This window comes from Triturus cristatus, chromosome 6 (genome assembly GCF_964204655.1).
Source record: "Triturus cristatus chromosome 6, aTriCri1.1, whole genome shotgun sequence".
NCBI lineage: Eukaryota > Metazoa > Chordata > Amphibia > Caudata > Salamandridae > Triturus > Triturus cristatus.
The window spans coordinates 315,526,515-315,598,603 of record NC_140589.1 but is presented as its reverse complement, the minus strand read 5'-3'; the positions used below and the strand labels follow the sequence as shown (position 1 = coordinate 315,598,603).

The 72,089-nt window shown below is 43.9% G+C and overlaps 1 protein-coding gene across 1 annotated transcript; it reads left to right on the top strand.

The window, feature by feature from the left end:
• The first annotated feature begins 15,180 nt into the window (after nt 1-15,180).
• TRIB2 (tribbles pseudokinase 2) lies at nt 15,181-44,932 on the top strand. The gene is made up of 3 exons (XM_085610672.1): nt 15,181-16,347; nt 23,131-23,423; nt 42,731-44,932. The coding sequence occupies exons 1-3, from the start codon at nt 16,072-16,074 to the stop codon at nt 43,197-43,199; spliced, it is 1,038 nt and encodes a 345-aa protein (XP_085466798.1). The 5' UTR covers nt 15,181-16,071; the 3' UTR covers nt 43,200-44,932.
• The last annotated feature ends 27,157 nt before the right edge of the window (nt 44,933-72,089 follow it).

Genomic DNA, 72,089 nt, shown 5'->3' with positions numbered 1-72,089 from the left:
ATACCAATACCTCAATGGGTTTTGATCAGGTAGACCTCTGTTGGGTCATCCAGATAGGCCTGGACCATCTACTCAATGTTCAGGGGTGCTACAGTTTGTTTGGCCCCTTTTGTCTTTGCATCAGCACTGGACCTAGTAAGCCCTTGCTGTAAATACCAATCCTGTGCTGATTTTACTGGGGCTGATGATCCGGTTCTTGCTGTTGTTGTCGATAGTGTTGGTGTCTGCTCTGAGCCAAACGCACTGCCCTCAGGCTCTGAAGTTGAACTTGATGCCGGATGCCCTGCCTACCTCAGCTATCCAACTTTTGTACCAGGCAACGTCAATTTCTGAAAAAGGAATTAATGTCTTACTGTTCAGTGCTGATTTGTACCGTGGATCCAGAATTGTGGCCCAATTGTAATGTTGTTCTCACACAATCTTAGTTTGAACCCTTGTATTTTCAGCTAAGCCACGGAATAAGCTCTCCACCAACTCATATGCTTCTTTTTTTCCCTACACACCTATGTACGCTTCAGACACCTCCTTCAGCTGTTGCTATAGCATGTACAACAATGGGATAGCTTGGCCCATAGTACAGTCCTCCTTGCTGACTTCACGTGTGAAGACCTTGAAAGGAAGAAGCATCTCTGTCAGGCATTTAACACATTGGTCCATCTGAAGGGTCATACCTTTCACAGTAGCATCCCCTCTTTGCATTACATATTCATTGATTGGTCTGTACAGCTCAAACAGATGGCCAATCATGTAATAAGTTGAGTTCCAACGTGTTTTCACCTCCTGGATGAGTGCTTTGACTGGCATTCTAAATTCACGTTGAATGATCCTCAGCTGCTTCCGGGCTTTAAAAGAATGGCTGAAATGTGTGCATATTCTTCGGCAAGTGGTCAATAAGTTGTTGACTATGGCTTCTTTTTTCAGAAAGTCTTGAACAATAATGTTAATGCAGTGCGCCAAACACGGGACCCTGAAATAGGCGCCATCCTCCATTGCCTTAAGTACATTACTGCCATTATCCGTGGCAACAAAACCAATGTTAAGCCCTCTTTGGTGCAGCCATTCAAAGACCTTGCTGTTAAACTCGTCCAAAATGTTTGGAGCAGTATGAGATTTCTCCATGGCGAACATGGCTACAGTTGCATGTTTCCGAGTAGCATTAAAAATCTCAACAAGACATGCTTCAGATATCTTTTCTCTAACCCCCACAAAAGAGATCGAGTGTGCAGTGATGCACATGTATTCAGTGGCTTGGTAACTGGTCCACATGTCTGTTGTCAGGTGGATAATGTGAACAGCACTCTGCTGCAAAGCTTCTCCAAGCAATTCCAGCACATCGTGATGTAGTGTTGGAACAGCAACTCTGGCGAAATAGGACCGGCTGGGAACCTTCCATTTAGGGCAGATGGCTGACACAAATTCAAGGAAACCCACCCCTTCCACAAAAGAAAAAGGGAGAAGGTCCAGCACTAACATTTTAGCCAGCTTCGCATTGTACAAACGTGCCATTGGGTGATTGCGTTCATACTGCCCCTCCGACCTAAGCATGCTGTCAATGGTAGGCTGGAATATTTTCCTTTGTGGTGCAGCTGTCTTCTTGAACCCAGTTAGGCTCAACAACACACTTTTTTTCATTGCAGTACTCTGTTGATTTGGTGTCTCAGCCTGACTCTTACTACAGTGCCACTGAGATGTTGCTGAGGATGTAGGCGGTACCACTACACTGCTGGAGCGCTGGGGACAGGGTTAGAAATGTCTCCCTCTTGTTCACCTTCCACCGCGATCATATCTTCTTCTACTTCTTGATCCCCACCAACAGCAATGGGTGCCGTTTTACTTTTTTGTAAGCAAAGTAGGTGAGCCTCCCACTGGATGATGTGGTGTTTTATTAGATGACTTGTTCGGCCCCCAGTACCATAGTTTGTACCAAGCTTACCCCGCCTAACAGCCTGTCGAGAAATTGAGCATATAGCAATGTTATCCTCCGTACTGCTAACTGAAAAGAAGTCCCAAATTGGGGAGGTGTACTTTCTGGTGCTGCTGGAGGGGCCACTTTCACTGCCAGATGAACTGGAGGGTGGGCGTGGAATTTGACTCTGTGCACTTACAGTACCACTACCTACTGAGGTGGTGGTTGAGCTTGATGTAGGTCCCTGTCGGGCCTTAGCGAATGCAAATATGGAAGCTGGAGGTGGTGTTACCTCTCTTGGTGGTATCCGTGCTACATCCCTCGCAGCGATTTTAGATAGGGTAATAATGTTGGTCTCCATCTCCTCTGCGCCGGGAGTGATGTTCATGATGACTGGCTCATCATCATCATCATCCCCCTCTTCTACATCTACCTCCATAACTCTAAGGCTTTCTGGAACCTTCCTTTTCACTAGCCTTGTCTTGTGGCGTGCATCACTCTCAGACTGAGCTGGTGGATTCCAAGTGGCATCTAGATCATCAGAAGCGGGGCTTGAGGAAGAAGTTGATGGACTAACCCTCCTTTTCCTTGCTGGGGATCTGGAAGACAATGGGTCTTCTGAAAGAGTGGCTTGCTCCTCTTCATCTGCTTGAAGCTCGATTTCCTGAACTGCCCCTACTTCAGGAAGAACAACTACTATTGTGGGCTGTTGTTGCGGCTGTTGTTGCGGCTCTTATTACGGCTGTTGTTGCGGCTGTTGTGGCAACTGTTGTGGCGGCTGTTGTGGCAGCTCTTGTTGCGGCTGTTGTGGCGGCTGTTCTTGCGGCTGTTGTTGCCCGCTTATCTGCTGAGTTTACGCCTGCGTTGATTGGGTACTACTTTGCGATAATGACATTTCAACATCACTGCTCGTTAGTAGACTGACTGGCTCTGCGACACTCATGGGCTTGGGCCTAGGTTGGTGGGGGGCGCCTGCTGATGCAGAGGTGCTGCTCCCAGATTGGTCCCTGGACACTGCTGCTGCAGGCATAATTTTTTGTTTCCCAAAAAACATCATGTGCGTCACACCAGTCTTGGTGAGTGCCACTTCCTTCTTCTGTTCCTTCTTCTCACTGGCAACTTTCTTGGTACTGGAGGACCTGGTAACTTTCTTTGGGGCCATCTTCTTCAGATATCAGCAGGACACTGTTGCACAAGTTGCAGAGATGTTTATTGCCACATGTCACGTGACGTTGTGCGCAGCAAGACTTCTGTCTGGCAGTACAACGCGTGATGTTGACAACTCCTCCTCTGTCTTTTTGTGCACCTAAAAGCAAAGAAGACAGGAGAAGAAAATTAGTGAAATGTTGCATTTGTTGTTGTGGTTTAATTACTACTAGTACAAACAAACAAATATAATATATAACTTAGTGTGTGGTGGTCACACTTGTTAGTGTTATATTATTAAATTTTATTAACTCTGTTTACGTTATAAAAAAAAACATCACAGTGTAGCCATTTGTGAGACTTTGACAACAAGGGCTTTCATGGTATACTGTGTACACTCAGGAAGGATAGGAAAGAAGAAGAACAAAAAGAAAAATACAAATGTAATGGAAGTGGAACCTGTTTGTTTGGCATTAAATTATTTGCTCATCATGTCATTGAGGGAGCTGCAGCTGGCAAAGGGGATGGATGGGAGCAGTAATCCAAGAGGAACATAGGAAAGACATGCAGGTATATATGGCAAAAGCAGCACACTACTAAAGTACCACCACAAAATGGCCACCAGCCACATGTACACTCACTGTCACAAGCAACAAGCAGGAGGCCTGGAAAACAATGAACTGAAAGAGGCCTATAATAGCCAGGCAAATGAGGCATGCTAAACAACACAGCTTTAATGCAATAAAATGCAAAAACAAAAATCCACAGAGCAAAAGCACATTGCCTGGCTTCATAAAGGCCACCAGCCACATGGCCAGGCCCACAACAACAACAACAAGAAAGCGAAGACAGACAATGCAGCGCTATGGCAATAGCACACTGCCTGGCTTCAAAATGGCCGCCAGCCACATGGCCAGGCCCACAACAACAAGATGCCTAGGCCAAAAAGGAACAAAGGAAACACATGCAGGCCTAGGCCCTATATGGCAAAGGCAGCACACTTATAACTACCACCACAAAATGGCCAGCAGCCACATGGACACTCACAGTCACAAGCAACAAGCAGGAGGCCTGGAAAACAATGAATTAAAACAGGCCTGTAATAGACAGGCAAAGGAGGCATGTTAAACAAAAGAGCTTTAATGCAAAAATGCAAAAACGAAAATCCACAGAGCCAAACAAGGTGTGCAAGTTACACAACACACCACGCACACACAACAAAGGCATTTTTTAACACACACCCAAAATACCCCCCAAAATACACATTTTGCAATTCAATCCAATGCCATTCATGGCCTACATGATGTTTAAAATAAATTCAACACACACCAAAGGAACAGTTGTTTCATCATGCACCCACCATGACTAGCTCTGGGCCTACTGGCTACCCACAATACATGTTTTTGTTAAATGAGGATTGAAAAGTACCAAAATTGTAGTTGCAGCAACTGCAATGCCGCAATCAAACAAACAACAACACCAACTTACTTGTAAAATCTCAAATCCAAACGTCCTCAAATCCAATGATATATGATGCAGCAGACACAAAGAGTGTTCCTTCCAGCTTCAAATCCAAATGAAAAATGAACAGGAGATGGACAAAGCACTGGGAGGAGCCTGCTGGGCAGGAATAGGAAGTTGGAGAATCTGTACCACTTTCTTCCTCTCCCCAAAATAAGTTTTTTTTAAAAGGACTCCTTGCACAAAAAAGTAAAGCAAAATGGCAATCGGAGGAGTTTTTTTTTTTTTTTTTGAACGAAGTTATATAGGAAACAATATACAAAAAGAGCCAAATAGTGTGCAGACAATAGAACATTATGTGTGCCCCCATCCAACAATTATGACTATTAAAAGACCTTTCTTTTTAATACATCTCTTTATTTGTTTTTTTTATATATATTCTTTCTAGCAGTAGAAAATCATTTCATTTTCCTTATTTTCTTGTAGCTTTCTTTTTAAATGCTTATTGCTATCAATCTAGTATTATTTCATACCTATTCAAAAACATATACATTTATATTCCACATTTTAGGTACGAGAGAAAGGAAAGGAAAACACAAAAAAGGAGAAAAACAAAGGGTCATCATTAATAATAAATTATGGCTAATATTTAGGTCTACGCGGGTTTCGGCGTTCAGCCTTCCTCAGGCGGCCATATTTTTGATAACTCCTATAATAAGAGAAACACAAACTGTAATTGCCTGTACATATAGGCTCATGAGTGTACTTTTACAAATGTAAAAACAATATCTTTATATACATTAATTTACAAACATATATACATCTCCTGATCTCATATATATACATATTATTCACAAAAAATCAAGTAATATATCTTATCCATTTCCAATTATTACTAACAGATTTGTCAACATCTTTTTACATGGCCGATGACTGGACAATTTGCAACAATATGAGTAACTGTGGCGCGCACGATACCAACGTGTATCCCATTAACTTAATATCTTAATGTTCTTGGATCTCTACAATTTAGAATATATAGATTTAGTCCAAAACTCTCTTACAACATGTTCACAATGGTGTAGATACATATTGTTTAAAGAACCTGTCGACTATGTTAATGACTCCAATTCTCAAATCTACAGGAAGAATCGGAGGAGTTTTTTCATCCAAATCATCATTTTAGCGGAGGTTTTATGCTGTTCGAGATATTATTCTTCTCCAGATTGCAAATTTTGCGTGTTCGGCATCGTGAGCTTCACCAAACTGCCGCTGGATGTACGATGGCGCGTCCGAATGACGTGTTCACAATCGCACACTCTCGCGATGTCTGTTGGCGCAGCGAATGATGTGTTCACGATCGCACACTCTCGCGGGATCGCGCGGCCGGCTGCCAAAATCTCGTGGCGCACGCGAACGGATAGGAAAACTCGTCAGCAAACGCAGGGATCCCGGTAAGTCGTTATTGCTTGCACGAAAATGCATTTTTAAAGCACAAACAAGGAAACAGCATCAGGAATGCAATCAGGTGTATAAAGATTAGTATAGTATTTCTTAAATTACTCTAAAAATGTAAGTATCCTTAACAGTTGGAAAAAGAGTTTGATATAAGATATAATCAATTCTGCCCGATCTTTTTTCATTTTAAGATAAGTGGCAATAAGTTTACTTGCCTTGTTTTGTCCTCCATAATAGTGGGCACCTTCTCTAAGGAGGTAGGAATGAGCAATTTCTGTAGATAATTTGTTAGATTAAAATTTTTCAATAACAAGATTGTTAAGATCTGATCTAGAGTTAGTAGTGTTATAGAGATTTTCTAACAATTTGACATGTTTAAGAATATCAAGTGCTTTTTGAGAATTACGTTTTTTCTTGTTAGCAATTTAACATAATAAAATCTCTTTCTGAAGCTTTAGAAGCATCCCATATGCCAGGAAAGGAGAGATTAGAGGGCATATTAGGGTTAAAGAATTCAGTATTAAAAGGCTCAAATGTTAAGATAATAAACGGGTCAATTAATAAAGAAGTATTGAAACACCATCCCTTATTGGTTATATTGACAGGGAGTAGTTCTAAATCCAAAATCACTGGAGCATTGTCTGAAATTAATATAGAACCAATATATGCATGGAGAATGTGTTGTAACAGTGATTTAGACAAACATAAGAGGTGTGGCGCCGCGGCCAGGGTGACTGACTCCGGAATCTGGGGATCACGGTTCGATCGCCGGCAGCAGATTAGCCCAGCACCATGTGACTCTGGGCAATAGCTTGCTTAATCTTCCCGACGTCCCCCAGCGCCTAGAGACCCTTACGGGTGATTGTTCGCACTTTATAAATGTGGATCATTATTATTATTATAAATAATCTATGAGAGATTGGGATTGCAGTGTGGGAGAGAAAAATGTATTATTCTTGTAGCTGTGGATTACACAGTCTCCAAGATTCAATAAGGGATCTTTGGTCAAGGAGTGTAGTGAACTGTTGATGAATTTGGGAAGGAACAAATGTCACTTTAGAAGTATCAACAACTAAATTGCAATCACCACCCAAAATAACATATTGTGTAGAAATAGACATCAGTTTAACAGATAAAGCAGGCCAAAAAGAATTATCAATTTTGGTAGGGGCATAAATATTAAACAAAGATAAAGGTATGTTATTAACTGTTAGATGTACATACAACCAACGACCTTCATCATCTGTATCTTGAAAAAGAAGGGTAACATTGAGAAAATGTTATGACAGAGAATAATAACTCCATTTCTTTGGCCTGTACCAGTGGTGGAAAAAATATTTCCTACCCATTGTCATTTAAGCTTTTAAACTTCAGATGCAATTATATGAGATTCCTGACGGAACACTATCTGATTTAAGGTTAGATAAATGGGGGAGTACACTTTACCTTTTAATAGGTGAACCCAAACCTTTAACATTCCAGGAAATAACACGTAATGTCATTTATCAAAAGATTTTTAAAAAGTATGAATAGCTAAAGCATAAATATTATAAACTCTGAATCATGTGATATAATAGCAAACTATGCTCTCAAACATGAACAGAAAATAAGAAACATTGAAGAAATTTTTGATAAAATGGCAAACGAGGAAGATGATAGAAAAGAGGGGAAAGGGAAGATAGAGAGACAGTGGAAATACTGGATTAAGATAAACAAAATAACATACCAAAAACACAAACATGGGTGGAGGGCGATGAGGCCACAAAGGGAAGATGGTACATCCGACCAAGGCTCTGGGCAGGCGAGGAGGGATGACAAAAACATCCAAAAGGACAACAAAACACCATGGGTAAAACAGGAGAAACAGCACCTAGCAAGGAGACAAAAAAGAGAGAACGTACATGTTATTCATAACATTGCTTAAAACAATTGCCAACAACAGTGAGTAACATAAACAAATATGTCAAGCAGAAGACAGCCTTGCAATTTCCACCTCTTCTTCTTTGCAATTGTCTAAAAATCACTGCAGTAAAATAGGATCTTTATATGTAGTGGTTTCGTTTTTATGTAATTTTAAAGAGGCATGGATGTATTAATCCAAATCTAGCATTAAGATTTCGCAACGCTGGACACATGGCCAGTAAACTGTTGTATCTTGTTTCCTGTGCAATGCATCTTTCCTGCTTCTGTGCCCGTGCTGCTCAGCCAGTCAGGATGTGCTGTGGAATGTTGGTGTGCATGGTGAGGTAATGGAATGTTAGGATGCCTGGTTGTGGAGTGTCAGTTGAGCGCATGGGCTGAGCAGCAAGGAAGCTGCTCCAGGTGGGGCTCGCTTGATGATTTATATCTATCTTCAATACCATCTAAGAACTGCATCAATAAACCTTCTTCATTGATCTACATCCCGGCTACTGGACTAATTTACCTTCCTTACATTTGGCGATAATTTGGAAAAAATCTACGAGTGCCATCCTATGCATTACAAATGTTATATTCTGAAGAAACTACAAGGTAAAGAACCTTTTGAAACTAAAAGCTATGCACTTTAAAGCATACTGGCACCCCTGAGCCCCACCAGTGACCTCCCACCGGTCGCCCCAACTTTAATGTGCCAGTTCCTGCTCTTCTAAGTCAGCTGTGTACCTTCAGTTTATTGCTTTCCTCCCTGTTCTCTTGCCTGGGATGAGATGTTCCTCTTTGCGCCATGCTGAATGTCTGTTACCAGCCTGACGTGTGCGCATACACTATTGAAATGCACCCTGCTGCGTGTCTGTTCCCAGCCTGATGTGTACGTATACACTATTGAAATTGAGCTTCTTGTCTCTTTTACTGGCAACCTGCTGCCACTCCTGGCGATAAAAACACTTCTACATTGTGCTGGGAAATCTGTAGCAGTGTTTTGAACTTTTGACTCTGTCTACTTTTTCGTTTTTGTGCTTCACTACTGATTCTCTCCTCCTTGGCAGTTAAACCGCTACTGGCATTTCAAAGTTGTCATGAGCTTTCACGCAGAGTTTGCGTGCAGCCTTACCTTCATTCTACTTCAGCGTCTCCATGGTTTCTGCACGTTCCTTCAAGTTTGATGTATTTGTTGCTTCTCTACGCCTTCATGCCAAGACGTGCTGTGAGCCATCCGCCATTTTGTGGTTGGAAGCACCAACGTTACTCTGGAGCCTCACTGCTTTCGGTGATCCTATGTTTAAAAGTGTTCACTGCCAACCACGCAATAAAGTTAATTTTGAAACTTCGACGTGGGAATGGTAACTTCGGCTTGTACTGTTACATTTCACCGGTTCATCGTGAGTTTTTGTAGACCACCTGGAAATCACAAGATCTTATTTGAGGTAATACAATGCCTTGTCCACTCAGTTGTTGGAGTTGTTATCGCCTTTCTGCCGGAAAGCTTTGCTGTTTCGTTAAAAAAAAAAAAAAAGTTGGATCTACCTTGGGTACTTTGACTGCGTTCCGGACTACAAGATTTTTGGGACACTGCATTCTCTGTGATTTGACTCTCTGAGATACCCTAATGTACCTGGGACTTCAGTGGGACTTTGGGTGAGAAGTCGCACACCGGAGTGAAGTATCTCTTATTTAAAATTGTTTTGTTTTGTTCCTTATTTCTAATGCTTTATTTATTGGGTTGTATGTTTCGCAGAATGATTTTATTCTCATGTCTATTTTCAAATTTAACAGAATGCATTTCCACCACTACACAAATAATTGTATGTGGAATTCTTCACTTTTTCTTGCAAGAGTTTTGGAGTGTGTCTTTCTTTATTGACTCCACCTGTGCAAATTTACTGTGCGTGGATTCGTTCAAGGTTTACATTCTGATAGTCTTTTGGCTATGTGACCTTCCACTTGTAGGTGGATTCGTCACCTACATTGTTTCTACATGATACTTTACGTCACAATGCTTTGTTTACAAGTTTCCGGAAGGGAATTTTCATTGGTTGAGGTATAATTTATGATAGTCTTTTGGCTGTGTGACTTTCCATGTCACCTACATTTTTCATGCATGATATTTTACATTACAGTATTTTTTTTTTACAAGATAGTTTAGAGAATTTTTCCTGATTGAGGTATGCTTTATAATAGCCTTCGCTATATGACTTTTGACCTGTGCTACTCTTTGTGTGGACTCGTCATCTGTGTTTTCTTTGCATTATTCTTAATTTTACAGTACTTTACTTATGAGTTTCCGTAGGAAATTTCCTCTAGTTGAGGTATGTGTTGTTATAGTTTTCTAGCTACGTGACCTTCCACTCCTGTGCAATTTAATGTGTGTGGATTCGTCACCTATATTTGCATTACATTTTACTTTACGGCATTGGTTTACAAAGTTCCTGTGCTTGGGATCTTTTGCTGTGATTTTTATTTATTTCTGTCAGGTTCTATTCTACCTTTGCGCTAAAGTATTGTGCGTGGATAGTCTGGCATTTGAGGGTTTTCTCCTTAAATTTTATTATTGAAGGTACTTCCAGCGGGTGTATTTTTTACCCCTCTTTATATGTGTGTGTTAGAGTTTCCTGTTTGGTCTCTTTTGTTGAGAGTACCTTGTACTTTAGAGTTGTTGTTAGTACTCCTAGCGGGTGCATTTTTCACCCTTTCTTTTTGCTGTCTGTGTAAGAGATTCCTGCTTGGTTTCTTTTGTTGGGAGGACCTTTTTCTTTCCTGGTTGTTTGTTACTTTTCATTTTGGCATTCACTGTTTATCATACATGCTTGTCTGTCCAACTGGTGTGTAATGGTGTACTCTGGACTTTTTGTCTTGTGTTCGTATTTCTGCTTGTGCTTGTATTGCTGCGCGTATGGTGAGAATTATGCTTTATTCTCACTTTTTATTTCTCATTTAAGTGTTTTTTGCAATATCTTATTCTCTTTCAGCCTTTAATGTGAAAAATATTATCTGTTATAAACCAGGGTTTGTATCCTGCATTTTCCTGTTATGCTTTGCTTCGAAAAGGGGAAGATGTGTGTCATGTCATTATTCACTTATCTTTGCATGGTCTTCTCCTTCCTTATAATATTGTTTCATTTTAATTACATCTTATGTATTTATTGATTGCCTTCCATTGAAATGCTTTGTGCTGTCTAGTTTACTTTAAGTTGTTGGCAGCATGTTCACATCAATGTTACTTATGTTAGTTCTATGCTTACTTCTGGTTTTATCAATTTGTTGCTGATTTGCAAAGGGGGAGATGTGCTGTGTCTTGTTTCCTGTGTAGTGCATCTTTCCTGCTTCTTTGCCCTTGCTGCTCAGCCAGTGAGGATGTGCTGTGGAATGTTGGTGTGCATGGTGAGGAAATGGAATGTTGGCATGCCTGGTTGTAGAGTGTCAGTTGAGAGTATGGGCTGAGCAGCAAGGAAGCTACTCCTGGTGGGGCTCACTTAATGATTTATATCTATTTTCAATACCACCTTAGAACTGCATCAATAAACCTTCTTCATTGATCTACATCTCGGCTACTGGACTAATTTACCTTCATTACAAAAACGTTCCCTTGTAACTGCTGTAGCTTTAGCATGGTCTTGAGAGAAAAACAATGGAGAACCTAGCCAAGAGATACGGCGTTTGAATTTAAGTGCTTGGAGGACTTTCAACAAATCAGTATATTCCAAAAAGTAAATGATTACACCTCTAGGTTTATGCGATGATGATGAAGAACATGAAATATGACCAAGTCTATGTGCCCTTTGTATATTCAATTGTGGAGTTTCAGGTAAGTCAAGAATCTGCAGAAGAAAAGTTTGGAAAAAGGCATTATGGTTCGATCCTTCAAGTTCTTCGGACAGGCCATGATTACGAAGATTGTTGTGCCTACTACGGTTTTCCAGGTTCTCCACCTTTTTTTGTAATTGAGAGATTTCCACCTGCATAGGAATAATTTGTTGAGAAGGAGTTTGAAGAGATTCTGCTTGCCGTTCCATAAGAGTTACTTTATTTTCAATAGCAAACCATTTATCATCCAGGCTTTGAATGCATTTATTTGTTTCTTCCACATAAGGCTTAAGGGTTCGTATTTCTTCCAAAAACAACTCCATAGATATTGGTGGGGGAGATTTAGAAGGCGAGGGAGGATCTTTTTTAACTTGCTTGGTTAACGTTAATGATGAGGGAAGATTAAGGTTAGTGGATAACTCAGTAATTGGAAGAGGAGCATTTGTTGCATAAACCGCAGAAGTTGAATGGAAAAAGTAGTGTGATCCGAACCCTCCATATCGCACTGTAGTATGGAAAATGGGTTAGAATTTGATAAACGGTGGTTTCGAAACACTCCCTCCCGGTAGGCCTGGTTCTCCCCATTTACATAAATGACAAGTTGACAAAAAATTAGGCACAGGTAGAGAACACGGAAAAAAATCTGTCCAAAACAGTCAATAGTATATTATTGATGGACAATATTTAATATCCATAGGCAGCATAATTAAAAATATAGTGAAAGGTGCGATATATTAGTGATGACTAATATGTGTAGGCAGATAAAACGAAATATTCAATATAATGATGAGAAGGCTTGCGAAAAGCCATTGTAGACCAATAGGAGAAATTGACTGTGAAAAAACGATGTCCAAAACAATTAAAAAAAGATTCAGGTAGACAAAAATACTGCAGTGCTGCCAGAAGTGCGTTATGGAAAACGCGTGTTATGGGAGACGCACCGCCGATAGTAAAAAATGAAGCTGCGGTGTTAACCGCTTACCAGGACATGCAGCGGCGCCAGGGAAGTGTCTTTACATTCTCCAAATGAAGAAACCGGTCATATGGTGGTGGTAGGATGCCGCGTCCGAGTGGGAGAGTGTTGTCCCTCGGTAACTGCTGCAGAGCACTGCTAGCCAGCCACCATCTTCTTTCGGCATCAGACCACGCTCCCAAGACTGGTCCTCCATGATAGCCTGAAATAACGGGCTGGGCAACAGGCCCATGGTTTTCCACCACTGAATCGTGAAGACCAAAATCTGACTGCATACCATAGTCTGGTTCTCGGTCTTGAAAACCTAGTAGAGATGAGTGCCCAAGTTGCACTGCATGCCAACCCAGAGGAAGCCCGGAACTGCCAGCTCCAGAGGACGTTCCAGAACCCTGTGGCACAGAGTCAGTGCTGATTTCCACAGCTTCCCAGGCGGCTGTTAAATGCTGGTGGTCATCGATGATTATTGAAAATACTTGGAAGTCGAACTAGTGCTTCCCACTGCAGCTATCCTTCTTACTCAACGTACATACAGACAATGCACCCTGATTAATGGTGAGGAGTTGACAGAATACTTCCAGTATCGATGCAACAAACACCACTGAATAACACCCCAGTGGTCTCAGGCCAATGGGAAGGTAGAAAGACTTATGAAGACTCTAGCGGAGGTCATCCACATCACTGAGGCTGTGAAGAAGAGTGTGGAAAGCAAGCACCCTGTATGCCTTCCTAAGAGAATATTGAGTAACCCCTCATACCATCACAGGGGCCTCACCCAGTCAACTGTGTCTAAGGCGAGATGTAACTGATACCATCCCGCTCCTTTTCTCTTGAAAAGCATTTTTGAGCACTTTTTATTTTTTTAATTTACCACTCCAGGTGTCTACATTTTGGGACAATAAATTAAAAGTTAAAGAAACGCCTTTGCAGCATCCTAACTGGCTTGGTGACATGTGCAGAGGAATGTCATCATGTGGAGGTTAGCCAAACTGTTTTTTTTTCTTTTTTGATGATGATGCAATTCAACATTAAGCCTTGCCAAAGCCATGGGTTCGGCTGGCACCTTTTAAAGGCGAGACCTATTGGCTTAGCCAATACTTGCTGTTGGAAGACCACTGTACTGACTTCAATATTTTTGAGACTTTATTTTCAAAGTCTCAATTTTTACGTGCGACCCTGTTTTTGGTAAGGTCCTTGTTTCTTGCTACTGCTGGATTGTAAACAGACAAACATATACTTCATTTTCGTATGCAAAATCTCCGGATGGTTTAATTGCAAAAGTGTGAAATGTACAGCATGCACGCACACGCCAACTGTCAGATTTCATTCACAAAAGGAAACTCAAGCTGAAGCCCGGGAACCAGCTGTCTGCATTGCTCATCGTGCTGTAAGCTACCATGCAGTAAAACAAGATACTCTTCAAAGCACGCAAGGTAGAAACAAGGGCGCTAGTGAGTCAAAACACGCCATGGGATCCTTCCTGGAAAGAGCTGGAGAGCGCGACCGCCTCCTGAGAACACACATTCCTTGTATTCTGCAGGTTGCTTACGCAATGCCGGCTGTATCCCTATCTTGGCGATGCTACAAATTGCACAATATCTTTGTAAAGGTTTTTTTAACTGCTGGTTTGCGGATTAGCGATTAAACCTGCCCCCGAGGCAGAACTCCTCCCACATAATTGTATACATTGAAGGATTCAAGCTGTAAATACACAGACGTTGCCAAGAAAAGGGTGAGTGGGGGCGGGGGGGGGGGGGGGAGGGGGTAGTCTTCATTGAGAAAATTCGTTCTGCAGTCAACTCTGTGCCAAGCAGCATGCACCCGGCACGCAGCAGACTAACACACATTTTAACACGGGGAAAACTGCTAATAAAAAGTACCACTTGTCCTCCGCTGACAAGTCCTCATAAAATAAACGGTGCGATGGATGGGGGGGGACAGTTAACTCCTTGGTAAATGAGACCGAGTTGAGTAATCCTTTAATGGGCGGAAAAAAACTAGAACCCATATGCGGGGAACCACTTTCAGTATCTCCTCGTGGAAGGGGCGCGCTAACCGTCCAACCAGGTGTGAAGAGCACACTAGCATCTGCAGAGCCAGGTGCGTATAGATCACGCTACAGATTGAAGGGGGTACTTCGGGTCAATAGACATTTATGCAAAACGACGCGTTGTTTGCACGTACAGATTAATTCGAGATCCGCAATTAGATGTGTATCATTATCCCATAACCCGAATCATAAGGTGCGTGGAGGGATACCACACAAGTGAAGGTAGCGGAGGGATACGGTGAAATCGCATCCCATGGTCTATCTGTAGAGAAAGTTCCTGGAAACTGGGAAGAAAGAGAAGGGAACAGCGTCGAGCAGGCCTTTGTGATACCAGGAACATGGTTGGCCGCCGGGACTTTGACTGGCGCGTAGCGTTGCCAACAGAAACAGAGGAGGGTGTCCGGTGCAACCAATAGCAGGCAGGAGGCGGGCGCTCCAGATAGGGGGCTCTGTGTTCAGCGTGCCGCTGACATTGAGTGGCGAGCCAGGCTCAGCGGCGCGCGTTTGTATCCAGTTCCCTCACACACCGCAGCGGAGATGATGTCTTGCTGAAAGGGATCGGCCCGGCCATCCCTTTTTTCTCTTTTTTTCCGCGGATTGCGAAGGAAATTAGACTAAAGACAACAAATCATCTCAAAACCTGGACAAGTGTACCCCGAACCTCTGCATTCTCCCTTGTTTTTGTTCTCGTTGTGCGTCTGCATCGCTGGAGAGGCCAAGCACAAAAGAACCGCTGCGAATCCGTGTTCCTCTCTTAAATCGTTTATTATACCTCATTGCATGGTGCATCCTGCAGTTTGCCCCGGCGTGCACGACAATTAAATGTCCTTTTTAGCTTCTTTACTGCTGCCGGCCGCTGTGAACCGAATGTCCCTCGTATTTTTCTGCTCCATTTGTTGCACGGAGTCAACCTTTGGCAGGTCTGGGGCGCCATCTACAGGTCGGATGCAGGCAGCAGCGTCTGCTGCAGAAGGAGAATCCGGTATCATGCAGCACTAACCCCCACCATCATCTGGATTTTTTTGGGGGGGGTGACCGCATAACTCTCAACTTTTTTGTGTTTGACTGGACTGCATCGGCTCGCCATTGTAACTACAATATCCACCAAAAAAACGTAAACTAAGTTTAATCGTTTGCTTTTCCATCCTCTCTTTATAGCTCAGTGAGTGGGAGCCCTTCTCACCAAACCTTGGGAGCCTTCGAGGACTGTTATTTTTTTTTTTCAAAAGACGGCAATAATCTCATTTTCAGTCTTTGGGCTCGAGAACCACTCCCCTAACCCGCCACCTCCTGGGAAACCTTCCCTGCCAGAGCCGCATCACACACCAGCCGGGCGGCTGCAGTGCAGCCGAAGTCCCCATGAGCATACCATGGCCGAACCCCATGCTCGTCTTGCCGCGCTATGGGAGGCCGCGGACCGGACACAAAGCGCAGCCGGACCTGGACGAGCCCGCCAGCACCCGCTCCCACGATGCCTTCAGCCCCAACCTGGGTTCGCCCAGCCCGCCCGAGAGTCCCAGCTCTCCGCACGGCGTCGCCTCGCGCATCGGCAACTACCTGCTGCTAGAGCCACTGGAGGGGGACCGCACGTTCCTGGCCGTGCAACAGCACAGTGGACAACAGCTGCTCTGCAAGGTGAGTGTGAATTCCCCCCGCCCCCCCCTCCTCCCTTTTACCGACCGGTGAGCATCCGTGTGGTCATGTTGGGCATCTGAGTGGCCAGTCGCCCAGCTGGCCCCAGGGTGTGCAGAGGCGACCTGGCTATTTGAAGTTAGACAAAATTGTGGGGCTGCGAAAGTGAGGGAGGTGTTATATTTTGAGATCGGAAATGCTATATATATATATATATATATATATATATATATATAATTATGTATGTATATCTAGAATGACTGCGCTCCTGAAATGGGCACAAGTCAGTTGCACTTGAGTCAGTGGAGCGTTGCCTGTCACTTGCATAGCCGACTCTTGAAAGGCACAGGCCTGTTGGAAACTGCAAACATAACTTTTATGCAGTTTCCACTTGCAGGGGGAAAGCCTAAAAAATGTTCGCTCCTGTAGCGCACTCACATTTCCAGGGTGGGCGCAGCGCTTTGTTCTTAATTGTATTCTTCCCACCAGGCATCTCGGGGGCCCGTACATGCCAGAGGTACACTGGTCTCATTTGAGTCTTACAGAAGCCTGGTGGGCGCATGATGAGTATTCTTATATTTGCCAAACTGTATGCAATATTTAATTAAATGCTACCACGTATAGATCGCTTGAGTCGTGCTACCATGTATAGGTCGCTTGAGTTGGGGAAGTATCACTCCTATGCAAGTCAGTTTACCCCTCGCTTTCCACCAGCTTCTCCAAACCTGCTGGCCCTTTGCTAAGTTAGCACCGTTTCCCTACAGATTCAGATTGCGCATGCTACCGTGTTATGAGCTTGCATTGAGTTAAACCAGAACAACTCCTCAGCCCTGCGCGAGAGTTCCGCGGCGCTTTGTTCCCCACATGTGCCCGGCTCCCCTTTGTTTCCAGTCACTAGATAGGCAGCTCCAGCCACCCGCCAATGCCACGTCCTCCGAAATCCGCCGGGCCTCGTGGTAATTATAAACAAAGGCCTGGGGGGAGGTGGCAGCGCCGCACGTGAGCGCTTCTTCTTTGTGTCCCCTTTTGAGGGCGGTGTTTGGGTGAGCACCCTGCAGGATGTGGCGGGATTGCACCTCCGGAGGTTGTTTTATGGTAGCAGGCGCGCGCCTGTTGGGCGAGGGGTTCGCCCACGCTCCGTGAAGTACGAGACGAGCTTCTTTACAGGCTCTGCACAGAAACTCCCAAAACAGACCAGCCATGCACGGATGACGCAAGCTCTTACTTTGTGATGTACGCCCGTGGCCAAATTCCTGCAGGATTCTCTCTCCACCTCCTCCCCCCCCCCCCCGCCCCCCCAAACACACACGGGTACTCCGCTCTTTTGTTGTACTAATCCAGTAACGCAGTCGAGTTCAGCAACCAACTTTTAATAAGATGCGTCTGACTCGAGGCGATTTACCCACCTGCCCCATAAATTTCCCGATGAAAATAGTTGTGTGTAGAAGTAAGAAGCGAAGAAGCCCAGTGCCACGAAGACCTGATGCGGTGTGAAGTCTAAACGACGGTTTTGAACAATGCATTTTAACATGCGGTAATAGCGCCCACCTAACCTACCGCCAACAGTGTTTACGCCCGACTCATTTTACTTGATGTAAATATTTAGGACCATTTGTACCGCTGGCGTTGTATAGAACATGTGGGCGTGAACAGCAACACTCCATTGAAAACAAACGCTTTCTGAATGGTTCATGTAACAACGGCTTAAAAAAAACCCAGCATATTCGCAAAAATACAGGCAATAGTGTGAATATCTTGACCATATTGCATTACAGAAATGTAGCTTGAGTTCACCCAGTCATGTCTCAAACTAGTTTGCCACTGGCTCTTTCCATTTTGAGTGCAAGTCTAAATTTGTAGCGAGTTAGTTGTCAACGATGCTGACTGTTCATAGCGAGTCTTCACATGCCACGTTCTGGCCTATAGGCATCGTGTGACTTTGCTCCCCAACAGGGAGCCGTAGGGGGGGAGGCGCTATTGTGATAATGATTATGGGACTCCACTGAGCGCCACCAAGCTTCTTTGCACTCACTATGGAAGATTCCTTCGAGCCATTTTTTACACGTTAACCTTCCGCATGAACCCACCAAAGCGTCTTGAAATTCCTACACCAGTAGGACATGTGCCCTTCGTCCCCCTCTTTTTTGCACGACATCGTTTATTTTTATTTAATAACCCATTTCCCCACTGGTTATCCCAGTTCTTGCAATTGACGTCGTCCGCGTGCACGAAGTAATTCCCTCGCCGCTGTAGCTGTCCCTGCGGTCACAGGTAACGGCGGCTGAAGTCACCTTGCTGCGCCCCGGATATCCCGCCCTCTTAAGAGTGGCTTAGTTATTATCGCTTCCGGAAACAGCTTGAAGTGTGCTCGTGTGGGACACAGGCCGGCTCTGTGGCGAAGGCCAAGAACAAAAGCCACGCTGATCAACGAGGCATGCGGAGCAGAGCCCTGCCCTGCGATCCAATGGGCCGGATGCAGCGCCCTGCGGGGGGGGGGGGGGGAGCGCCCCGGTCTCGGACACGCAGCGGAGTATCTAGTGCGGTCAGCGGGCCGTCCTTGTGCTTGGACCAAAGACCGTGCAGGCGGTGCGGCCGAGAACCCCCAGCAGTGCAGCCAGCAGACTATCTCGTGCTTGGGGCACTCAGTGCATGCTAGTGAAGCTGCCCCATCCCCAGCACCATCGTGTGCTTGGAGCACTCCGTTCAAGATAGTTAGCGGAAATTCCTCTGTGCAGCCAGCAGGACATCTCGTGCTTGCTGCACACGTGAGCGCAGCCGCATTTAACCAGGCCCCTCAGCACACCTTATGCAATGTAACAGATCCCCGCGCTTGTGGGGATTGTACGCTTTGTTGCTACACCGTCCCGAGGTCTCCGTTTAGGGACTGCAACACGTTAATTCAGCAGTGGTGTTAGGCCCGCGTCTGGCGATGACTCGCAGTGCCCACAGACTTACAAGCGGGGTTCTTTAGACGCTTTGTAGTATGGTATGGTTAATGTGTATGGTGCATTCACACGGGGATTCTAGAATGTAAGCACCTGGCAAGCACTTGTCGTGCTGTGGTGCACGGAAGCAGTCGTGGGCCCACCTGGAATAAAGTTCCTGTTTTATCCATACACACTCAAGTTTGCCCCATTATGTGTTCAAACACTTTATGGCATATTATCAAACCCAATTTCGCCTTTTTCGCGGCCGTTTTCGGCCGAAAAGCGGCGATTTAAATATCGCTCTATTATCAAGGACACTCTAACGCGTGTTTCCTTGAGTTAGCCGCCGTCTTTTCTCCGCTTTGCATGTCAGCGATTATTAACGCTAATGACATGCAAAGTGGGCGTTTCTCACTGAACAACCTAAGTAAACATTGCTAAAAGTGCATTGCAATATTTACAAGTATGCCCCAGACCCTCGAATCGATGATCATAGTCTCGCTAAGGCCCCTTTATCGCAGGATTTTAACTCCTGCTATTAATACGACATAGCAGTGAGATCCACCTCCCATGTTACAGATGGCTAAGTCCACACCTGCCTATTATCAAGGTTTACATTATCGCAGGTCATTTTACGCTGCTTTTCTCACACTAATGCATGTTATCACCCTCTGATCGCTGGATTTCACATCGCCTGGGTGAAAAGCGTTAATAATACGTTGCTAACCCGTCGCTGAAATCGAGCGATAGACGGCGGTAATGAAAATCGCGCTATGTGCGGTTTGCTACGGTTATCGCATGTGCTTGATAATCTGCCCCTTTGATTTTAAACGTAACCACGCCACCTATTTATTGCCCAAGGAAATGTGTAGTTTATATAGTTCTGCTGCAACAGGTACTCTTCATATTGGTTACTAACCTAGCTACTTTTAAGGAAATCATTGCCTTGCTACTTAATATACATAGTAGAAATCATGCTTGCAACAGTAAGATGGCCCACCAACACTAGCATTAAATATTGAAGAAACACTGTCCCTGGAGAGCACCTCAAATGCGCTGGGGCAGGCCACAAGTGGCACATTGTAGTGAGTGCATTTATTTAAAAAAGGTTATTTGGTTTTGTTCTAATATCTTACTGTGACGACAGACTTAACCCCTTCAGCGCTGCGCGGATTCCCCCGCGGTGCTGAAGGGTTCGAGCGCGGGCGGGGCCATGACGGAACGGTTCCGTCATGAGCACAGCTCAACCGATGCTCATGACGGAATCGTTCCGTCATGAGCATGGAAGGGGTTAAACAAAGTAGTTTTGCCCAGTAAGTGAAAGAGCACTTTGATTCATCCTCTTCTGATATATATTAATTGACCAAAAGCTGTCAAAATATTTAGACTAGACCTTGTGTGATGCCAAATGCAGACACCCCTCCCCCAATATTCGGGGAACTTGCGGGCAAAATTTGTTCATTTGGTAGGAGGTATTATTAGTCAAACATTGATTCCCATTGGTGCGACTCCAGGGAAGCATTGCTACCTTTTTTGGGTAATATTTGCCTCGGCGCAGTGTGCGCTTGTGTCTCTTTCAGGTAATTGTATTGATCCTTTGCAGAAAATGTTTATTGGTTGATTGCGAATTGTTTGAAAGAAAGTTTGTATGTGACTTCTTTTTTATGAACTCGGCTACAAGGCAAGGAAGTGGTGGACAGTGGGAGGTGATGTGAAAGGCGGTGACGTGTAAACATCAAATCCAAGCATTTACAGCAGAGCAGGAATATGCTCTGAGAGGAGGCTTACAATGAGGGTAGTGAAGGGGCTAAGAGTGGAAGTATGCAATCTTGATGTGGTTCAGCATCTGAGGGTTTTTGGAATTGAGAGACGGAGATATTATTGGGTCTTGTCTATTTTCAGGGATTGCTCTGCATTTTTAGGCAATAGGGACCCTAGTTTTTTCGGTTAGTTTATTTTTAGCTAATGAGTGTAGGAAACCCAAATACAATACAAAGCCATTTGTAGGCGCACAGATGCTCCAGAGAGAGCGTCCCAGCACTAACAGCAGGACTGCCATATCAGAGGACAGAGACTAAGCATTGCACATGTGAGTATTTAGACATTTCTTAAAGATCCTCTCAGAAGGGGCCAGGCGAAGGTTGAGAGGAAGCGTATTCCACAGATTAGCTGTCAGAAAGGTGAAAGACCTTCCCCCTAGTCGATCCCTAGGGATCTGCAGGAGGCTCAGAGTTGGACCTGAGGGATCTGCTCTGCAAGTAGGGCCTGAGAAGGCACCAGTTCCATGTCGTCCCTGTCTTTGCAAGCTTGAAACGTGCAAGCGTTTAGTAGGAATAGAAGAGCTACATTCAAGCTGCCAATATTGAGTCCATAGCTCTGGGGAAGCCCCAGGATCAATGCATTTATTGGGGAGATGGGCCTAACACTGGAAGGATGAGGGAAGGTGGTGGTCTGCTACCAGCTATGCACTTTTTGGCCTTTTTTGTACAAATCAAGGAGCACCTCTCCTTGGGCGGCCTATGTCATCAACGTTGCCATTGCTTATGCCACCCCTCACCAGAGGCTGCGCTGCTGGCCCATCTTTGTCCTCTACCGGTGGGATCAGGGAAACCATAGAAGAATCTGCACCATCAGACCTGATACTTGCTCCAGGGGCTTTAAAAGTTAATTTCATTGCATTCCCAACTGTCCTGAAAAACCTAGATCAATTGTCATCCTCCTCCCACCTGCCAATAAAATGAAGAGAAAAATCACTAGTTGTTTCTTGTCACACACCTTGTATATGCTGTCTTAAACGCTGAAATGCCAACAGCACCCTTTTCTAAGGCGAGCTGACAGTCCTGCACATGGGATCGTATTTGTAAAATTATCAACGTTTTCAGTGTGCAACAAAGGCCAGAGGTACAGCTTGTAGGCGCAACGCATTGGTTTATCGGGCAAATCATTTAATAGACTGATGTCACACTGTACCAAATTCTTTTGCATGCCTCAGTGGAATGTACTTGTCCGCTAACCCGAACACAACTTCTTAAATCACAGAATCCGTGTGAGCCGTCATTTCTGGCTCCAGATCACTTTACCCCTGCAGGCAATCTCCCCATTGGGCGGTATGTCCTTCAGAGTAATTCTCTGACCAAAATTGAGAAAGGGGTCATTCCTTCTAGGCTGTCTAGCAAGAAGTTCACGACCACCAAAAACCTAGCACGTTCTACCACTATATGTAAGGTTCTGTCGATACTTTCCTAATCTAGAAAGTTGCTATTAAGAGTAGGAGGATGTCACATACCAGATTGATAATGAAATGGGTGCACCTCACATATCTTGCATAAGTGTATATGATTTCTGCAGGATTAAAAACATGATCCCTGGGGGCGGGGTCATCCACCATGTATTGTCGAGCAGGTTGACTGCAGTATTTATAGACTTTTTTTTTTTTTGGACTCTGAAAATGTGTACATTTATTCAGATTGTAGATTCATTCACTTTTTGTGAACTAAGACAGTCGACTCTCAGACTAGATCTTTGCTTGACTCACCTTGTGCACCCTGAAGATCCAAAAGCTGACCTTTCTTTAACCCTTGCTGCTTCCTCTCGAACACGGGTGGCATTATTTAATCTTTTCTGCCCTATAACATCCCCCTGTTTTTAGAGCAGTTCTGTCCGATGTTGGTGATATCTCTTGCTACCCAGAAAGTCTAAATTCATCCTAACCTGTCCTAAATGCATGCACCTTCTAGGATTAGAAATGTATGCTTCTATTGACCATTTATGCTCGAGGGGTTGCAATGCAGCGATTCAGTTTTTCTTCTTTGAAGAATCATTTCTGATGTTTTTTTTCCCCCTCCCTTTGGTTTTGCAGGTGTTTGACATTCGCTGCTACCAGGAGTCCCTGGCACCCTGTTTTTCGTTAACTTCACACAACAACATTAACCAAATCACTGAGATTATTCTGGGAGAGACAAAGGCCTATGTGTTCTTCGAGCGGAGCCATGGGGACATGCATTCTTTTGTTCGTACCTGCAAAAAGCTCAAGGAAGAAGAGGCAGCCAGACTGTTCTATCAAATAGCCTCTGCTGTAGCACACTGCCACAAGGGCGGACTGGTACTGCGGGACCTCAAGCTCCGAAAGTTCGTCTTCAAAGACGATGACAGGTAAGCCATGTTGTAGATGTAAGTTTGAGAAGGTTAACGGTTCAGTTGTCTGCAGTGTGTTGATAGTGGTAGTCTTCAAGGCACTAGAGCTTTATTCAGAAGCTCTCCGGTTTCTTGTGTTAGGCCAGCACAATCGCACATTCTTACCTTTTTATGATTAACATAAACTGCGCCCGTGCTGATGTCTGCCTGGCTGCTTTTGCCTGTGTGATTTGCTTTCTATCTTTTCTGAATTGAGACTACACCTGTACTTCTGTGGCCCTTCAAAATGTTTCCTATCGCTGTGGTGATGCATTAGAACGGGTTATTATTAATACAGCTATTACAATTTGTGTAAGGTGCTAAATGCTACCTTTCTGAAGCTTCCTGGTGTTTCTGTAGTGGTGACACAGCTCGCCCAGTTGAGCCTTTGTGCCAGCCAGCATTAGGACTTCTGGTGCAGATGGGTGTCTTCCAGAGATCATTGGTGTCTTCTTATCTCAGGCATAGGCCCTGTTCTCTTATTCCATTTCCTCCACAACACTGACACTTTGAGATGCCACTCTTGCTGGGTGGGAATCACCAACCTTTGAGCATTTATGTATCTGCAGCTGACCAATGGCAACCATTTGTCTTTTGCCATGACAACAAAATAAAATGCAGCACCAACTGATCTATTTGGTGGCCTTTTTATAGATTTCTGTTATTAAAACATCATACAATTTTCGATTGCATCTTGCTGCTGTTTATTTCCTGCAGCTTGCTATGGACAATTAATCAGAATTAAAACCGTGTTTAAAAACTCTATCCACGTTTTTTCTTAACTTTAGAAGGCACTTGTATCACGTGGTCTTTTCAAAATAACGGTTGAAGTCAAACCAGTTATCCATGAGTTTAAAAATAAATTCCAGTATTCTCCACTCCATCTTTGAGACCAGGTGGTCTTAGGTCATTGTTTCACCCGTGCTTTGTGTTCATACGTACTGTATTTTATTCAGTTCTGCTGTTTGTGTTTTGATACACGAGCAGTGGTGCAATCTCAGTGGTAGATTTGGTTGTCTTCTGTAAGGTGTTTCAACTGTGTTTTGTTTGTCATCTTATAAGAAATACCCGATGTCCTGCACATCTAACATGGGCTTCAATTGGACTTCCATACAGCATATTATCAAGCCCATTATCGCCGTTTTAGCGTCAGTTTTCTGCCGCTAAAGCGGCGATAATTTTATCGCCTGGCTTGATAGTATGCCCCTTGGTTACCTACAGTTTTATTTTCTTTTGCATCCAATGAGGCCAAACATTTTGGAGTGTGATAATCATGGGATACAGTCTTGCGCAATAGAGAACAAAGCGCTATTTGGTTCTCCTCATCCCCCATTGCATTGAGCTGATGGGGGCCGACTATTCCACTCCAGTGAGTCACCGCAGTGAGAGGTCGTGTGGGGAAACTTTCTTTCGAGCGCACAGAAGATTGACTGTGTTTTCTGAGGCTTCCCATTCTAAATAGACAGATGTTCACATCTTTCTTCCACTCAAGGTTGTTTCTTGGGCAGAGCTTTGCTCACCGGGCAGGCACCAACACTGCCGGTTTTGAAGTGGTACCTCCCTCCTGCCTACCCACAGACCTGCTGCAGTCACTACTTTGTTTAAACCGTACATGCGCCCCATTGGGTGCAGCTTATTACTCGCCCGCCTCCTCCCTCCTCAAACCTTGCGCTGGCTGGAAACTACGCGGGGAAGAAAGGGGAGACCCGGTGACGCAACCTTGGAAACATGTTCTCCATTTCAAGGAAATCCTGTACCATCCCTTGCCCTGCCACACACTAGAAAGTACACCGGCGGATGAGGTCATTCCTATTAAGAGCGCCGTCCCCCGCTGCTGCAGTCGATTCATAAACCTGGTTTGAAAAAGTCACACCACACCCATGGGGAAGCAAACCACAGAGGTTTGTGAAGATCTCTTCCGTGAACACAGGTGCACGCACAATGGAAGCAGTGAGATGGACAACAGAGAAAAGGGGCCTCGGCAAGCTTTGTAGGAAACGGATTTTTTTTTTTTAAACCAGTTAATTGAGAGCCCATGAATGGAGCGCTCTTACAATGGTTTTTTCCATTTTAACAGTTTGCTCCTGTTGAACTCCACACCCATTCACTTGCTGCAGAGTTACTTTTTAATTATTTTTATTTTCTTTAATCCACATCGGTGTCGGTCTACGTGTATTGTGTTGGGGATTTCAGACTTAGCTCCACTCCTCTTCTTGTTACATAGTGAGTGGTAAATCTGGATTTCAGCCTGCCGCAACCCCTATAGCATGCCTCTGGGGAACCGAAAATGGTTTCACTTGAATATTGGTTTCGATACATGGTTTGCATGTGAACTTCTTTCTCCTCCTCGTTTATATTTCTCCTCCTGGTTTATATTATCTAGTTGCAGAGTGAAAGACTGGTCACTGGCACATGATTGTGACCAAGTTGTTCTGTGGACTGTGTATCAGTCAAACATCTATGGGGCTTGCTGATCGATGCCTCCACTGCAACTGAGATGTTTAGAGCAATGAACTAATTGGAACTGGATCATCACTTGTTTGCGTTGTGGTTTTATATAAATTCTCTAAATGTGTAGTGCGAATTTACTCTACCAGAGACTCTATAAAACCCCATCAGAGAATGGTAACCATGTGCGAAAGGCTGATGCTAATTGTGTCAAAAGTACTTTGCAACAGTGTTAACACATTAATTTACTGGATGAGGCTAAATTAGAAGGCGAAGTCCATCAGAAATGGAGTTCCCATTATTTGGTGGTTTGCGTGATTAGCGTTGTTAGTAAACGCCAACGTTTTTCACTCTGTTATTCTGAAATCAAGTGTTGGTATCAAGGCCCACCAGAATTGTGCAGTGTGTTTGAATGCATCCCACTGGGGTTGTGTGGAGGTGTTTGCCACCTGAGAGCAGAGTTACTAGACTGACTGAATCCAGCCTGTGTGTTGTCCTTACTTGAATACACCTCTGTTAACCTTGGCTGAGGTCATGCACTGGAGTACTGAGAAGTCTTGCTGAAAATCATAAAGGAAATGAAAAACTTTGCCATGTGATCTAGATCAAAATGCATCTTTCTGGTTTGAATTGGTTAATCAGGAGACGTTTATGGCGGAGACTGAGTGACTCAAAAGTTCCCCATGGATGCAATGGGCATGTACATCCGCTTTTTGCACCCCATGGGCACTTAGCCATTACAGGAGGGACCCCAAGTGCTTGTCCAACGCCCTATTTTTAATACAGACTATGCCACACACATTGTGCTGCTGTGATATCAAGGGGATTTTCAGTCATTAGCATGTGCGTGTATCTCCATGCAAATGAGGGAACAGTTTGCCTCTGCTCTTGCCTTTAAAATACAGAGTGGGTGTAGAGGCTAAGAGGTAGTCGGGAGTGTCAATGACTGCGTGCCTCAAAGAGGTGGCACACAGATGGTGGTCTACCACCCTGCCCCCACCCGGGTGCCCCTTGGAAAAGGGTTAAAGGTTGTCCCAAGGAAACACCTACTCCCCATACCAATATCTCAGTGTAGGTGGGTGCCCATACTCACTGCTTCTGCCTGCAGGGAGTTCTCTTCCCCCTTTGTAATGTAGGCTGAGCCACCACCTGCACTGTCGAAGGCAGAACAGCAGTTTCAAACAGCTGGTATGTCTTTAACTAATGCACTGCCCACAGGGCAGGAACAGATTCTCGGTTGCACTGGAGACAACACATTCATAGTGATGGGGTGCACTGACCTGGTCTGTGCCTGGGACAAAGGTGTTTATCTGTGGACTTTAAGCCCCTCTCCCTCCCCCCCCCCCCCCCCCCCACACACACACACACACACACACACCACGTCTTGCTAATCTCCTCCAGAGCCAGACCTCCCCTGGTATAAGCTTCTCAACTGTTCTCTATAAATGAGGTGTATTTCTTCAAGACTTCATACAAGAACAAAAGTGTTTTTGTGAATCTCTTTAGGAGAGACCACTCCACCCCCCATGCCCTACTCAGTGAGAGCATGGATGACGTAAATGTCTGCCTCATAGCGCTCTGTTATACCAACCTCACACATCCTGAGCCACCTCGTTGCACAACCATAACTGTCTCGTAATAATGGAATAATAATGTCTTGGAATAATGGACACAAATCCTTAAGAGAGATTATCTACCTTAAGGTTCTAGTGTGTCAACCCTGCCTACTTGTGCTGAGCGAGCAGGCGTTGCCAGTGAGTGGTATACCTGCAGCCATTGCCAGCATCCCCCAAGCTCTACGCCCACCCAGTTTCTAGCACAAGCAGTTCTCTGCAATATCAAGACTGCAAAAAAAAAAAGTGATCCATGTTGCCCGTAAACTTGACTCTTTATTATTTTTTTTATTGCAGTTTTATTAAGATAACTTTGGTATACTCCAGTAATGAGTTGCATATCGGTGATGTATTGTTGTCGACATTCTGCTCTAGTATGCATTATTTCATAAATGTAGACGATTGGTCTGAGGCAGTATACACGTGGTATTGTACATGAAAATCTTGCGGCTTAGCCACCACAGAGATCTGAAGCTAGATCTCTGCCTAGCCACAACACAAGTTGCAACATCTGGTCATTGCTCCTGTTACTGGAAGTTCAGATTCTGTACTCAGAATGGAAGGCCTCATCCAGAGTTGCCCAAGTGTCGACTACAGTTGGTACTAGCTGGTGGCTCACTCGGCTTCAAGCTACCAACAGGCTTCAAGTAGTCTGCAGAAAGGTTATCCAACCACCCACTGACACATCTCAGGCTTGTACAGCTTTTGCACCCTCTCAAAGAGAGAGTATTACTGCAGATACATTTGTTTCTTGAACATTTCTGGGTAAGGATGGAGCTAGATAAAGCTAACCCCGTCCACCATCATTTGGTCTACGCAATGCATGTAGTGGAGCACACTGTGGTCCTTATGTAGTCTCTTGGCACCGAGGTATTGTATTCACACCCAGTTGGCATGCGTATGCACAATGGGCTGTTCCGAATGTGTGCAGCTTTTACCCGTAAAAGGATCCCATCCAGACTCAACCTGGAGTAAATAGATTCCTTTGTCTGTCAGTGGAACTGGAGATTTGAACCTGCTCTTGTCATGCCTCCCTGTAAAATCGGCCTATTATGCTAGTGATGGGCATCTTCATTGCACATGCTAAATGTATGAACATCAAAACTTTGACAGTCCAGATATTCTCCGATTTTGCTTCTTTCTGCCTGAGAACTGCATGTTCTTAGATTCTGGCGGATTTAAACTGTGCGAACCGATCAATCAAGTACATATTCAAACATTTTTTTTATTTTTATTTTTGCGAATGCATGAGTTCATGAATGGAATTTGTGACAATATAAAATTAGATGCATGTGTCCAAACTGGGCCCCATGCACGCATGTCCATGCACAAGTTTTATTCTGTTTTGCCAGTCAGTGTGGCAAGTGCAGAACCCAACACATCGCATCATTCACAGAGGATGCTCTGGAACCCCAACACATTCCATCATTCACAGAGATGCTCTGGAACCCCAACACATTCCATCATTCACAGAGATGCTCTGGAACCCCAACACATTCCAGCATTCACAGAGATGCTCTGGAACCCCAACACATTCCATCATTCACAGAGGATGCTCTGGAACCCCAACACGTTCCATCATTCACAGAGGATGCTCTGGAACCCCAACACATTCCATCATTCACAGAGGATGCCCTGGAACCCCAACACATTCCATCATTCACAGAGGATGCTCTGGAACCCCAACACATTCCATCATTCACAGAGATGCTCTGGAACCCCAACACATTCCATCATTCACAGATGCTCTGGAACCCCAACACATTCCATCATTCACAGATGCTCTGGAACCCCAACACATTCCATCATTCACAGAGATGCTCTGGAACCCCAACACATTCCATCATTCACAGAGGATGCTCTGGAACCCCAACACATTCCATCATTCACAGAGATGCTCTGGAACCCCAACACATTCCATCATTCACAGATGCTCTGGAACCCCAACACATTCCATCATTCACAGAGGATGCTCTGGAACCCCAACACATTCCATCATTCACAGAGGATGCTCTGGAACCCCAACACATTCCATCATTCACAGAGGATGCTCTGGAACCCCAACACATTCCATCATTCACAGATGCTCTGGAACCCCAGCACATTCCATCATTCACAGAGGATGCTCTGGAACCCCAGCACATTCCATCATTCACAGAGGATGCTCTGGAACCCCAGCACATTCCATCATTCACAGAGATGCTCTGGTGCACCCCCAGTTTCCCTCTTGCGGTCCTGGCCTAACGCTTGGCTGGCCCAGGGCCAGGCATTGCAGACAGGAACTGTGAGACGTATGAGCCCTCGAGGCTCTTATTTGTGGATGCTGCCCTCATTTATGATGTATGTATGGGGGCTGGAGGCTACTAAGATCAGCAGAGCCCCTCTCTCCCTATGTCTTTATGGTGCCTCGTCTTAGAGACGCTGAATGAGTACGTGAACCCCTGTAGATTTCAACAAAGGCTACCGATATCTACTGGAGTAAAAACATGAACGTGGCTTTATCCGATGCCGAGCCCTGTTCCCCCGCCCCGGGTTGGTCTAGGGACGGCGTCCCCACAGATTGCCGTGTCCGTGCAGTAATTTCCCTACCCTGCCTGGGTGCCGTGTGGCTGGAGTTGGCTCCGCAGGCGTGGCTGGCTGGCTGGTTTGCAGAGTCCAACGATGACCTTGCTCGTAATGAATAGCGAACTAACCGGCTTTCGAGGAGCCGAAGGAAACTCGTTATCAGCGTTGGAATACGGGGTCACGAGTAGGGTCATGCCAAGTAGAGGGCAGCAGACCTGTCCACTAGCCGAGCTAGTACGTTGCATTGGCTCTTACTCCGAATGTTTTCTCTAAATCTGTACTTTAGCATTGAGCATTATTTATCGGACGCTTAGCTTTAAAAGGTTTTTATTTCATCTTTATAGTCTGCACCCATTAGTTCACTGCTTGGTTTGTACATGCATTGCATGTTCTGTAAACACGTTTTTGGTCCTGTCTGCCAAAAATGAAATGCCCAAACGTATTCCCTGCAAACTAATTGCGTTTCAAGCAGATGTGATTAAAACTACCTTTTCTACTCACCTTGTATATTGTTCGGAACTGCACTTGCCCCCGAGGTTAAAGTAAAACATGTGTTAAAATAAAATAGCCCACAGCATTTTTTAAAAAACAAATCCTAATGAACAAGCGCAAAACTAGTATTTTAGGGCTGGATGTATGACCTTTTTTTCGGTCGCAGAGGGGTTTCAGACCCCTTTGCGACCGCAAAAAACGAATTGGCCATGTACTATTCTATTTTGCGACTCGCAAAATAGGAATAGCGAGTCGCTATTAGGAAGGTGCATTCCGAGGAAATCCCTTCCTAATAGCGAGTCCTCCAGGTATGTATGACTATTTTGCGACCGCAATTGCGGTCGCATAACAGTCGCAGTTTACCACCCTTCTCAGAAGGGTGGTTAAGCACTCGCAAACGGGAAGGGGTCCTCTTTTGCAAAAGCAGGGGAAAATATTTTTTAAGGGCAGGCAGTGGTCCCAAGGACCACTGCCTGCCCTTAAAAAAATTAAACCAACTTTTCTTTTTTTTTTTTAAATGCATCCCGTTTTTCTTTAGGGAAAACGGGCTGCTTTTTAAAAAAAAAAAAAACTGCTTTATTGAAAAGCAGTCACCGACACGGTGGTCTGCTGACCCCAGCAGGCCACCATCCCGGTAAGGCTGGCCATTCCCAATGGGGTCGCAAATTGCGAGTGGCTCATGAATATTGATGGGCCTCACATTTTACGACCACATTGGGAATCGCTAACAGTTTCTCTGACACTGTTGTACATTCGGATTTAGCACCTCGCAATTTGCGATTGGCACAGGCACTAATTTCAGTGGTTGTACATCTGGCCCTAAGAGTCGCAGTTCTTATTTAAAAGCCAGAGATTAAGAGTTACTTGGAAAGGGCAAAATAAGCTTGGTTCTTCTTTCTAGCATGACCCTAGTGTGGTTTGAAAGCTTGGACATCGTTGATAAAAATACATTGTAGTTTTTATGTTCCCCTTTTGTCTAAAAAAAAATAATGAAAAAAAATACACACTAAAGCAGTAACCTAGCCAAAAATGACAACCAGAGTGTGGTACACCAGTTTTGTTTTTACAACTGAAAAAATGTAACACATTGAAGTCCTACAGCTCATCATATTACCTTCATAGCAAAAGACTGGAAGAGGGTAGCGAGACTAAATAGGCGTTGTGTAAACAATGAGCGGGGAGACTGGCCGAATGTATTCCAGGGAAAGCAGTGTTTTATAGCTCATGATTAGGGCTCCCGGTTTTATGGTATTTATTTTTTTGCCCTTTCCGTCTGTATTTATCCATATTTATTTTTGCCACAAGCAAAAGACTACGCTACAGCTAGTATTTTTCCACATTTATTTAAATTGACAATGCACACATGCGCTCAGTTTTTATTGGTCAACACTATATATTCACCTAAAAACTTTGCCATTTGCAAAATGTCCCAAATATGCTTAAAAGTGCTATCACAAGCCATTTGTCTCAGAGCCTTGCAGTTTCTGTCATACTGCCCCACAGAGAGAAACTCACATGGACTTCAACTGCAACCCAATTGTGCCCCACTAGCGCGAAAAGCTGTCCCTGGCCAGGTGTAACTAGAAACACCTAAATGGTGCTATTAGAAGTGCCGTATCCATAGTGGAGGATGTCCAACGTGAGTTTAAGAGGGCCGCACTGTGCCAGACGGCTGCCTCTATGTGTCGGAACACAGCGCTCCTGTTTTGAGTTCCCTCCCGGCTCCATGCCCGGTCTGCTGCCTGCATTCCCACACCCCCCTCCCCTCTCGAGATATCCACGTGTCAAGCATCGGCTCTGCATCCCCAGAGGCAGCTGCTGCCTCCCAGACCTGATATTTCCATCAGGGAGCAGAGCCCCACCCTGTCACCCAATGCTCCATTGCTGTAATCGTCACAACATGGTGCAAGAGCCACAACTCGCACAACAATGGTGTGAATAGAGGCTCCTAATCTGACTCTGGCAGTGGCTCTAAAAGGGGTGAAATAAGACTAACGCCTCTTTAACCTTTCAAAGACATGTGAAGTACTCGGGTGCGGCCGGCAGCTCTGTGTGTGCCCGGGAAGCTTTCTCAGCCTGGGCTGACACCTCTTAACCCTTTAAGGAGGGGGAGACACCAGACGGCAGCACAGCAACATTTACTAGTATTTTCCCGTTTTTTATATATAAATACAGATAAAGGAAAACTTGTTTTCCGTCTGTATTTATATGTAAAAATCCGTAAAAACGGAAAACTGGGAGCCCTACTCATGATCTAGGAAGAGAGTGGGAGTGTGCTGGATTAATGTGAGCAAAACGCACAAGATGATGGACGGAATGTTGCACATTGGCAAAACATTCACCCCCAGTCACAGATCTGGGTTTAATCCATCGTTATTTTGCTCACCACGCCACCCCAGTTCAGACATGGCCATATGCAAATCAGTCTTGACCCTGTGCCTCATGGGAACAGTCCAGCCCGAACTGCCAAGCCATGTCTTCCCTGGACCGGAATCAAGCATCCTAGGACCGGTTTTGGGGTTTCACCCCTCTTCAGCCAGGATTGTTGTTTTTGCATTTGTCACACCGAGTGGGGCAGGTATGCTCAGACGTGAGTCCCGTGTTCTCCATGCCACTAGATTCAAGCTATCCTGGCTGAAGAGGGGTGAAACCCCGAAACCGGTCCTAGGATGCTTGGTTCCAGTCCAGGGAGGACCTGGCTTGGCAGTTCGGGCTGGACTGTTCCCATGAGGCACAGGGTCAAGAATGATTTGTATATGGCTGGGTTCAAACTGGAATGGCATGGTGAGCAAAAAAAACGATGGATTTAGTCCCAGATCTCTGTACTGGGGTGGATGTATGACATTGTTCTGCATTCTGTCCAACTGTTTTTGTATTCATGTAAGGGCATTTGTGCTGGTCAAATCGAATTGTAAAACAATGGCTTGTGGTACTAAGTTTGGTTAGGAGTGGGTAAGTCCAAGGGGGGTTTGGCCAGTCAAGGGGGCATTGCCAGCTAGAGAGTTTAATGTTCCATGGGTTTTACATGGATGAGGTACTTAAGTGGAAGGTCCCCGCATCCTCCTTAAGTGAGTGAGTGAGGGAGCTTGCTGGATTCAGGTGCCAACAAAAGGGTTGACGATCCTGCATGAAGCAAAGCTTAAAGTTCTGCTCAGGCCTCCTAGATCAGGGATTCTTAACCTGTGGTTCAGAGGCCCCTAGGGTCTGCAACGGATTAGAAAATTAAATATTAGTGGATTAAGGAAGTATATACATAAAACGTGACATTTACAAAGCTAAAATGCTCTAGATGAAGGGATTTGAAATTTAAGTGTAAAAATTACGTTGGTAACATTATCTTGATTTGTGGGAGCGGCACAAGTGTAGCATAGAAATCTAGTGTGGATGATTGGTGGCCCTAATTGAAGCACCGGTGAACACTGATAAAGAGTGCTCACATTTGAAGCAGCTAAGACACAATGATAAACTGAAGCACAGCATACTGTCCAGCACTGTCTTTTATGAATAAAAATACATTTTGAAACACTCCAACCATCCAATTAAAATGTAGGGTTTTTTTGTAGTTTATGTATGTGAATTAAATGCAATATTTCCTCATTTGTACATTTGATGTTCACTTAAGTGCGTTTTTTTTTTTTCTTTTCATTTTTTAGGTTGACTTATTTGAAATTGTGTAGTTGGGGGGCCTCTGCTTACAGTAGTGATTCGGCAGGGGTCAATCAATGGAAGTCAAAGGTTAAGACCACTGCTGTAGACTCGAGTGGCCCAATTCGGAGAAATGGGTACATCTAAGTATTATACACTTGCACCGAAGATTACACTTGCACCGAAGATTTGCATAATTTGACACATTCATTGGTTCACTCAAACTCATTTGCTTCTCTGTTGATATCTATGGTAATCATAGATTTCTGGGCACCCTAATGGTCCTCTTCATGTCCTCCACTGGGCTGTTGGCATTGCAGAGTTGGCTGTACTAGGCAGTGTGAAAAGCTCACTTTTATTCAGTTTATTTTTTCTTTGTTGAGAACAGATTCTCACCTGGGTGTAAACTCTTTTCCTTACAGCCCATGAAATTTAGATGGACAATGTAATGGTAAAGTCATTCCGAAAGCGTCCCAACAATATAGTTAAGACAAAATTGTGCCAATAGTAATGACCCATTTTCTCAAAAGAGAATGTTTATTACCTGACTATTGAGAACTTGAAGTCCCTGTTGGTGATGAAAGCTGTCCTAACCGTAGGGTTTTGCAAATACAATTTGGGGAGATGGCAGGTTATTTAGGTTTCGGCCTAGGCCATTGGCTATGGCAACCGCTGTATCTAATATGTGGACAGGCCCGGTGACTAAGTGACAGCTGAAGAGAGGTAGACCATGACCCTATTGAAGGCAAATGTAATTGATTGTTGTTGGATGGTGCTCCTTTTTGCATGGTTACCCCCCTCCACACACACACACACACTTTTTGCCTGATATCTGATGCACTTTGACGGAGTGTGAACTTGGTCCCTGCCAATCAGGTTCCCGGTGCCTATGTTCTTTTCCTAAACTGTACCTTTGTTTCCACAATTGACACACCTCTGCCTCACCTGTAAGCCCCTTGTAAAAGGTAACAGTGGTACAAAGGGCCTTGTTACCAGGGCTGCAGCATATATTGTGCCACCCTTGGAGACCCCTCCCCAAACTCGTACACACAGCCAATTGCATACTGTGTTTTGGTGCAGGCAAAACATCAGTTAACTGGGCACATATCCCCTGTGTCCCATGCCCACCAACCACTGCCTGTGATATGGGTAAGTCACCCCTCTAGCAGACCTCGTAGCAATAAGGCAGAGTGCACTACCCCACAGGTGAGGGCTTACCCTCATGAATGAGTAATGTGCCCTTTCAGTGTCTGTGCCATCTTTCAAATTTCACAGCTCCATGATAGTTTTCTGAATTCTAAGGAGTTTGGCATCAAACTCCTCAGCATAATAAACCCACACTGATGCCACTGTGGGATTTGTTACAAAATGCACCCAGAGGGCATTTTAGAAATGCCCCCTGAAACTACCAACTGGCTTGTGTCCAGCTGACTGGTCTGCACCAGGTATCCACACGCAGAAATGTTTGTCTCCCTGAGGTGGGAGCACTTGTGCTCTCTGGGTCAGGGACAAAGGCTGTTTGGGGTGGAGGTGTTTCTCCCCCTAAGGAGGAACAGCATTCATGACTGTGAGCCTCAAAGGCTTAATGCTATTTGATATGCTAGCCAGGGCCTCTCTAGCTAGTAGAGATGCCCGCCCCCTGACCAAGCCTCACTTTTGGCTGCAAGGTCAGCTGGAAAATTAGTAGTCAGGAGAGGTGTGCCCTCTAACTGCCAGGACCACCCCTAAGGGGCCCTGGACCGAGGTGACCTCTTACTTATGAAATCCTCCATCTTGAATGGAAGGGTTTGACCCAATCTGGTTAAGGGAATGGCCCCTCCACAAAGGGAGGAGGTATTCTAAGGGTGTAGTCGCCCTAAAGGCAAGTACCTCATTGCTACCATCTGCCAGTCCCTTCAACACCCCTAAATTCAGTATTTGGGGGCACCCCTGAACCTTGATCCTGATTCCTGTGACCCAAGAAGAACATGACAAAGAAAATGCCATTCAGCCTTGCCTGGAAGATGACTGATTTGTTCCCAGCCCTAATGGCCTGCCTTCTGCTTAAAGACCCTGCAAAGAAGATGATACCGGTCCCGTGGCCAGCGACTTCCAAAAACCCCAGGAAGACTGCCATTCTTCAGACCAGATCTCCTGAGTACAGCGGCCCTGTCCAGAAAGAAACTATATCTTTGAGGATTGCGGATCTGTGACCCCTGCTCACTCTGCACCTGATGCCCATGGCCCGAGTGTCTTGCCTGTCCTGTGAAGTCTCTCCAGTGATCCTCACCTCATCTCCATCAGTGGCTGACTTCTCCTGGACCCCACGAATTTGCCTACAACCTTAACCTGAAGGGTCGGCCAGACCGCTGCCGGCTACTTAAATCTAGCACCAAAAGGCACCCCTGCATCCTCCCCACCCCGACTTTGGGGAGCCCAGCCGATGGTACTCTGGTGTCCCTCAGCCCTTTAACTCCCTGCCCAGCCGGTGGTCACATTTATCCAGCCTCATGGCCCGAGCCTGCAGCCTCTTTGTGCAATGAGTTTCCCCATTGTCCATTTACTAACATTGGGCCCAGTGATCTTTGCACCCCGCTGCCTCAGTGCCGCTGGTGGTGCAGTACCTAACTTAAACTGACCCTTGCCCAGTTTTAGTCCAAACCCATTAAGGCTGGCACTGTAAGTAGAGTACTTACCTGCTAATGTTTAACCCTGTTTTCCTTCCATTAGATTGCATTGCATTCTATTTAATGCATACAAAAGTCTATATTTCCATTGCAAAGTGCTACTGTTATAAACGGAAAACACTAAAGTATTTCTACTTCTGTAAAGCATTGTTTACTGCTTTGCACAACAATTTCACTCTATTTGAAAAGTATTGCTACTTTTAAACTGTGACTAACCTGCAACTGAGTTCCTCTTGGTTTAAGAATAAAGTAACAAAGTAATAACTTTTTATACAAAACAATTGGTCTAGATTCAGTCTTTGAGTGTGTGCTACCATTACTTGCCTGAGTGTAAAATAAATGCTTAACACAGCCCTCCGATAAGCCTAACTGCTTGACCAAACTACAACAAATGGAGCTTTCACTCCTCATCAGTCAGGCTTGACTGAATCCAGTGGCACCATGTGTTCTTTTTTGCGCTTGTCACCGTAAGTGGCAGGGTATGCCCAGGCTAGGTCCAAACTGGAAAGGTGTGGTGAGCAAAATACTGATTAATTCAACTCCGATACCTGACTGGGGTGAATGTTTGATTTGATTTTTTTCAGAATTCCTCCCATCATCTGTTCTTTTTTTCTAGAACTAAGTTACCCTGCTACCCATGTGTCTAGTGTAAGCTTGCAGAAAGCCATGGGGATTTATTTGACATCACATAACCTCTTTTGGGGAAACACCCTTTAGGATTGAATCAAAGGCATTGTTCAGTTGCATATATGCGCTAAATGTACAGGACAAAGACAGCCAAAAGACAGTGGAGCGCCATGGTACTATTTTTATGAAGGAAGCATTGCTACCATCTCAGCTTCTGACAAAGATTGGCTATTCCTCAGGTTCCCTAAGAATTTCGCCTTTGCACTGTCCAGTTCCTTTTTGTCCTCTCGTCTATTCTGCAACTGTGGCATGATAAGTGTTCCAGTTCCCTACAGAGTTTCAAAGAGGCCACTCTGCCCCATCTGATAATTTAGCAGTATCATTCTACAGAAGCCCTTGACTCAGCCCAACCTGTAGCATAACAGTTTTCCAATCTTGTTCCCTACTTCCATTACATTGGACAGGTATGTAACAGAGTGTCGTCCCCCCCCCTCCCCCAGTGGCTTCCACGGTTTAGTCCGTTCATGTATCTATGCAAGTATATTATTTCCTTGGGTGTATTCACTTTTTCACAGGGAACAGTAGCAGTTGTCAGTCTGGGATTCAGCCTTTCCATGCTGCCTGTGCTTGCTTGTCACTTCTAGTGCGGTGCCTGTGGTGGAAATGTGCTCGTCTGGGGTGTTGAACTCCTGCTGTATGTTTAGGTTGAGTTGGTTGTTGCACATTGGTGTGCTTTTGAATATTTTTGGTGGAAAACGCTATTAACTTAAATACCGAAAAGGCTTAGCTTACTCCTCCTGCGGTAATTGCTAGTTACCGCTATCGTTTATGGCAGCGGTAGTATAGCGCTAGCAGTAATTACCCCGCTTGTGGGAGTGAAACTTCCCGTGCCTGTTTCCTTAGATAGGGCACTGGGTGTGTATGTGGTGAGGAGCTGCAAGGCGACCGCGAGGTGCTCACACAACTGGGCGAATAAGCTATGTCAAAGCATATTCTCCATGACTTTTAATTGATCGTATTGGGTCACGTTATCGGGGAATCTGGAGAATTGCGGGCTAGTGAATGTCACATTGATTGGAAAAAACAGAAGCGCCGAAGCGGGCCAGTGTTGCTTTCAATGGGCTTCCCTGCCTGTTTCTATGGCGACCGAGGTAATTTCCCGTCTGAGGATCTCCGCTGCCCTCTGATTGCACTTCTGCGGTTTCAGCCAGCGGTAGCAGGGAAGCGTTAAGACACGATAGCTTCCTCCTCTCTTAAATAGCTTTGATTTAGTGTGAATCAACAATACACGCAGGTTTTGCATTGACATATTCACAAATGTCTCCTTAAGTGCTTTCTCGTTTTCTTCCTCATTAAACGGAGCGCTCTTTAATTACGTGGCTCCTGACACGCTTTTGCTGTCGCGGTGTATGTGTTTGTTTTTTCTCTCGGAGTCTTGCTGTGGTATTTTGTACAATATAGTCTACTACAGTGCAGTAATAAACCTTAATGTGCATGTCTGCTTCTAAAAACACTCATGGGGTCCAGCAGTCCCTTTGGTGGAAATATGCCCTGCCCTCTCACAGTGGGCCCATTCATACACGTTTAAATATGCTGTATATTCTGTGAATGAACATTTCTCTGTAGACAAATTGTCGGTGGGAGCAATGCTAACTTTTACAAAGTGAATTATGACTGACCAGAACTCTTTCCAGGAAGTAGCCAACCCACCCCCAACACACCTTTTTTCTACCAGTTTATCCTTTATCTATTCATTCATCCATCTTTTATCTGTTCTGTCGTTCCTTTCATTTATTCCGGTTCCCTTTCAACATTCCATTCATCACTCCTTTCATCCATACACCCTTCAGACTGTTCATCCATCCTTTCGCTCATCCATCCTTTCGCTCATCCATCCTTTCGCTCATCCATCCTTTCGCTCATCCATCCTTTCGCTCATCCATCCTTTCGCTCCTCGATTAGTTCCCCCATTCATCGATCTATTCTTTCATGCACCCATACAGTCTCCCACCACTCGATCATTCCATTGATTTACCCATCCTTTCACCTTTCCATGCATCCATTGATCTGGTCGCCTTTGCATTGGTACTTTCTTTCACCCTGCTATCCAACCATCCTTTTCCTTTTCCACCTCCCTTCCTTTGGACTGCAGGAGCACATCTGCACAGTAGTAGCTCCTTTCAGTGTCCGAGAATACTGGGTCTGTGTGCTTTTTGTGAACAAAAAGCTGTTTTTAGCGAAACAATTACGTTTTACAGGAAACTTAACACAAGCTATGACCAATCAAGGAGGCTGGCAGCCATGGCAAGACCATGGCTGCTCTCTGTTTCAAAGTAGCTCCTGATACCAAACATTTGGGATATTGGCCAGTGTCATGGAGCAGTAACCTCTGTTCAGACCATCACTAGGGGAACAGTCTAACTTCCACAGAGCACTCTGACTCGCTTCAGAGGGTGCTTGAAATACATTTTTTACTCATTCCTTCAGTAAAACGGAGGGAGGGGATTTGTGTGGGTCATCAGTGTGTCTCCACCAGTCTATATAGCATGCCCCTTTCTTTGAAGGGTGTCACTGCAGCAAAATCACGAGAAGGGACCCTGCCGATTGTTCTTCCCGAAAGCCGTCTGCCTACATATGGTAGCACTTAGAGTCAAAACTCTGGGCGAGAACCCTTGATATATTTTAACCACCTAAAGAGCTTCAGAAAAAAACGGGGGTTTGGAAGGTAAAAAGATGTTTGTTATGAAATGTTAAATAGTTCTCAATAAACGGAATGTATGTCTTAAGAATATTTACCTCCATTGTAATATCTCTTGCTAACAATTCCCTTAACTTCTCCTCAAATTTTGTCAGCCCATCTCAGAACCTAATAGGAGGCAGCTTCTGTTCCAGCTTTTTGCTTATTTGGGGCCTTGACATAAAACAGGGGTCTGCTCCCCACTTTGGTTTTTAGGAGAGATGAAGAACAGACCTTTTTATAGGTAAAGCAATTCAAAAACATTTTGTGACCTTTTGGATCCACCTTCCTTTCCAAGATAGTATCTCGAACTTCCAAAGTTTTCCATATATTGGGGTTCATACTCTTTCTTCCAAATTTATTTGCTGCACTTTTTAACAGTTTGAGGGTTGAGAAGTCTTGAGGAAACAAATACTAAGTAAGGTAAATTACATTTGAAGTTGTATTTTGGGCTTGTGTGCTCTGCATTGTGCATCCTATTATGTGTTCTACTACCCTATTTTAGGTTGGCTGTGCGGTATGCTTGCGTGGGGTACATGTTTTTATTGTATGAAAATAAAATTGTGAACTACTCGGGTGCTTGAGGGACTTGGCTATTTTTATGTCTTTCTTAATGTTTTAATTCTTGACGACAGATCAAATAATTTTCCTTTTGGTTTCCGCACAATTTCTGTTTAGTACATCCCTCTACGGTTAAATTGGTGGTCTCAAACCTGTGCATGTTTTATTTCTTTAAAGCTTATCATTTTGTAACTTTTACTCATGAAGCATATAGTTTAAATGATGGTCCGGCCCACCTGAATTATGCAATTGTCACAGCAGTGTTCTTTTTACATAGTTTATAGATTTGCCACACAATCCACCACCATAATCTACAGATGTTAATTAACAAAGAAACCGTTTTTAGCTCAAACGGTTCAAAAGGTACTGAAAGCGCAGCAACACATGTTGCTGCATAGTGGAAGCTCCATTTCAAAGGTTGACTGGTCACCTTTCTGATGCCTATTGTTATATATTCGAGTGTTAAACTCGAACAATTGAGGTGCAACCAATGCCTGGACAGTGTTAACCAGTGTAAAAATGACACATAACATAATACAATTATAAAATGTGCCAGATTGTGCCGTATTATTTGCCTTTACTTGCTGCATAGTTTACTTTAACCCTGTTGCATAATTCCAGTGGCCCTGATTTTGTTCCTTGAAGTCATAGAAGTGGACTACATTAATTTTAAGTACTTCTCTTCTGCATTTCAAAGTCTGTACTTTAAGTAACGTTTTGCTGGATCTTTAGAGGGCAGCTTTGGGCGTTGTACCTAACTTTATGTTGCTCATATATATTCCTGTATTAGGACTGCATTTTCTGACAAGGCTCCTGGACCATGAAGAGCGCCTTTCCAAATCTAGATGTTGCACATGATGTGAAAACCTATTTTTCCTAGACACTTTAATGAGTGTGTCCTAAATGTTTTTCTGTGGCAGAGTTGTAGAATGAAGTGTAAAATGGCATACATTAAAATGGTAAACGAATGGTAGCATTTTCTGTACGTATTCTTGTGGAACTTGCGACTGCACAGGTCATGTAATTTAGGTATTATATGTTTTTCATTCCTCGTTTCATTAACTCAAGCTTTTTTGTTTTTTTTATAAACAAATGCAGCTGTCCATTAGGAGTGTGCGAAGTTCGCAGAATTGCTTTTGTGTAATTTTGTAAAATTTAACCCAAATGACTGCCATTGTAATTAAGTGTGAAATGCACCCTAGCGTCCATTAAGATTGGCGGATTTTCGCACTTAAAAGAAGTGCAAAAATCAAGTGCACCACGAGCAGCAGCTGCACGTGCTCTGCTTGCAGTACATTTGTACAGTGAGTATTGCCTAAATACACTATGTGATGTAATGGCAATGTTGGCAAGTCCACCTAACAAAAGTAACCCGAAACACTGGTGTAACGCCCATTTCGCCCAGTCCTAGTATTCACCTGAATTTAATTTGAGTATTTGCAGGTTCACTACCGTGTACTGAATGATTCTGGTACTTATTTAAGAAAGTATATTGTTACTATTACTGTACCCTTTCTTCTGCCCCGCTTCGTTGTGGATGATGGCTACAGTGTGAAAATGCCACCAGTATTTGATCTTTGTAACGGAGGAGTGCAAGATTTACAGCATGTTCTGTTTGTATACCCAAATTTGGCATTAGTCGAGGCCAGACACCGGTACTGAAAACCTATTCGAACCGGGTGTAATATTCACTTCAGTGCAAGGCCTTATTTTGCTTCTTAAATCGACGCCTGATGAATTTGTGTCATTTGTTCAAATTTTTAAAAACCTTTTTAAAACTGTTCTGAAATGATCTTATTAATGCTTTATAACAAATTAATTTATAAAAATGTATTCTCAGAACTAAATCAAATAAAATTTGACTTGACGGTGTGATGAAGAATAAAGCATCTCGCTCAAAGTAACACTTCTGGTTTTTCCTTTACCTTTCAGGACAAGAGTGAAGTTAGAAAGTTTGGAAGATGCCTACATTTTGCGTGGAGACGATGACTCTCTTTCTGACAAACATGGATGTCCAGCCTATGTCAGCCCTGAGATCTTAAACACAAATGGCAGCTACTCTGGCAAGGCGGCGGACGTATGGAGCCTTGGAGTCATGCTCTACACCATGTTAGTTGGTCGATACCCCTTCCATGACATTGAGCCCAGTTCCCTCTTCAGCAAGATTCGCCGTGGGCAGTTTAACATTCCAGAGACACTGTCGCCCAAGGCAAAGTGCCTCATACGTAGCATTCTGCGCCGTGAGCCATCGGAACGGCTGACATCGCAGGAAATTTTGGACCATCCTTGGTTTTCTACAGATTTCAGTGCATCTAATTCAGGATATGGTGCTAAGGAAGTGTTGGATCAACTGGTGCCTGACGTTAACATGGACGAAGACATGGACCCATTTTTTAACTGACTGCTGAGAGTGCTTCTCAGAAGGTACTTCAGCGGGACCAGGCCACATGAAGGAGTCTTTGCTGGCCGCTTTCATCACAATCTTGGCCTACCTTGGTAGCAAAGAGTTCCCTGAGTCAAAAGGAACTTCCACAATGAGCTAGTACACAAATGTAGCATGGGGGCACATCAAAGGGGAGGGGGCCTCTGCTATCCGTTTATGGCAGCATGAAGCAACATGTAGCTTCAATCCGAGGAACCTAGGAGTCTGCAATGATCACTCCTTCCGTTGCTTTTAAATATTTGCAGACATTTGAACCCTTTTGTCTTGCAAACATGCCTTGGCATCGCACTGTTAGAAACCATACTTCTGCCATTTTTTTCAGGGATCGAATAATTGGCTAAGCTTTTTATTTTTCATTGGATGTTGTCTAGTAGTGATTGGATACAAATCAAGCTGTGTGCTGACGAGATAGCGTGAAACAAAGTGGGTGCAAAATATTGTACTCCTGTTTCCCAACAGTAAATTACTTTTCCATTCGGTTATAAAAAATTAAAAAATTAGTTACAGCTCTTGTCAAATTGACATTTGCAGTGATTTCTTTTACACAAGGTAAATTTCCTTGTATTATTAAAAAACAGTATTTTTTTCAGGGAGCTATTATTTCAAACTTCCAACTGTGATATTGATGTCAAACAAACAGGGTCAGAAACAATTCCTTCCACGTTTGCCACTTTGCACTTAAGTTAAACGAGCTCTATTGAACCATTTGTAAGCAGAGTGCCCAGATTTTGGAAAAGGTGTCAGTCATTCGATCCTTAAGGTAAAAAACTAAATATTTTAGAAACTTTCCTCCTTTTTGTCCACCCTCAGTGTGAGTGTCTGACTTACAAAGCAGGACAGAGAAGGCATTCTTATAAGCTTACCTTTATTGTAGTACGGATACTTTTCCCCACCATACACATTAATATGCACCTTTGTATTGTCAAGAATGTTATGATATTTATTGAGGAAAATGTCACAGTAGTGATGTAACAAGCCAGTACTTCAATTACGGGTTGACTTCGGATGACAAGTTACATGCTGTAGTTATCACTTGTATGTATGTTTGTGTTTAGGTGTCGCAGTCCCCAGAAGCATTTTGTTTGGCCTCTTTCTTATTTTTTTTTTTTTTAATTATTTAGACTGGTAAACTTTTTTATTATTGCTTTTTATATTGCTATTGAATATTGAAGTCCTTCAGCATCAATACTTGTGTTTATAGTACCTCAGTTGTACTTATACTGCCTGCATATGTTTTGTAAAGTGGTCATGTTTTTGGGTTAGTACACGTGGATCCTGTAGTATCTAATTGTTACTTGAATCTGTGCTTAATTATAGTATGTGGCATGTACATACTGCTACTTGGCTACTACATTTGACTATGGGATGTTAGTTTCCTGCTCCAAGAACGTGACTGGCAAGCTGAAGAGTTCACAGCTCTTGATAACAAGACAAAGGCTGCAGCTGACCTGCGTTGGTTCTGTTTTGGCAATCCTAAAGGAGTAATTTTTCTAAAATTAAGAAGATGGTGCTGTGTCCAGATGAACTTCCCTGCCACCCACAACCACGCCCTAAAAAGTACCTGATCCAAGGAAAGATTGGTGATGACATGCATGGTGGGGTTTAAGCCCCTGGTGCTTTATTTGTCATGTATTTGGTTCAATGTTTTGTCCTAATCTCTTCAATAAATAAAATGTGCATATTTAACTAAATTTAGTTTTACCTTTTTATACTGGTATGCTTTTGTTTCACTTGGGACAACTCATTTGGGATTATTTATAACCTGAAATATCTTATGATTTGATTATTTTTTTTTCTTTTTTTTCGATCTTGTATGTCTTGATGGTCTCTGTGGATCTGCACCATCAGATTTATAACTTCCGAAAGACCAGCCTAGGGACAATGTCTATATGGAATAAAAAAGTGGATTGTGCAACGGTTACCCACTACCCTTTAAGAAAAAGCACAACTTGTCCAGTGAATATATCATAGTTTTGAAGTTTGTCAGTAAGGAGAAAAATATAAACCGTTTTGGCATTCTTTATTGTATGGATCCCTCTTTTCTTTTTTGATTGGGGGGGGGGGTGGGTAGGATAGGTTTTTTTGGCAGGAAATGTAGTACAACCTGTCCAGCTTATCAGTTACAGACGTACTTTTTTTTTTTTCTCCAGAAAAGTATAACATCGATTCAGACACAATCTACAGCCCCTCCATGCCCTAAACCTCCTTCTCCCCCCCCCCCCCCCCATTATTTTCCTTCATTCATATTGGCGTCCAATAGTGTTTAAAAATGAGACCCAGCAAGAAATCTGGGCCGTACCCATTAAAAGAACTATCTGGTGTAGTCCATAGCTTTTCCACAGCTGCATGCAGCTGTGACCTCTGGACAATATTAATGTAAGAATTTATATTTAAGTCCAGTATTTGCTACAAGCAAAGACTGCTTTTCATCAAACCTTTGTATTTTCAACCATTTTCATAAATGGACTTCAACAGCTTTGAAAGTTAGTTACAATATATTTACAGTACAGAATTTTATCTCTTCCCATTGTCTCCTTCTTGCAGCTTTCCAGCACAATTTATTTGCATTTAAATACTTTTGGACACTTGTTCCTTCTTAGGTTTACATTTCCATGCCTACGACCCAATTGACTCCCTTTAAGGCCTTCAGTTGAGGAAGTTGTTTCTTTTCTGTTTCAAATGGCGACCAAGTAGCACGGATGGTACAATTTTGTATTACCATCTTTTAAACTCCCGACCTTGTTATCCATCAGTTGTTTCCCTGTGAAATACAGGGTTGGAATTACCTGAGACCCCCTCAAACTAATTCAAGTGGTGATGAAACTGAGCTTCCTCCATGGGAGTATCTCTAGAACTCTATGAGCCTTGAAAGCAAACTGAGGACAAAACACGTGCTCACTGCTCACCAAGTAAGCATCTGAGCTTGAACGGGGAATGTTAGTGTTTGCATTAACTTAACAATACAGTTCTTAATCAGATGCCTACATTGAACACCGATTGTTGAATTGTTTAGTTTCTCCAGCGTGGAGGGCTGATGGTACGTATTGTGCTCCCAGAGCCCTATGCTTTAACGAACCTGGAGGCACAACAGGATTGCACTTAAGAAAATGAAGGTTGCCACATGGACCACTGTGGTCTTTGATTTGGCACGGTCATTCTCCAGATTTGTACTGCTGGTGTATTTGAACATTCTTGGCAGGTCTTGTATTTCGAGTGTGGACGGGATTGTAACAAGTGTGAGCATACAAGCAACAAAGCAGTCTAACATAATGGACCGTTTTGTATGACACGGTCACCCCGATGGGCTTCCAGCAATTATGATAGATTACTTTGGCAACTGTTATTTAACTTAAAGGTACTTATTTTATCCGGCCTCAGAAGGTTGAAAGCACAGTTGTCCTACTGGGATCTAAGTATTTGAACAAATGGTTCTGTCGTAATGAGCTTGTAGCACGTACACGTCTAATTCGAACTAACTAAATGCATCAATGACAACCCAGTTACAGTAATTCATAAGGGTGCTTTATATGTGGCAAGTGGAAAAAGTGCTCGTGCAGTCCATCAGCTAAAGCATGACTGTACATATAAACAGAAAGCAAATTCAGATGCCTTGACAGGCCTGTCCAAAATGTTGACAAATTTAGACTCTCATAAATGGGCTCCTTTCATCTCTCCTGTGATGCCTAAAATGTTGAAATACAGTAAGGGCGGCATATAAATATTGGCAACGTTTCGGCTCTCTTCTACAGACCTGTTAAGGCATCTGAATTTGCCTTCTGTTTATATGTAGTCAATTTTTATTTTATTTTTTTATCTGATGCACTTCATGAACACTTTTTGACTTGCTACATTCGGAGCACCTTTTTGAATGAATTACTGTAATTCAATTTTTCATTGAGTATGTGATTCATTTAGCTATACAGACCCTGTTTTTTTTTTTTTTGTCTTCTGGATTTATTTCCTCTTATGATATAATTCGACAAGTGTGTGTGCTACCAACTCATTCCGACTGCAAGATTTGTTTTTGTGTACCAAAAGATACCCAGGTTTTGAGGATCACAGGGTCCCCCCCCCCCCCCCCCCCCATTGATATTTAACAGGATCTAAATATGCAAACACGCATCCCTGTTAATGCAATAGTCTACTGAGCCCTTGGACCTGGCATCTGGGAGTTTCAACATGTGTGGCTCTGTCCCTGGGCCGTGCAGTCGCATGGACAGCACTATCCATGGCAAGTGTTCTCTTGTTCCCTACTCTCTAGATATTTTGTTTGCAATAGACAGTTCGATACCTTGCACTCCTTCACTTTCTGGGTAGACATGGATAAAGCCATGAAGGTCTAGATCATGGGATGTGGTGTTGGCTGAGTTGAAACTGAGCAATTGTGTTAAGGAGGATAAGGCTATTTTTATGAATTAAGGTTGATATTGGGTCAGTAGGTCTGTGCGGTTGGATTGAGAATAGAGAGCACAGAAGATGGTTACGAACCTCTATGATTAAAGGAGGGCAAATGGGGCTGGCTGTAGAGTATTCAGACCTGTTGATCCAGTCAGCTTGCCAGTCAATCAGGTGCTGAGCAGCAGCATCAACTAAGAAGAAAACGAAAGGCGGTGTGTGGTGGGAGTGTGCTTGCCATCCATCAGTTAGCACGCTCTGGGCGGGGGGAGAAGAAGCATGCTGTTATGTCCCGTATTCAGGCTCCCTGGGAGGGCTAGGGATTTTTACTCCGTAAAGGACAGCAGAAGTACAGGATAGAGACTTACACAATAGGCATTTCTGGTCTGCAGTTCTTCCTTGTGACCAACATTCAACTTCAATCTTGCAGTGCCGTGCTTACAAATAGGTGTTTGTTAACAGTTTTGGGTAACCCTAATGGCAAGTGCACGGTCATTGCGTGTGCACGGTCACCTCTTAGTAATCTGATGATCATCAGCTGGTTAAGGAATGATCTGTTTTTTCTTTCCTTCATTCTCTGGCTCAGTATGGAGAGCTGCACGTGGTCATGGTTGTTCACCCAGTTTATACTCTGGGCATTTTGGCACACTTTTCGGCATCTGTCTTGGTGCACATATTAAGCTTTCGTCACGTTTCACTGTGTTGTATGAAGTTGGTAGTGTCTAAATTGCGAATGGGTAATGTGAGTAGTTAGCTTTGTGTTTGTCTAGTAGAATGAGGATTGTTGTTGCCATACTCCCAGTGTTCTTCCAGGCAAATCCCATCATTCAAAGATGGTTTCTCCAATTCTCAGGGTCTTTTTGTAAACAGCAAAACACAGGGACGGACTGATGATAAATGTGAATTTGGTCCTTTGTTATAAATGAGAATGTTTGGTACACCATACAGACTGACTGCTCGCTGTTTAAAGATGTTCAGCAATGAGCTGGCAAAGGGATCCTTGTCCAATGAAATAAGACCCATTTGGAAAAGATCCATGGTCACTAGCAAGGTGGTCACACTCTTGAAGAATGGTAAATCTGTTAGATACCCTGTGCCAGGATAAAGGGGAGCAATTCGACATCTGAAGTCTTTCCAGTTTCACTTTCGCCAGAGTACCAATGCCACAAATTTGAACAGATTTCTTCGTTGCAAAACGATGTGGTGATGTGCAAGTCCAGTGCATTTGTAAACTCCCAGAGGGTTGTGGACTGGAGACCCCATGCTAATGTTCATATATGTGGAAGGAAGTAGAAACTGCAATCAACTTTTGGTGGGCTTTCCATGTACGGATGTGGCTATGGCGGTTTGTTTCCAACCCCTATTGATAAATGAAGGCAAAATATTTTTGGTGATGGATTGACCTATTATGGACGTTTGTCTATTGTCTCCCTAATTGAAGAGATTAATATTAAAGCTCAAGTCAACTGGGACATCTTAGCACTATGAATAGCAGGTCTAGGACACCAGCGGCTAAAACAAGGAGAAAACATTGTCTTGGCTCAAATAAAAGCTTTCACAGAGTACTTGAAAGCTGAAAAGTTAGAATTCCCTCTTTCAGGATATCTGAAAGGGCTCCAGAGTTTTGTACTCCGTGATCGGAAGGCTCTGCTGCCACAGTGTCTCCATGTAAATCAAGGTACGCCGAGCGGAGTTGTGGGTCAGAAGACTCTGGGTGGTATTAGGGAGAGGCGAGACGAGACCAGGCTTGGCTAGAAAGGCTCTGGCTTCTTTTGGAAAAAGCACTGGACTTTGAGGTGCCTACTGATTTTAACCAGCAATAGAGCCCAAAGTCCTCCTGGGCCCGGAACACGTCATCACCTTTGATGCCTATGGCTAATCTTATGGCCCTTTGCTGTATCCTCCGCAACTTAGAAATGACCAAATCTAGGAAGCCAATGTTGAGGGAGTTGCAGTAGTCCAGATGGATTGGGACTTACAATCCAGATACATCCTCAAACCGGTCACTAGGGATGAATGGACAAACTGTCCAGAGAAGTTTCATTTGGGTGAACCAGTTGGTCCAGACGTTTTGGATCTGAGAAGCAAAGGAGAGGTCTTGGTCAAAAATTCCAACTAGATTCTTCACTATTCTGGTTGGAACAGGAGTAGGGCCAAGCTCCTGGGACCAAAGGTCAGCAGACTGAGTTTCCGTTGAAAAGCACATCTGTCTTACTGCCGTTCAATTTAAGGAAATTACAGCTCCTCCATCCCAGACATGGCTATGCAGGCGACCAATTATGGTAGATGAGGACTGGTTGAATTAAGCAGAAGTGGAGTGTCCTTTTCATAGGCTAGCGCAACAAAATGGTAGATACTAGACGGGATTGAAGACCGGGCAAACTCGCAAGGAAAGGAATAATTCCTGTGGTGCAAGGGAGGTGCAAAACTGTTGGCTAGAAAAGAAGGCCAACCAGTCAAGGGACCAGCCTATTATTCAAATGCACCAGTGGCACTGAAGTGGTGCATCAAAATGTCATGGTTGACTGTATGAAAGGGTGCAGAGAAATCCAGTAAGGGGCACCTGTGAAGTGTGTGTCCTGCCAAGTGAGCAGTAGGTCAAGAGAGGCAGCGAACATAGACTCTGTACTGTGCCCAAGGTAGAAAGAATCCAGTTTGGCTACCATCTATAATATGACATGTACCCAGTGCCACAGGTATTATGTGATTGGGCGGCCACAATGTATTTCGCACAATTATTTCTTTTCTGCATTTGCCACATAATCCAGCATCTGCTGCATAATATGCAGGTTTTAACAAAATAGAATATTTCTAGCTTAAATGGTTCAAAATTGACTAAAAACACACAACACATAGACAACTTTTTGCAAAAGTTGACTGGTAACCTTTCTTTTGCTTGTTGCTATATTTGGGTGTTAAACTGGTACTAATGAGGTGCAACCTAAGCCCAGAGAGTGTTAAGTGTAAAAGTGACAAAATAGTGAAATAATACTATCACAAAAGTGTGCCATATTATGCTGCATACTTTACCTTATTTGCTGCATAATTTAGTCAATTTAGGCGCAAAATTTGGCAATCTCCTGCTGCATAATTCCTGTGGCCCTCCATATACTTCATTAGTTTGGTGCATCAGAATGATGAATTATGAAATTGTAGGCTGTAAAGAAGGCCCATTCTATCTGCTTTTGTGTTGAGCCTAAAGCAGGCTTTAAACATTAACAGTAGTGGCACAACCCTGACTACTTGTATTACCAACCTGCTTGTGTGTAATTCGGCAGTGGTCCGAGATCTTCAGTAAAAGGCTGCTGGCTGACTGGGACTCTTTACATATAGTGTCTCTCCCCCTGGTTAATAGCGGTATGCATTTGAAGTAATTAAGAAATAATATAACTTGTAGTTTTTAAACAACTATTTTAAAACATACGATGCTTTCTGCTAAACACTTGGAAGTACTACGAATGCCATCCACTACTACAGAGCTGCAAGACCCCTGTAGCGCTTCGCTGATGAAGGGGCCAAACGCTGTGTGGCTATTACACTGACCAAGGAGCACTGTAAGATACTTGGGCTATCCAGACGTGGCATGAAAGGTGCCATTCATTTATTTACAATCCCTGTAATGCACCGAGTGGTAAGCCCCCTTTAGTTCTAGTTTTCAATCTGTTAATTAGGCTAGATGACTGTCACTGCAAGCGCAGCTTTTTCATAGTCACTCGATTTGATGGCAAGATAGTTGATGCAAATGTAAATTGTCTTGTCTTCATTGACAGAGTGAAAAGGTGCAGGGCACTTTGGATAGTAAACGAAGGTGTCATCTAAAGTGGTATCTTTCAGTTTCAATGATTGTAAGTGATCTTTATAAATATTTTGTTCTGGGCTTTCAAACTGTCAGTCGTGGTCTCTATGGGGTGGGGGGAGGGGGTGGGTCGGGTAGGGTATTAAGACATTTCCTCGATCAAACACAGATCAGACTCCCTGGTTGATGAATTGACAACTATCAAATCGGCAGTGTCTTGTAATGGAGACAAGCCATCGGTGCGAGCAAAGGCCTTGATAATAAGCCAAGGTGACATCTGTCCTGCTTTCCAAGGCTCCAGTCCAGTTTTGCAATCTACAGCCCATGCATGCTGAGCGAAACACTTAATTTTGGGGCCTCTCAGAGCAAATTACATAACAGCAGTATATCCTTTATGGAAGTTAAGCGTTTGTATTGCAGTCTGTATGGTAAATGGACCTGAGGTTAAAATGGACCCTTCCGCTGCTCATGCTGCAGGTCTTCCCTTTTAGGATTTTTTCTCAGTGGGAAGGCCTATCTTTTGTGAATAGTGACATTGTGTTTGACTTTGAAATCCGTTTAATACGGACATATTTGTGTTTTTTACAGCAGCTGTTATGGGCACTTCCAAGTCGTGTGGGCTACAATAGCTGGGACTGCTAATAATACTGGGCTGCATCTGGTTTATGTGGTCGCCCAGTAGGTTGGTACCATTCCCTTTAAAGTACCTTGGTTTTCCTGTTTGGAGACTTTGGGGTATATTCACAGACTTCATTTTGTAGTACTACAATGGAACTACTAAAGTACTGCAAAATGCTATTCACAAACCGCAAAAATGTATATCTACACATCTCCTATCTTTTCTGTTGGAGGCCCCTCACATATGGAAGTTTAATACTTAGTAGTAAATATGGGAGGAGCCTATGTGAGTGGTTAAAAAATAGAGTGTACTTAGCTACAAAATAGCTGGAGTTTAGGGAGGAGTAAGTAAGGGTTAAGGGAGTAAGTAAGGGTTTAGGGAGTTTTTCAGGAAAAGATTGCTCTGGCTGCTAACTCTCCCAGGGTAACTTTCCAGATTGCAAAAAAACTACTCAAAGTCCCTGACCCACCGACGATTTCTGACCCCTCCGGTCGCCGGTGTAATGTTCTTACACTATTTTTCTTCTCTAAAGTGCAAAATATTCTCAAGCTCCTCCCCGTGAGAGATAATGCTTTCATTTTTAACAGTACAGCCTCCAATCGAGTTCAGAACGCCCCCCTCTTGGAGACTATTACACCTTTGACCCTGGATTCCTTCTTGCCTATTTTTGCCTCGGTGAAAAGTGGATTGCCCCTCGACCCTTTACCTCTTAACATGTTAAAATTGGCTGCCCCAATAGTGGCTCATCCTATCTTGAGGATAATCCATGTCTCCTTCGCCTCGGGCTTGGTCCTTCCTGAGTGGAAGAGAGCCATGGTCAAAGCCCTCATAAAGAAACCTCATCTGGACCCTAACGACCTAGGCAATTACTGACCTATCTCACTCCTTCCTGGAGTAAGCAAGATGGCGGAAAAGCATCTGAACCACATGCTCTCTACCTTTCTAGAGACCTATGACCTACTACATCCATCTCAGACCGGTTTCCACCCGCGCCAAGGTACAGAAACCGCTCTGTTAGGAGTGGTAGAGAAATCAAGAAGGATCCTTGACTCGGGAGGCTCAGCCGCGATTATTCTCCTTGACCTGAGCGCGGCCTTTGACACGGTGAACCATCAAATCTTGGCCCACCGCCTTGGGGACAAAGGAGTGTCGGGCCAAGCTCTCGCCTGGCTTCAATCCTTCCTGGAAGGTAGGTGCTTTCAGGTGTTCGAAGATGATAACACCTCCGATCCCCTACAGTGCGGAGTCCCTCGGGGCTCTTCCTTAACGTATTGTATGGCCTCACTAGCTGACGTTGTTGCCCCTTTTGGAATTCACCTTGTGTCGTATGTCGATGACACGCAGCTAGTCGTAGCACTAAATCAAGCTGGTCAGTCATCCTCTGACCTCCTTTCTTGTTTGGAGTAAGTGACCAAATGGATGAGCCTCTCTCCTCTTAAGCTCAATGGTGACAAAACCGAACTGATGCTGCTCGGCAACCATCCAAGCTCTAGCATCAATGACCTCTGGCCAGTCCGCATGGGGACAGCTCCGGTCTCAAAGCCTGAAATAAAAAGCCTTGGCGTATGGCTCAACCAAGACCACTCCTTCAAAACTCAAGCCAGGAGGATGGTAGCGTCATGCTTCGGCCTGCTTAAAATGCTCCGCAAGGTCCTGCCCCTACTCCCCCCCTCCAACTAAAAAAACTAGTGACACAGGCTCTGATTCTATCTAGAATAGATTACAGCAATGCACTTTATCTAGGAGACCCCTCCTCAGTTGTTGTTAAGCTCCAGATTGCCCAGAACGCGGCGGCACGATTGCTTACCGGCACCAGCAATAGTTGCTCGGCGAAACCCACTCTGGGCTCCCAGTGCAGGAGAGAATTCTCTTTAAAACCTTATGCATCGTCCACAAATCCTTGGGAGGTAATGGACCTCCCATCCTCAAAAATATGATTCAACCATTCCAAACCTGCAGAAATCTTAGTTCCCACTCACCTTATCTGGTAGAAGTCTCCAGAATTAAGAGAGTGAGAAGCGGGGGTTGGTTTTTTTCACACAATGCCGCCAAGCTTTGGAACGCACTCCCACTTTCCCTCCGTAGGGAACCTTCTCACTCCATCTTTTGGAAACATTTGAAAACCTGGCTCTTTACATAATTCTAGACCCTCCCTCGGACTACCCACCCAGCGCTGGGATGCTTCCGATTAGCCATGTGCTTTATAAAAAACAATTTCATTAATTTATTCATTAGTGGTTTAGGGAGGGATGTGCACTCGCCCACAAGAGTAAGCCCATGTTAACTCATCGTTAACTCGCCATTTGCACTTCTAAAGTTACTCCAGCCACATAGGACCTAAAATAGTAATAAATGTACTCCAGCTCGGAGCTGGAGTAAGTCCAGCACATACATGGACCACCATCTATACTGCAACAACCCCGTCCCTCATATAAGGTAATGAAGGCTGGGATTTAAAATGTAAACATATGGAAAATGTTTAATTAAAATATTTACAAATTTTAGTTTACTATATATAAATAAAATATTGTTTCATTTGAACTTATTTTAATAACTTTTATCAAATGTCAGAGTATGTGTTCATATATTTTATAGAGCACATATAACCATAAGGAATCAAAGCGCTAATGTCAGACACATCAGAACCTAGGGAAAAACCACACCCAGAAACAATAGTCCCTGCCCAGCTAAGAGGACATGAGCCAAGTTTTAACCTGCCTATGAAACAGAAGATGTGAATAAACCATCCTAATTGGCTCAGGAAGGCTGTTGCACAGCCTCATTGCTGCCACTGAGAAGGCGTGTTCCCCCTGCCCCAAATCTGTTTTGCAAAATCTGGGGATAAGATAACTTTTCTTTTCCCCATAGCTCTTGATAACCTACTAGGGGTATACCAGCTAAGAGCAGACCTGAGTTAATTTGCACCCCTCTGGTGAAGAGCCTTTTGTACAAGACATACCGATTTAAAGGTTACTCTCTTCCTAACTGGCAACCCGTGAAGGAACCCCAGGCCCTCTCTGACAGAGCATGGTTTCGACAGGCTACCCTCAGCTCCTGGGGTAGAAAACGAAGAGTTTTCTTCAGGGTTTTGATAATCCAGAAGCATGTGCTTTCCATGTTAATTTCACGGGTGCCAAAGATTAACGAACACCTTATCAAAGACCTCCCCCGATATTTTTTTATTTAATTTTAAGGTCTCGCCTGACCCAGCGCATGCGCTGGTCTGGCAAGACTTTTTGTGAGGGCTCAAAAAAGTGCTACCACTGTAGCCTAGAGCTACAGTGCATGTGCGCGCGACTCATTTTCGCGGCCGCACGGCCGCTTTAATGTGCTCCGTGAGCCAGTTTTTTTTTTTGCCCGTTTAGTCCTATGTAGTAATGGTGGCACCCGTGCTTTAGCTTAAACATCTTACGCTAAAGTCGGGTGCTGAGATTACTTCAAATGTAAAGAAGTAGACAATTCTTTACTTTTGAAGCAATCTCAGCACCCGACTTTAGCTTAAGATGTTTAAGCTAAAGCACGGGTGCCGCCATTACTACAGAGCAGTAATAAACAAACAAGCATTGGCATAGCCAATAGGTCTCGATTTTGGGACCTTATAAGTATTTAGTTATGCAACTGTTGCATGGCTAAACACTTATAAGGTCCCAAAAGCGAGACCTATTGGCTATGCCAATGCTTGTTTTTTTTTGTTTTTTGTTCTACATTCATTCTCAGCCAGTTTGCCTTCATTCAACTGCTGGCCATGGCCATACGCAAGCTACATTTCTTGGCCAAATCATCGAAAATGGAAACTATGATTTGGGTATCGTTTGCATAGGAGGCAACTTAAAAGCCATAGGAGAGCACTAGCATGGCCAGTGGGGCAACTACAAATTAAAAGTGTAGAGCTCAGTGAGGAACCCTGCAGGGCCCCACACAGAAACTGAAATGTGTGAGCCCTAAAATCGCATTAGCAGATTGGAAGAGTTCCATCAGTTAGGAAGCATTGGATCCGTTATAATGCAACACCGCACACTCCCACTAGTCTCAACCTTTGCACCAAGATGGATGGTGATATGGTGTTAAAGCCTGCCGAAAGATTGAGCAAGACCAAAATAGCCACCCACGGCTCGCATCAACCTGCCGGCGAATGTTATCCACCATCATTAGTAAGGCTGATTCTGTACTGTGATTACTTCTGAATCTATTTTGTGACAGATACAGAAGTTCATGAATATTGAGAAATTGTGCCAATTCCTGGTTGTGTTTCTCCAAAAGTTTGGAAGGGGCAGGCAGCAAATATAAATATATTTTATATACATAACATTTATATAGATTTTACAAATGTATAACATTTCATTCAAATGTAAATTAATGACAATTCTATACATCACTTTTAATAGTTAATATTACATAATAAACACTCATTCTTTAGGTGGGAATTTAGTTTTTTCGTCTAAACTTCAGAAAAATAATTTTAATTTATTCAAAATAATTAAATTTAAATATTTACTAACTCGGTACCTTTTTAATTGTGCTCTACGTATAAAATAAATAGATCTAATGTACATTAATATTTAGCACAGACCGTTTTACCATTTTTTTCAGGTGTAATAAGCTTTCAAAAACAAAATGTATGCTTTACCCTGTACTTTACCCTGGGGAGATCTCTGCCACCGGGGAAGGAGTAAAGTTACCTAAGAGTGCAAGAGTAAGTTTACCAGTAGTAGATTCAGTGGAGTGTTCTCAAACAAAATGCATGTTCTTCTCGGTTGCAGAAATTCTGAATGTCTTACTCCTGGTCTCATTAGATAAAAGGCATTTTATATCTCCAATTTCCATTGGCTGTGTTGACAATTGTGTTGACTAAGTCCTGCCTGGGAACAAAGTAAACTTTAGGGTTGTTTGTGAAAGGTAAAAAGATGCCATTCGGACTTGGAACGATCTGATTGTATTTTCACATCTCCGATCTTTAGTTTTAAGATCAACAAAAATTAAAGTGTTAGAACTATCAAGTTTAACTGTGCTTTGAGATGAATATTGTTATAATTTCTCTCCATCCATAATTTGAGCTGGTGTCCTGTTTTCTTCTGATACCTTCCTGATTGTGTCATGTCAAACCTGGTCATTACTTCATGTCCTGTTTGGGGGTCCCAGTCACTGGTTTTATATTGCCTGGGAAACTGACCTTCTCTTAAAGACCCTTTTAGTTTCATTATTAAAGTTAATGAGCTAATACAATATGGGGCTGCTCTGTTCACAAAGCAGATTGATCACACAGTGCTGTCTAGTTAACCTGTCCAGAACAACCAATGGACCTGCAGGAGGTGCAGCAACCTTATTAGGTGAATGGGATGGGGCCCACAGTCCAGACAAGTTCAGTTGGAATGGAGGAGATGATCAGGAGTAATCTCCAAATTGGATTTGGTGCATGAATCTTCAAACCCCTTGTGAGTGTAGAGCTGGTATCCCAGGACATTTCAAGAGGTGAGTGAAGCAAGAGTACATTTGCTCCATCCAATCCACCAAAATGATGGTGATAGTAGCATATTTGCATCTATGTCCATAGAAACCATAGTATCACACTGCCAATTATGTTGTGTTCAGCCAACATTGATGTGGGGGGACAGATGAATCCATGTTGCTTAGGTGAGATGAGTAATACCAGCTTTTACTGTCCAGGTTTGAGGAGCATATGAGAGCAACAAGGGCACACTAATTATAATCTCCTCTAAGACAGTATAGTGTATTAGGTAGTTAGGAGATGTAGTGGAAACATATGAGAATATTTTGGAATTTTTAGCTTGGCCAGGGCTTCAACAGGAGCCAAAAAGGAATGAAAAAGAAATTTGTAAAAATAAATGCTCCATACAGTAACTAGCTAAATGATTCTTAGTTATGGGGCCGCTTGAGGAGGCTTTGTTTAAGCAGTATGCCAATGTCTATTGATGCACAAGACCTTTAATAATGGTTACTCTCTTCATTGAGTAGAAGGATTTTATCTACGATATTGAGGTGGGGAGAGAGTTACTACAAGAGTACCCAATGAAGGACTGTAAAGAGAGCATCTCTTGTACTTTGTGGTGCAACATTGTCCGGGAAGATGTATTTTCAACAGGCTGCCTTCTTTGATTCCTAGTATTTATTGCAGAAATGTTTTATATAACTAGGAGCACTGTTGTTTGCACAAGCGTTTGCATTTATTTCAAAGGTCTTGGATGTAGAGGTATACTCCTCAAAAGCAATGAGGTCATAGGTGTTCGCATATCTTCTGGCATTCTTGGGCAGTGTCACACGATGGCATGACAGTCTTCTAGTCACACTATGTGAAATGGAGGCAGGACACCATGTACTCCAATGAAGGAATTCTCAGGAGCAGCATATGTGGTTTTTAGGCACAGTCTAACTGTGCATTCAAGATTTAACAGTTGACTCTTCTGACTTTCAGAACTATTTTGTGACTTCATAAGAATTCTTTCTGTATATGGCCATGCTAATGGAATTTGCGGTGCACAATGTGATCTCATAATGGTGTGTTGGGTTTTCTGAACCATATTCTTAAATATAGACCGAAGTCACATTTGGATTGTCCTTATGCTAGTGCTGGTTACATCATGAACACACCTAAACCTATGCTGAACCCCCCTGTTATTACTTTTGGTTAACAAAAATGCTCTTTTTTATATTTTTATTTATTTATCCTGAATGTTGGCTTGGTTAAAATATCCTTCCTCTAGGCTCTCTTCTTCCATACGTAAGTGCTGCTTTTCTCATTGTTGAATGCATAGTTGACTGAATCACATGGACGATTCTTGTGCTATCTGATGACTGAAAGACCATTGAAGTAATTGGACCAGTAACTCAATGCTTTTATGCAGTTCTGGACTTTGCAATCAACTTGCTCCTCTTATGGAAATACCCAGAAAGATATTGACTGCTATGGGATCATTTATAGTATATTCTCAGTAATCATTGTAGCAAATTGTCCATCAAAATGCAGCACACAAGGACGCCATCCGCAACCACCACCACCACCACCACCACCTCATCAGGGCTGCCAAGAGAACCTCGTTCAAAGACCGCCTCGACAACGCACACAATAGCAAGGAGCTCTTTAACATCGTGAAGGAACTCTCCAACCCCAGCTCCAACAACATCCCACCGTCGCAAGCCCTGTGTGACTCCCTCGCCACCTTCTTCCACCACAAGATAGCAGACATCTATGACAGCTTCAACACCCAGACAGCCCCAACAGACCGCAACATAACAGACCCTCCGCACACCATCGACCACGACCTCCTGCTAGCCTGGGCCAGCGTGAGCATCAATGACACCATCAAGACCATGAGCCGGCTCACCGTCAGACCCATTCCCGCACCACGTCTTCAACAAAGCAAGCAGCTCCATCGCACCCCACCTGCGCAACGTCATCAATCTCTCCCTCGAGACCGCGACCTTCCCAGAGAGCTGGAAACACGCCAAGATCAACTCCCTACTGAAAAAACCCCAAGGCAGACTCAAGAACTTCCGATCCATCTCTCTGCTCCTCTTCCTGGCCAAAGTTATCGAGAAAATCGTCAACAGACAGCTAGCCCAATGCCCAGTCAGGGTTCCGCAGCAACCACAGCACCGAGACTGCCCTAATCGCTGCCACCGACATCAGGACCCTGCTGGACAACGGTGAGACCGCAGCACTCATCCTCCTAGACCTCTCCGCCGCCTTTGACACGGTCTGCCACCGCACACTACGCGCACGCCTTCACGCTGCAGGGATCCGAGACAAGGCTCTGGAATGGACCACCTCCTTCCTCTCTGGCAGAACCCAGAGTGTCCGCCTCCCCCCATTCCGGTCCAAAGCTTCTGAGATCATCTGCGGCGTACCCCAGGGATCCTCCCTCAGCCCGACACTGTTCAACATTTACATGGCCCCGCTCGCACACGTCGCCCGACAGCACGACCTCAACATAATCTCCTACGCCGATGACACTCGACTGATCCTCTCCCTCACCAAGGACCCCATCACTGCCAAATCCAACCTCCACAAAGGAATGAAGGCTGTCGCTGACTGGATGAAGACCAGCCATCTGAAGCTGAACTCTGACAAGATGGAGGTCCTCATCCTCAGCTCCAACTCTTCAGCCTGGGACGACTCCTGGTGGCCGACGGCACTGGGAGCCGCCCCGACACCCACCGACCACGCACGCAACCTGGGAATCATCCTTGACTCAACGCTCTCAATGACCAAGCAGGTCAACGCCGTCTCCTCCTCCTGCTTCAACACCCTCTGTAAGATCTACAGATGGATCCCGACAGATACAAGAAAGACAGTCACCCAGGCCCTCGTCAGCAGCAGACTCGACTACGGAAACATCTCATCTTATTGCCTTGTAGAATGTGTGATGGGTTTGCTCATTCAAAGGATTAGCATATTGATATTGAGAAATGCACTGTTTATGACCTCAAATATTACATCACTCATGACATGGTTAGTGACATCATTGATGACATCTCAAATGACCTCACTCATGACATCGTCCAGTGACTGAGTGTTTTTAAAAAGTTTGAGTGTTAAATATATATACACCAAGGTGTATTGGTAAATCAATGGGTGTATGAGTGCCTGTATGGATGATTTAGTGGGTGTGTGACTCACTATATAAATGAGTGATTAGGAGTCACAGTGAATGTATGGGTGAGTATGTGTGAGTGACTGGTTGTGTGAATGTCTGTATAAGTCTGTCAGTTGGCGTCCAAGTGGCTGTATGGGTGTGTGAGCACATTCTATGAGGCAAGAAGATGAGATGTGTCTCTTGCTTAGCAGGTATATAGAAGTGCAACTGATGAGCAGGCTGAAATTCCCCTGTTCTGATGGCAAGTCGCCTCGTAACTCACTTGAGGCCACTGTGATTGCAGAATCAGCAAACATGACTAGAAAATTATTCATGCTCACACAGACTACATTAGAAGATATTCATCCCTAACCTAGGTTTAGAGAAAACCTCTTTTTGGTAATGGCAGACACTTTTTAATGGAAGATGGGAATAGTGATATTAAAGTTATTTCTTTTGTATTTAACTGGACAAAGCCAAGTTCTCTCTTTCCACTAAATCTATCTCAGAGTTTTTATATCATAGATGCCTATCTGCAGAACCAGGCCTTGTCCAGGAGACCCACAGCTAAAGTCCAAGTGGCATTTAACCTCCATAATAAATTGTAAAGGTGCAAAAACATTCTAATTTTACTATCCTGCATCGTGTATGCTCACCAGTGTTCTCATCGGCTTCACACTTACCATTCCTCAAGCTTCACCTGTAACGCTCTACAATTTCAGGCTGACATTCCCAGAGCTCCTAGTTGAGATGCTAATATCCTTCATCTGCATATCATCCATACGGTGTTAGGGAATGTCCGTGCCTGAAGTTCTGGTCCAGGGAGAGTTCACATGTGAAATCCATTGATACCAAGATGATCTCTACAGGTTCAAGAAAATAACTTCAGTAGTGTTAATGGCTTAGATCATATTCTCAATCCATATGTGAGTTTTGTTAGTTTACCAGAATACGTATTTGCATATTATAATTTGCCATTGGAAGTTTTTCGTATTTTTGATGAGCCAGCAACACTTCTACAAAGTCCTTCTGTATTGCCTGAACGTATTTCAACTCTATATAAAGAGTTTGCCGTCATTAATATTAAATATTAATATTTTCTCTTTTCTTTTAAATAATGGATGTTTTTACTGACAGCAATGGTACTGGCTTTGGAAACTTATGAAGGATGAATGGTGTCTGCTCAAATCAGAGCTGGCCAGGATCAACTGCATGTACATATCTGATACTGGCATGCAAACAGTTAAATTATGTTAACAGTAGCAGTTCACCTGCAATTCAGGGTAATGTTTGTGAGCACCTACTGGAAAGCCTGAATTATCAGGGTCTTCTCGTCACCCCAGAAACCTAAACAACCTCCATCGGGTCTTCAAGTCTCCAACAAGGAAGTTTCTATAAGGTATATAAAATCATGCTTGGAGTCATTTTGTGCACTGACTGAGGCAGTCTGTTTGTGAGAGTTACAAACTCATTAAGGTTGCTTGTGTGCGGCTGCCTGCAGCAACAACAGAAATGATCCAGGCATATTTGGGAACCAATCCATGTGAAAACAATTGTGTGAACAGGATCCATAAATGGAAGTTAACATAGGGACAAACCCGTCTGACCAGTATGGATAGATCATGGGGCCTTATAATGATGGACAACTATCAGATCAGGTAGAAGAGGTATGCGATGGAACTGTAGGACCTGGCGAATGAGGAAGATGGGAGATGCAGCAAGGATTTGACATAGGACTTCAATCTGAAAATGTCTAGCTGGTCCTAAATGTTGCCATGGATAAAAGACTTGCCGGAGTTGTAGAGATGAGTAACAATGTTAATCTAATACCCTTAAACCATGGGAACAGCTACACCCTTCTATGGCCAGTGAAACTTAGAGACACTGATAGCTGAAAGGGGGATCTCACTGATACATTGCTCTAGTGCCAGAAGCTGAGAAGGGAGCCAGAAACCTTGCAGCACAAAGGTGTGGTGCTGGGGAAGGTGACTGTAAGAATGTGGGTTATTGGGTTCGGTTGGTAGAAACCCCACTCAGGCAACAACCACAATCCTTCTCAGGGTGAACTCCAAAAATCACAAAATTAACATGTGCTTAACCCTCTGGCAGCTTGGCACAAAGCTGTCGGGCTTAAATTAGAGGCAATGAGTAAAATATTTATGCAACACAAACAGTGATAATCTGAAAAGACAACACAAGAAAAAATCTAAACCAATTTAGAGAAATAGAGAAAATTGTGATACATAAAATGTGATTAGAACAACAAAAATACAACCAGTAGAACCTTATATATTCAATTTTGAAGTTACAGCAACTAAAAGCACAAAGCAGCAACTGTGGTATCTGGTCACACCTCACTAGAACAAAGTCACAAGTTTGGCCGACCGTAATGGAGTGTAAGCCGGATACAGGGACAAGGTTTGTCCTGTTTAGAATTGTACCTTAAGTCTGTGTTGCGAGGCTTTGTGCCGCTCGGTTTCAGATCCGATCAGGAGCTGGGTGGCACTGTGATGCGAAATCCTGCATTGAATCGCAGCGTGTCGGTTCCGATCAGGAACTGTGAGGGCTATGATGCGAGGTCCTGCATCAAGTTGTATTGCGTCACTTCTGATCAGGAGCTGCGAGGCTACAGTGCGATGTCCTGCATCAAAGGAGCTGCAATACGAGGTTCTGTATCGGGTTGCATCAATTCCAATGAGCTGCGGATCACAGGCTGTGAGGGCTGCAATGTGATGACACTCACAGATAGACATGGAGGAGTATCCAATGTTGCTTGCTAAAGGTCCTGGACCTGGGGGTGCTTGTCTTGGGGATCACCACCCACACCAGGTAGAGCCCAACAGCATGGCTCAGGCAGGTCCAGCACAGCAGGTCAGCTGTGCAGTTGCACGTAGGCTTCTGAAGCTTGTTGTGTCCCTGCAGCTCACACAGCAGGCCATCCAAATGATCCTTGGTGTCCCTCTGATTACCCTGTCCTCTGGCAGCTGGGCAGTCCTTCTGTAACTTCCACAGGTACAGGAGTGCTCTCATGAGTGGCTCTGGAGGTTCAATATGTATACCTGGTGTCAGCCTTTTTGTGGGGGGATCTCCTGTTCTATTACCACATCTGGTTTTGGAAAGTTATTCCCCGGCAAGACTCCACACAGTCTGGGGTGACAGCAGGCAGGCCTTGTGTCAGATTTATTTGTGTGCGCGAGGCAAAGTCCTTTGAATTGCAAGTGGGTCTGCAGTGGAAGGACTCAGACATGTTTTAAAAGGCTACTTTAGTGGGCGGCATAATAGTGCTGCAGGCCCACTAGTACCGGGTAGAATCAGCCCGCAACACTCGCTGCTTGTTCTCTGGGGTGGGACTCGGTCCCCCAGCACCACGCAGTATAGGGAGGTGGAGTCAACTCCTCCCAATGCCACAAAGCGCCAGTGAGACTCCCGCTGCACGGGATGCTCTGACTGGGCAGAATCAGCCAGCAATGCTCGCTGGTTGTTCTCTGGAGCGGGACTCGGTCCCCCAGCACCATGCAGACTAGGGAGGCGGGGTCATTTCCTCCCCAATGCCACAAAGCGCCAGTGAGACTCCCGCTGCGTGAGACATCACTGGGTCAGGCCCAGGCATGGCCCAGGCCAAGAGCGTGCCCATCAGCACGTGGCCCATGGAGGCTGGGCTGGGCCACCCCCCCTTGGTTTTAAGTTTGACTATAGTGGACATACATTACAAAAGGTACTGCATTTTACTTTTACTTCACCCTCATATCTCCCACATCTCTACCACGTTTTGTGTAGCTGATCATAAATCTGAAGGTGCTTTAGGTCCCGTGCATACTCACTTGGTTCCGTAAACAACTGGTGAAGTTAGTGCTAGAATATTGGAGTAATTGGTCCTAGCACCCCCATTACTTGGCTATTTTCGATCGTGGGCAAGTGCAAGCTAAACGTGGACACACCGGACGGGGATACAGCAAACCACTTTAGACACCTTTTTAGCAAGGGCAGTGAATGTCCTGTCAAAAGAAATAGCTCTGAGAGTAGACTTTCAATGGAAATTATTAACCATCCCCAGGAGCCTTTATCTCATGCGGATTCACTGACACTTGAAGACCTGACTGGCTCCACATCTGATGTAAATCCTATTGCTGACACACTGGACAGTATGACACAATCCTTGAAGAAGTCACTTTCATACCCAAATCCCCAGTAAAAAAGAAGAGGGGTGGAGGAAAAAGGCTGTTCTGGCCCCCAAGAAGGTTGCAAGCCCAGCAACTTTGGGCCAGTTCCATTTGGATCAGGCTGTCGATAAACTAATTCCCAGGCTTGAAGATGCTATAAAAATTTCCATTGGTTTCGTTCATATCATGGCTTGCTGGGATAGAAGCGAAACTTGCCAAACTCATTGAGACCAAACCTGGCCCTACCCGCGAGATAGCAGAGGCAGTGGTGGCGGGGACCAATCAAACTGCTGGGCCTGCACCCACGGTCCTCTTAAATGAGGGCTGTAACCCCACCGGGTACAGTGATACTGCACAGCCAGGTCAGGTGGTTAGACACCCAGCACAGGAAGGTTCCCAGGTTCTCAGAGGGCCTGGCTCATTTACATATGCTGAAGCAGTAGTGAGTAGAAGAGGTACAGCACTCCAGAGGTATTCTGGCGGCCGTGGGTCAGCCCTAGATCAGAGTAATTTAGGCCCTAACTTATTTAGACCTTTATTAGTGACAGCTGGGTCAATGATCATCTAAATCTGCCCCTGTAGTCCGCTCCTTTGGTGGCTATTTTGACAGGTGTTCCTCCTATCAAACCGGGCTCAAGGGAGACCACGGTAGATTAACTACACAAAGTTATCCACTGGCATAACAACAAAATAGTAAATGGGCACTATATAACGCCACAAATTATTATGGCTAGAAGAGTGGGTTGGGTTGGCAATAGTGTAAAAAAGAACAGAGAGGGAGACTGTATTGTGTTTAACCTAAGACATCCCAAATATACGAAAGCTTTGGTTGATAGTTACTGCAGTCAAGAAACTAATACTACAATTATGTTTTTTCCACTACATTTCTCCTATCCTGCTAGTAGGCTATCTCCAATGAGCTCCCAGTTTAGCCAGGCCTCCTTCAAAGAGGAGATACCACAGCATCTGAATACAAAGCTGCCATTCCCCTGGCCAACACATACACACCACTGGTAGGTCTAGACAACGTAGATGGACAAATGGCCTCACCTAGTTATCAGACAACCCTAGTGCCTTCTGTACTAACAGTTGAAGCACCTTTCTCCTCCCCAGTCGGGCCCCACTACCCACAGTCCACCAACTTTGAAGATAATGACCTGGAATATTGCGGGTCTCTGAGGGCTAAAAGAGATGATGCGCATTGGCTTGCGACAATAGGACAGTGTCATTTAGTCACTTTGCAGGAAACCTGGGATGCATCTGATTTGTTTGTTCTGGATGGCTTCACCACCTTTTTTTAAAGCTGGTTCTCCCTCAACAGCAAGTTGTGCTAATGGCGGCCTCCTTACTTTGATATTGCTTAAAATTCCTGCATCACCAAAGTGGTGACCTGCCATTCGCCTCACTTATTAGCAGTGGAACTAATTTTTACTAAGTGCTCTCCCCTGTTGGTGGTCAACTTTTTATAACTCCTTTTGTAGAAACAATGATACCAAACATATTGCTTCATGGAGGTTTTATTTTTTAGCAATATGGGGAAGTGTGACCTCCATTTTATGAGGTTATTATTTTAGGCGATTTTAATGTACATCTTTGCCAGCCCAACTGCACCCTAGGTGTAAAGGACCTTGGAACGTCTTATCTCCAACTGTTCATTTTGAACACTTGGACCAAGGTCTCCGGATAGAGGGTCTACTTGCAGCCAATAGTCTTCACTGTCTTGAAGATACGGGCAAAGCAGGCCCTGTACCAACGTTTACTGGAAGGGGCTTTTCCTCTACCATTGATTTTATTTTGGTTCCTGACCCTTTGCTTGTGGACGTGCTCAATTTAAATCCTTGGTGGAGTAACTCCAGCGTTCATACTCCACTAATAGCGGAACTGATGGGGATTCAGGCCTTTAATAAAGAGAAGAGCAGGAGCCTATCGACTAGGGAGTTTAAACCAACAGATCGAGCTCGTAGAATAAAGTTGGGGAGGGTAGTACCAGAAGGTTTCCTAGATAAATTAAATGTAGAAGATGCAGATGATATTAAACCTGCATTGATAATTACTCACAGGACAGTTTGATACTAGTCGCCTGTAGCAATCTAACTAAGTGGATTGTGGATAAACTAACATCTAGAGGCAGAGCAGGAGACACTAAGGGGGAAAAATGGTTTGACGGTGTATGCTCCAAATCACATAAATCTCTGTTGACCACCTTGAAAAAGAATCCCCGGGATGAGGAACGAGTGAAGGCATGCAGGGGAGCATATAAATGTGCCATTAAACAAAGAAAAAACCTATTAGAGATTAAGCATGGGACGATTTATGTCAGGTTAGTGTATTGTCTAGTTGTACAAAATTTTGGGAAGTGGTCAACAGCCCTTTCTTTGCCAACCAACACTCCTCTAAAATGAACTGTACCATCTCCGCTGATAAATGGGTCAAACATTTTGAACAGATCTATAGGGGAGTGGATCTGGGGAGAACAACACTCCTTGGGAGCCAGAGATAGACACTCGACCATTGACGAGGTGGACGAGGTTTATAAAGCCATTGTGGCCACAGCTGGGAGGAAAGCACCCAGGATTCCGTCAGACCTTTACAAAGCGGACCCTGTGCTGTGGGCCAAGATTCTGACACAGGTATTTAATGCAGCAGCCACGAGTGGTTTGCCGTCCTCCTGGTCCACTGCTGTCATCGTTCCAATCTACATAAAGAGAGCCAGGGACAACCTGGTATGTTATCGTCAAATCTCCTTACTTGATTCAGCTGCAAAAAGTATGGGAAAGTTAATATTGGACCGTTTAACAGTATGGATACATAATTCTAATGTAATTTCAGATCTGTAGTTAGCTTTTAGGAAAGGAAGAGGAATCCTGGACCAATGTACCACTTTGCATTGGTCATTGGTAAATATACAAAAGTGGATGTCTGCATTTGGCCTTTATGGACCTAACATCTGCGTTAGATCAGTAGGTCTAAGCTTTGGTCCTTGTTAGATATGGGCATGGGCATGGATCCCGATCTGGTGGCCTTCATGTACTGGTCACAATCAAACCTGACAACTTCGGCCAGATATAATGAAAATGGATCACTTTTGACACCTTGTGAGGTCAAACGAGGGGTAAGACAGGGATGCATCCAGGCCCCCGTTTTGTTTACCCTATATATTGATAAGTTTGGGGATAGTTTGTCAGCCGCTTCCATGGATATTCACAATTTGGTGCCAAACGTATTCCTACTTTGCTATATGCAGACGATGTGGTGCTGCTGGCTAGGACGGCTGTGGGGTTGCAAAGCCTTTTAAATACTTTCACTGACTTTATGATCTCACTTGACCTCTCGATCAACTTTTCTAAATCACATATAATGAAGACAGGTAACACAACACTTTCCAAACGTAGGATATTTGCAGCGGGGCTGAACTGACTAATCTTCCACTTTTCCCTATCTGGGAATCTTGTTTGATGAAAGGGGGTCATGGGTGGCTCAGAGAACCCTCAAAAAGAACACTTTGATTAGAGCAGCAGGGGCCACAATGGATTTTGCCTGGAGATTGAGGGCCAAACCGTTACCAGCCCTACTAAAGGTCTATAATGATAAATGTTTATCTATGGCCACATATGGCTGTGATGAGTGGGGTTACAAAGAAGTTAGTGAACTGCAGATGTCTGAGGATAAATTCCTACGTGGACTCCTAAGAATACCCCCCAGTATCTCATATTTTATGATGCATGAGGAAATTGGACAGGATTACATCGCAGTGGCCCCTCTAAAGCTGTGGCTAATAATTTGGTCTATCCCCACTTTGATGTTTATCCAGTCTGCTCTAACGGACTGTTTGAGGCTCGAGAGGGCCCTAAATATTCCATGGCTTGGTTATGTTTTAGAACAGCTAAAGAGACTGGTCACACAACATAGGAAGTTGTGCCGTAGTGAGTTAAGAGGTATCAAATCTTCGTTCCTGGCCAGGAGGGTGTTGGAAAGGGAAATTAGGGAACTTATTAAGCCCACAATAAGGCACTATTTAATATTGAGTCCTGGGCCCCTCAGGACAACCCTACTGGTCTGATATTAATAATCTGCATCACAGTCTCCTTCTAACTAGGTTCGGGTTCAATTTTGTTCATTGGTGTCTAACTGTTCCTAGGGGTTTCTCAAAGCGAGGTACCCTTAAGCCCTGCTCATGTGACCATTTTTCGGAACAAGATCTTTTACATTTGATTTTTTTCTGTGCTTTTTATAGCAATTTGTGGAAAAAGTATATTTGTCCACTTTTAAAGCATTGCAAATTTGTACAGGTGAAGCCAGCCCTTATATACATGCAAATGTTGTCTTCGCCCCTGATCCGGTTCAGAGTTGCTAGTTTTCTAACAGGTAGGTTAAGAAAAAGGAAAAGATTGTCTAAGGCAGTGTTTCCCAAACTGTGGTCCGGGGACCCCCAGGGGTCCCTGACACTTTCCCAGGGGGTCCGCAGGCAGCAGTTTAAAAAGCACTGCACTAGTATAATTAGCAGTTTTCCAGCAACAATAAAAATGTCACGATAACACCAGTGATTAATGTACCTGCTGGGGAGAGATGAGTTTTGTCCTGTGGCAGCTTTGAGTTATCTAATGTAGCACAGAGGGTTAATATGCCTATTGCAAAGAATGTGTACCATGCATTTTAAATACAGTATTTTATGTGCATAGGTGAGTGGGTTACTGCTTTTGTCACAAAGATTATTTTGTTACTGTGCAGTAAATAAGTGACAACCATAATCTAGCACAGTGACCTATAAACTGTCATCAAAGAGCTGCTTGCAAACTGCATGGTACAAGTTAGTAATTTATGTTTTTTCCCTGTCTTTCATTATCCCGATGCTGCTAAAAAGGTTTACCAGGGTGGAAATACATTTTTATTGTTAAAGTCAATGCTAACCACTGTCTTATGTTCTGAATCCCAAGTTTTGTGTGCTTCTCCAGACCAAACACTCTTTAAAAATGCCTACCAGTATAAATGACATGTGAATCCTCACCTTGTAGTCCCCTTTGCCTTATGTAACATTTTCTATACACTGAGTTACTTATGATTAATTGTCTCTATATGTGTGTGATGTAAAGTGATAAACGTGTTGTAGACTGCACCATTGTTTCCTAAATTTCTTTGGGGGTAGAGCCTCCCAAAGCCCCCTTTGTAGTGGTTAGGCTCACCAATGCACTTGGTGTGCACCGTATGGGGACTGGTCTGAAAACATTTGCCAGGGCTGCTTTGGGTTTCCAGTCTGGCCCTGGCAGGAGTAGGAGCCTCGTACTGCGAAATAAAACCAACCATTTAAAAGTTAGTCACAGAGATGCAGCACCAACCTTTCCATTAAAATTTTAGTTTTTTGCAAATTCTTTAAATATAAAATACTAAGGGGGATATTTACAAAAGAAGTGGGGGAGTGTGTCGTTAGCCTCTGTGGCTTAACGACACGTGCCGCCACTTCAGAAACGCTGCGCTGCACCATATTTACAAGAATATAGTGCAGCCCTACATTTCGCCCTGTGCTGGTGCTATACTTAGCAGTGTAGCGCCAATACAGCACCCTTGCAACACAGTACAAGGGTGTCTGCGTGAAGGGGAAGATTGTTTATGTAAAGGAAGGTCCCCCCTTCCTGCATGTAAACAATCTTGAAAAGGGGTTTTTCTCACTTGTATGTGTGCTGCTTAATACAGCATACATGGAAGTTACAAAATACCATTTTTTTTAATGATTGTTTATGTACAGGAAGGGTCACCTTCCTGAACATAAATAATGCAAGGCGTTTTGCTTTTTCCATGTGTGCTGCACAAGGCAGCATACATGGAAAAAGCAAACATGAGGAGAAATAAAGCATTCCTCCTCGTTTCGCCAAGTTAAGATCTGGTTTTCCCTGGTGTTCATTGTGTCGCTGCCTTCTATTTACGCTGCCCCTGTGAATAGGGGGCAGCATCAAAATCAATGGGTTTTGCGGTGGAACGCCCACTGCAAAACCCACAACCCACCCCTTTCACGCTAAGCATTGCGCGAAAGGGGGCCTTATTTACAAGGCAGCGTTAAGCCATGTTAAGTGGCTTACCGCTGCCTTGTAAATAAGGCGAAGCCCCTATCGACACGCAAACGTTGCAAAAGGTGATGTTTCCATGGTGGTAGGGGTCTGTAAATATGCTCCTAAAATCCTTAGTAATTCGAGTATTTGTTTTGTTGCTTTTTTTCGAATTACTGTTTCAACGTTTGAAATTTAAATCATGCAAATTGCTTGGGGGTCCCCGACTTCCATTGGTGACTCAGTGGGGTCCTCAGGAGTCAAAAGTTTGGGAACCACTGGTCTAAGGTATAAGTGAGTCCCTTGTGTTCCTGTCTCATGACGAAATTTAAGTTTTAAGTAATGGGTTGCCTTATGAAATTTTATTGCACTATTTTAGCTGTTTATGCATATTTATATACTGTATATTCTGCACTTTACTGTCTGTTTAAGGCCCAGCCCTTGCACTTTTGCGCAACATTCATTTTATCGTCCGCTATAACTTTTTTATTTAAAGGTTTAGGATGGGCGAGATAACCATTTTAGAAATGGCACTTGAATAATTCGTCTGATTTTAAACACTGTGCATTGTTTGGTCCCTTTTTAGTATTTCTGTATGATGTGTCTTATGTGCTTTTATGGCATATGTTGGGCGAATAAAGAATTCTTTGACACTAGTAGTATTTAATAAACAGGCCCTGTATAGAGGTAGTACCATTTACTAGAGACTTACAAGTAAATTAATTTTGCCAATTAGGTGTAGTCCAATTTTAGTATGTTTGAAGGAGAGAGCACAAGCACTTTAGCTGGTTAGCAGTGATAAAACTCTAATAACAACAAAAACTAATTTAGCTAAATGGGAGGAATGAAAGTGAAAGCTTTGGGAGAATACCAAGCTAAGGATGTCATGTCTAACAGTGGACCATAGGGTGCTCAGCTGGGAAAATGAGGAACAAAACTACAATAAGCTGGGCTTAACATCATTAAATATATGTCATGCCCCGAGGACGAACGCGTACGAAGGTCCAGTATATAAGGACTCGAAATGCTAACGAACGCGCTTAGCGTTCTAGCTCCGAGCCCTGTTTCCGTCCCTTACCCCCGTTGCCTGACTTCCGCTTTGATTGTTTCCTGTTTCCTGTTCCAGAGGCTCCGTAGTCCTGGCATGGTGTTCTAATTGAGCGTCCTGGGAGTTTCATAGCGGCTGTGTGTTGGCGTTTGAGTCGCCGCTGAAGATATTCAGCTTGCGCCGTGTTGTGTACGGTTCCTG

Excerpts from the sequence above, each read along its gene's own strand:
- TRIB2 (XM_085610672.1), top strand. The coding sequence starts at position 16,072 with ATGAGCATACCATGGCCGAACCCCATGCTCGTCTTGCCGCGCTATGGG. Across the intron at positions 16,348-23,130 it reads GACAACAGCTGCTCTGCAAG|GTGTTTGACATTCGCTGCTA; the intron begins GTGAGTGTGAAT and ends TTGGTTTTGCAG. Across the intron at positions 23,424-42,730 it reads GTCTTCAAAGACGATGACAG|GACAAGAGTGAAGTTAGAAA; the intron begins GTAAGCCATGTT and ends TTTACCTTTCAG.